The sequence below is a fragment of the Meriones unguiculatus genome, chromosome 18 (assembly GCF_030254825.1).
Source record: "Meriones unguiculatus strain TT.TT164.6M chromosome 18, Bangor_MerUng_6.1, whole genome shotgun sequence".
In the NCBI taxonomy this organism is placed as follows: domain Eukaryota; kingdom Metazoa; phylum Chordata; class Mammalia; order Rodentia; family Muridae; genus Meriones; species Meriones unguiculatus.
Genome location: NC_083365.1, coordinates 10,769,068 through 10,830,015, shown reverse-complemented (window position 1 = coordinate 10,830,015; position 60,948 = coordinate 10,769,068). Strand labels below are relative to the sequence as shown.

Here is a 60,948-nt window from a genome sequence, read left to right as displayed (position 1 = left end):
TCTGATGACATTCTCAGCTTTTGGGTTAGTGGAAGCGAATGGTCTGTTAAGTTAATCGCTTTTAAAACGATTTTTATGTATTAGTCACAGGATGCTGGTTCAGACCCAGAGGTGGGGAAAGAATGGCTCTTCTAGAGGGCGAAGACTAGCCCAAGATAAGGAAACTGGCCTTTCCGATCTACAGCTTTCCAGTCTCTCCAGGGCACTGCAATTCTAACCAGCCAAAATGGCTCTCTGCGCACAGAGCTTCTTTTCAGAAGTTTTTGCTCACAATCAGCATATATTATTTGTACAAAATAATGGGTTTCATTGTAGCATTTTCATACATGTGTATGACCTGGTTGTTCTCACCCCGTTATCCGCCTCACTCTTCCCCCTCACTGCTTCTGTCTTTCCTCAGCTTTTGAAAAGCATAGCATGCAGAATGCGGGGCAATTCTCTGGTTGGTCTTGGCCTGACCCAGTTGTTGCCCCTTCTAATAGTTCTCCCAATAACTGTCAGATGTGCTAACAGCACAGAGCCCTGAGACCCGGGGAACTGCCCGGCTCTGTTCCAGCACCCCCGGAATCAGGGTGTCTTCCAGAGCTTTGCTCAAGCAAGTCATGTCCAGGGTTAGCACTGCTCTCTGGAGTCCCCGGCTGAGCTATGAGTGAAACATACACAGAGAACGTCTGCCCTGAGCCATTTTCCTGAGCCTTGGAGGAAGAGTTAGCAATGGACTGCTGTTGTCCCCTGGTGCCTAAGGTGGGAAACCCACTTTGTGTATTCTTTTGGCTATAGGATGTTCTACCTCACTGGATTCACATTAGGAACCAGTACAAAATATACATGTTTTACAGAAATTACTCCAAATTCAGATTTCTGGGTTCAGTGTTGTACCACCATTCAGGTAAAGAAATGACACATTGCTAGTATGGCTCCTGTAGTTCCAGTCTGTTGCTATGCTGAAACACTATGACGAAAAGCAAACTTGCGGCATGGAGGTGGGGTAGGTTCATTTGATTTACCCTTTCAGGTCACAGTCCGTCATTAGAGGAAGTCAGGGCAGGGGCCTGAAGCAGAAAGCACAGGAATGCTGCTTTCTGGCCCTTCCACTGGCTTACGCTTAGATTCTTATACAAGTGAGGACCTCCTGCCTGGGGATGATACTGCATCATTTAATATCAACAAATTAAATTCTATCAAGACAGTCCTCTACAGACATCCCCACAGCTCAGTCGTTAGACGAGTATTCATCTGAGAGTCCCCTCCCAACCAGGTGATTCTAAGCCGTGTCAGGCTGACAGGTAACAACAGGACAACTGCCAAAGCCTCTTTGGGGAGCTTCTGTAAAAGAGGCCCAGAACCTGGGCTATTTATACAGAACAGGGCACAGTTCTCAAGGCCAAGAAAAGGATCAGGTGTGGGATCTGTCCAGACTCTGGTGTCTCCTTCTGTCACTTCAGCTCATGGTAGACATTGAAGGGAGGCTGGCGTGTGAAAAAAGAAGCTCATGAGAGCTGGGCTTCCTTTCGACACCCTCTGATCACAAGAGCTGGACTCATACAAAAAGGCACGCTCTGTTCATGAGGGCCCCCGAGCACAACCCCCATCCACTGCTCTCTAAGCCCAGTGAATGCACTGTTCCCCAAGTGAACTTTGGTAGGACTGGTTTGTCTTTGGGACTTTAGAAGGAGGTGGACAATATTTACATTTCCTGGGGGAAGGGTTGTAGAGGGATTTTAATCCAGCAACTTGGCTACTCTGGCTTGAATACAGACACGCCTTTAGCAGACACCTTTAATCCCAAACATTGAAGGTAAAGTTAGTTGGCAGAAGGACACCGCCATGTTTGAAAGTGACAGCTAATTGAGAGATAGACAAAGTGATGAATCAGAGAAAGATTTGTTCTCATGAGGACAGAGAGGAAGGATAGGTAACTTAGAGAGAGAGAGAGAGAGGAAGAGAGGAGGCAGTTTTACCAGGACAGTTGTACAGAGACAGGTTGCAAGAGAGAGAGAACAAGCTAGACATAGGCGAAGACAGAATGAGCCAGAGATGCGAAGGAGCCAGACCTTTAGAACACATTGCCAAAGTTAGTATGAGGCCAAGCAGAGCAATTCAGTCACGAGCCAGTTTGAATCAGTCAGCTTGGAGGGTGAGCCAGAACAGCTGAGTTGAACCAGCAAGCTAGAGTTCAGAAAGAGCTAGAAAGGGTGAGCTTATTTAGTAGTAAGTCTCAGAGGCCGAAAACATTCTAGCCCTAGATAAGATTGTACAGAGGCTAGAAGCTCCCAGGACTAGGTCTAAGTTAGCAGACAGAGGCAGCAAGCCTCTGAGTCGACAATTAAATCAGGAGAATAAAAGTTACTTTCCCAAGGGTTTTTAGCCACAACACCCCAGTACCTGTTTTAAGGATGGAAGGCTCCAGATTGTGGATGCTGGTGGAACACTCACTAGACTTCTCAAACACAAATGCCCATATCTTTCCAAAAGAACTGGCCTCGAACACTGCTGTTTTATTTGTTTGCTGGTCTTGAAATTTCCATGTTTGGAACAACAACAGCCTGTTTTTTTGAGCTTGCCTTTTCAGACTAAGGATAAATAAATGATGAGGGGATTAGAGTCATCCATACCGTGTCTGACTATAGTTCATACATTAAATTAAAAATATATTTTACCCGTGGGTGTTTTGCCTACGTGTATGTCTGTACCTGCAGAGGCAAGAAGAGAGTGTCAGAGACCCTGGAACTGGATGTTAGGGATGGTTGTGAGCTGCCTCGTGGGGCTGGGAGAGCTCAGTCCTTTGGAAGACCTGGGCCCATCCTTTCTCCAGCTCCCTGGTACATACATTTTGTATGCACTTGTTTTCTTTAGGTGACACTGATGCTGAAGAAACTCAAAGTGATAGGGTTGGTGTTATAAAGGACTCACTAACAGCTTTAGATACAACTAGGGTTTAGACAGACGCTCTGCCTCTAAAACACTCAGTGCTAAGTCGTAATGTGCTAGCCAGGCCTGTCAGAGAGAAGCGAAATTTAGGATGCCAGGATGTAAATGTTCACTGACTGGGACTGAGCAGCCCCTGGGCTCCGAGTGCCATGACAAAGAAGACAGCACTGACTGATGACCAGCGACTAAGCCCTGGTTCCCATACAAAAGCCACACCTCAAACTAGCATCCTCGGTGGGGGTAGGGTGGGGGTGGGGCTTGTAGAGTCACAACCATCATTAAGTCCCCTTATCAGGAAAAACAGAAGTCTGCCAGGTGGGCAAGATGACCCTGGGTAACAACTATTCAAAAAAGAGCAATATTAGTGCACTTAAAATCATTCTGCCAATATGTCATGTCCTTGCTGTGTAAATATCCTATCGGCCTAAGTAAGCGGCCAGGCTGGCCTTTTTAAAAATTGTTCAGGATATAACCTGGGGCCAGGACCAAAAGAGGCTTAAGGGTGAATGCTTATATAAAAAGCATAAGCCTAAGGTGTCCATAGGCTAACTGTTATTTGGGTGTTAGCACCAGTCGACCAAGCGCTTATGTAAAGAGCGTTCCTTCCTCTCAACGTGGAGAGATTCCTCTCTGGAAGGTATTCTATTTTCATAACTGTGTGTGTGTGTGTGTGTGTGCCCGTGTGGAGATCAGAGATCAACTCTCTGTAGGTAGTTCTCTCTTTTTGTTTGTATATGGGTTCTGGGGATCAAACTCAGACTCGAGAGGCAAGCACCTCTGCGGCATCTTGCTGTCCCAGTTGCCCAGTTAGGAAGCACCTCACTGGCTCCACAAGGGCCTACAAGCAGGATGAGAACCTTCGTTTTGCACCAGTCGCCTTTATTTTGAGTCATCTGCTTGCCAGCATGTTGGCCATTCCAGAGTGTTTATCAGGCAAGGTGCCGTAGCTCAGCTCCCTTCATGGCCGAGGCATGAAGAAGAGTAACAGGGACATCTCGGCCAGCTCTTTATGATGTCCCGTTTCTTATCCCCCAAAGACACATAAAGTCTCCAGGTATCCCAAACCCAAAGTCACCTTGGATTCTAAGAACAGCAGGGCCTCCCGAGACAGACCATCCATCAGAAGAGGCCAGTTATCCTGATGGCAATGCTGCACCCTGGAGCTCTTGCAATCACTTTCTAAGGCCTGCTTGGCGCCTCAAGCAATGAGGAATTTTTTTGGTAGGGGAACCCTTGACAGCCAGAATGAAGACCATGATCAGCTGACCACATCCTGAGGGCTTCTCAGAAATAACGCTTCCTGCGTTTTGCTCTCATTCTATCTAAACCTAAAGCTCATATCAGCACCTGAAGAGGAAGTTGGGGTCAGCTGACCCTCCTATCTGTTCTGCCCAGTCTGTGTTGATTAAAGCTCCATGATCCCATGCAGCTAGCCTCCTTTAATGGGTGGGCAAGCCTGTTGGGACAGCAAGTGATGGGGTTTTGGCTCAAAAGCCTAGTTACAAGTAGGCCAGAGACTGTCCTGAGAGTAGTGCACTTTATTATTGTGACCATGATACCTGATCGATTTAATGTTGTGAGATTTTATTTGCGAATGTTTCTTCAGGAACAGGTTAGTCTTTCATAGCCACAAAAAAGACTGTTTTTAAAAAACAATCTTTTGTCCCTTTACTAAAAAATGTTGGGAAAATATGTATAAAATGTTAATTATCTATTTCCTGAAGACTTACAGAGTTTACTTGTAAAACTGGCTATGTCTAGAATGTCGTGGGTTTTTGAAGATATTTGAATACTGTTTCAATTTTTAATGGTTAGTATTAAGACTTTGTATTTTTTTTTCCAAAGTGAAATGGCCATTTAGGAGAGTAGAAATTGCAATTTAGAAGGCAAGAGTTCAACTAGCTGAATGAGTGCTCAGAAGACAGGAAATAGTGAGATAGTTTGTGAGATACTGAGTGTTGGAAAGGAACAAGGCCAGCGAGGCTGATAGCAGATAGGGAAGAGAATGTGTAAACAGAAGAGAAAGGCCCATAAAACAAGAGTCTGATAACCTTTTGATGAGCGTCTTGAGTCTCTGGGCACAATGTTGGAGTCTGTGGTCTAGTGGTAAAGATGAAAGAAGACTGGAGTTCATAGCCAGCACCAAAGTCCTAAATAAGTCTGCCACACTGGTGGTTTCTTGACTCCATTTCAGAAAGCTTTTTCAATGGTGCTTTGCCTCTATTTTCCTTTAACATTTTTATTTTTAAAAATTTGAACATAATACATAAATTTCTCCCTTCTTTTCCTTCCTGCAAGTCCCTCTCACATAACTACCTTTCTCCCTCTCTAATTTATGGCCTCTTTTTCATTGTTATTGGTGTGTGTGTGTACATTAAAATATAAACATAAACCCATCCAGTCTGCTTAGTGTTCCTTGTATGTATATGATTCCAGGCTGACCACTTGGTTTTGGATAACCAGTTAAGGCTCATCATTGAGAAAGACTGCGTCTCCGGATGTCAGCACTCCTTGGTTGCCTGTAGCTCTCTGTGTAGAGGTAGGGCCCCGAGGGACTTCTCCCTACCACATTAGCATGCCTATTGGTACTGTACTTGTGTGAGTCTTGTTTAGGCAGCCATACTGTTGAAGCATCATGGGTGAAGCCTCCCTGGTCCTCACTTCCTGGTCGTCTGGCTCTCAAAATCTTAGGTGTCGGAGTGTGTTATAGACGTATCTGCAAGGAGTTGAGCCCCCATGACCCACTGGTCTCTTGCATTGTGACCAGTTGTGCTTTTCTGTAATGACCTCTGTCTGTTGCAAAGATCTGAGGTGAGAGCCTCACTTACTTGTGGGTTAAGAACGCATATTTGGAACACAGTTATCATGCCATGTTGGTTATGCTGTGGTTCATTGTAAGACTATTGGCTGTTTCCTTCCCTTGCCCTCTTACGTAGAACCTTCTGGTACTATGGAAGACACTCCTCAGGGAGGAGGCTCTTGGGCCAGATTCAGCGTGGATCCTCCAAGCTCTGTGTCTGAAATCTGTGGGGTCTTTATCAATCAGGACTTATCATCAGCTACTGGAGCAACCAAGGGCAACAGCACTAGCCTATGTTGTTTTGGGAGTCTCTTCCAGTCCTCTGGCCAACAACTCGCAAGAGGCCTTTTCAGGCCTGGTGCTGGGGGCTATGTCAGATGGTCTATGGCTCTTGTAGGGTGGGTGGGCAGTGTCAGTCCACGCGGGATAACTTCATTTAAGAGAATTTGTACTTTTTCTGATGGAAACCAAATTTTGGTTACTTTCTTAAAAAAATCTGATTTTCTTAAAAGCTGAACTTTTTTCAAGACTTATGTGTATGTGTGAATCTATGCCTACATGTGTGTATGTGTGTGTGTGTCTAGAGTCCAGAAGAGGGCCTAGTGCCCTTTGGAGAAGGAATTTCAGGTATCTCTGGACCTCTGAATGTGGGTGCTGGGATCAGAACTACAAAGAAAGTCCTCCTAAGTGCAGAGCCATCTGTCCAGCCCAACCCTTTCGTATTGGTTTTAATACCTAGTATTTAAAGTTGTTTGTGATATTCTTTTTTTGTGACTTTGGTATATTTTTCTGAATAGATGTTTTCTTTAAAAAATATTTTAAATTTGTTTTTAAAATTAGCTGAGAAGGTAATTTTTATACATATAGTGTGTAGATTCTTTTTTGAGCTTGATATATTTGCCTTTGCACTTTAGACTTGTTCATTTTCTCTGTATTGACCAGGCTCTGTCAGTTTTCACCACCCTCCCAGCGGCAGGGATCAAACCCAGGGCCTTGCACAGGCTAGGAAAATGTTCCCCCCTTCTCCCCAAGCTTCCCCCTCAGCCCCCAAACATATTTCTTTTGGGTAAAGCCTCGTTACTTGTCTCTGGCTTCCCTGGACCTCATGATCCCTGCTGCCTGCTGAGTTCTGGGATTACAGGCGTGTGCCACAGCACCCGACTTTAGTGAGCCGTTTTAAGGCAGGGTTTGCTTCATATTTTAGAATGCCCTCCCCTTGCCTTTATTCTCAGATGATCTCTGTTGAGTTAAGTTCATCAGCCTCTTCATGTAGCTCTAACATGCTTCAAAGCACATGTAAAACTGGCTCCAGGTTTGGTTTTTACGGAATGGGCGTAAGCCAGGCTCCGGTGACAAATGAAAACCCGGGCTTGCTGTGGGGAGCCTCGCGTCACGGGATTTACCCAGCCTGCAACTCTGCTGCAGTTCAGGCAAAGGCAGGGTTCGTACTGTCTCATATTGAAGGTGGATGTCAAAAGCAGCTCTGTTCTTGGCGTGCTTTTCCGCGCAACTTTGTATCTGAGCTCGCTCACAAGGTTGCTGGATGATGGATTGTATCCACAACCACAATTCATCAAAAGTCCTAACTCCCACACTTTAGAATGTGACCGACTTGGAACCAGACTCTTTAAAGAGGTAATTAATTTAAAAGGAGGTCATTAGAACAGACCCCAATTCAGCCACAGACATTGGGACGTAGACAAACATAGGAAAGATGGCTGAAGACATGCGTAATGCCCATTTGTAAACCAAGGAGAGAGGTCTTTGGAAGAAAATCTTGGATTTCTGCCCTGTGACTTGTAAGGGAATGAATTTGTTGCTTGCCTTGCTTGGCCTGTCTATTTATTTACAGAGGCCCTCACGAATGAATCTGAATTTGGCCACGAAGCTTCAGACGAGAAACTGACGTGGAAGTAAAGACGCCCCGACCGTCCTTTCATCTGCCGTTGCCATGACAGCATGCTTGTGTCACACTGCAAGGCTTATGGAATGAAGCCAAATCTCTCTCATATTCCTGGAGACTAGCCAGGCTTGGTCTAGGTCACCAAGGAGCCAGCTCTGGGACACATAAACCTAGCCAAGGTCAGAAGAGCCACCTCAGCTGGACCAGCTGTCTACAGACATGTGCAGTCAGTGACATCTTTGAATGGCTGAGGTTTGTGCTTAGCTGTGACACAGCACCACTGTGGCAAAAAAGGCAGTTACATGGCCATGCCTGGCCAGCCTCGGAAGAGGGAAAGGGAGTCTGGAGGGGATGTGGTTTCAGGGTTCTAGCTCTTTCCTAGGAGGCTGAGTTGAAAGGCTAGCTAAAGAGGAGGGCATGGAACCACTGCCAAGAAACCAGGCCCTGACTAGTCAATAGATTGAAGACAGGTTTCAGAGAAGCAGAAATGTGACCCTGTGACTCTTTGTCAGGGTCGTAGTTGCCCGCAGGGTGTGACCTTGCCACCTCATGGTTATACTTGTGGATGAGTCACACAGCATTATCTGTACGATTTGGCTGCTGTCCCTGCCTGGTCCCACGTGTTTAAACATCCTTGCTTGCTGGAAGCAGGCACATCCTCAGGGCCAGGTCCTGCAGGGCATCCCTGGGCTTATTAAGTGCACCTGGGGCTCCTGACACAGGGCAGAATGAGGCACTTGGCTACATTTGCCGGGAAAGTTGCTTCCTAGTGAGATATTAGAGAACTGTTCAGAAAACACTCACTCATGCGCCTCATCCCTTGGTTCAGTCTCCTTTCCTATCCCATTGATTGCAAGGTTGGCCATGCTGCTTGCCTTGGCTAAAGGAATGTTCATATGTGTAATGTGTGCGCTTGAAATGTGCGCACTTGGGTTGGACTTCTTGTATAAATACCCCTTGCCATGAGAAGCATGTGCTCTAGCTGACAGTTTAAGGAGAATATGAAAAAAATGGGGATAGATCTGAACCTGTGACAATCTTGAGCCAAACGCGGGGCCTGAAGACAGACATAGGCAAGACAAAGAAATGCTTACGGCTGTAATGTGTGAGTGTAGTCGGGAGTTGTTTCACAGCCTTGTTGTGATAATAGCTGTCCCTTGTGAGACAGGAAGTCCCTGAAGGGGGTCAGGAGACTCGGGGATTGTGGTTCATTCCCCGTGATTGAGGAAGTCGTTTGAGGGTGGCAGGATGGTGGTGGGTGGCTGAGCAGACTCTTGGAGCTAAGGACAGGGGTGGGTCTGGAGTAGAGGTGTGTCAAGCCCTGATGCAAAGGGCCAGCTCTGGCGGCCGCCTGTGAGGCTTCAAGTCGGTCTGACTGGCGGTTTTATTTTTCAGACCCTTTTTGAAAACTTTTCCTCATTTTTTTTTTCTCTGTTAGTATTTCAAAGGGAAGGGTGTTAGGAAGCGCGTCACAGGATGCTGCTTTAAGTTGGAAATGAGCAAAACCAAAGATGACTTCCCCAAGGGACAAAGGGTCCTAACAGAGCTGACTAGTTGGTAGCTGGGGAGGGGCCTGTGAGCATGTGTGGTACCGGGGAGGTGAGCTTCATTTCTGGGACGCCTCCACTCCCTGGGCCTGAACTTCCCTGCAAAGCTGACCTCGCCTCTCCACTGTTGAATTGCCACAGCACGTGGCATCCTTGGTGAACTGTCTTCCTGCCAGACGCCCTACCAAGCCACAACTGTGGCACCAGCTGCCTCCTCTGCCTGAAACGCTTCCTTTCAGTGAGTCTGGAGACTCACGTTCTTAACGTCTTCAGGCTTTTTCTCGCCTATCACCATCTGCCGAGAACTTCCCACGGTCTAGGGTGTAATCAACCCGTCCCCACCACTTCCTGCTGTGTTCTCTTTGCTTGTTTCTGTGCAACCTGCCATAGGGTTTATTTAGTTTATTATGTACCCCCCTATATTGTAGAACAAGAATGGAGACCGAGGTTCTTCTTCTTCTTCTTGTAAATTGTTTTATTCTCACCTACCTGGCGTACGGTAGATGCTCAGTAAATATTACCAAGTGCGTGCATTTATTCAGTGACCTCAGCTAGGCATTTGCTGCTGGTTAGAGAATTCTGGTTGTTTGAAGGGTGTCAGAAGGCATCTGGACCCCTCTTGTGCAGGTGGGAATTGACAACAAACACAATCTTGTCCTCCAGGGTGACCACAAATGTTCCCTACAAGCTTAGAAAGAAAACTCTTAAGATTTTCTTCCGGGTGTTCCACTCTGAAATGTACACATGACAGGTGACACTGGAGACACACACATCAAGCTTGAAGGCGCAGAACAAGAGAAAGAGTTGAGAAGAAAGCACAAGTCAGTCTTCTGAAGGACTTAACAATACCTTCAGGTTGGAGAGGGCTGGAGAGGGCTGGAGAGGGCTGGAGAGGGCTGGAAGTCAGAGCAGGATGCATCAAGGAGGATTGAGGGACAGTGGCATGGGAACAGAGAGGAGGTACGGGAGGTAGATCCCTGGCCCAGGTCCATCACCTTAGCCTCTGCCTTCAAGCTTACTAAGCTGCTTTCAGGACACATTCAGACTTCCCACTGAGTGCATTCACAGTCGTCGGGACATTGACTTGTGTGACAGTCGGATACACACTTCCCTTCCCAGTGAGTGCACAGTGATATGAGCCAGCTTCAGGACCTGATTCCCCGAGTGTGACATTGGGATCTGGCATCCTGGCATAGGTGGCTGGCTAGTTTCCAGTCTTCTCAAATCTTCTAGAGAAAATACCCTTGAGGCAGATACATTCCAGAATAACTCCTCTGTCCCAGGGACTGGTGAGAGAGGTTAACTCTTACTTTAGCTGTCTGAAGATTAAAGAACCCATTACTATGCACAACAAATATACACTAATAAAAAGGTTAAATAAACACACATTTGAAATGTGTGTGGATAACTAGCGTTGCCTGTCTGATATTTTCTGAGGCTTCTGGCTGGGCAGAGCCATGCTCTGGTCCAGGTAACAGTGTTCCACCAGGAAGCAGACTATGATTCCCTTGTGCTATCCTAAGACTGAGGTCAGAGGCTTTTGACTCAGGCAAAATTGAAGATATTGGATGGTAATGTTCACTTAATGCCATAAAATGATATTCTTTTGACTTTCCCCCATTTTTAGTGAATCAGGCAGCAGGCTGAATTTGGCTGACAGAAGTTTTGGACATTCTCCCTTTGTCCCCCCCATCACCCCCCAGATAGAGTTTCTCTGTGTATCCCTGGCCATCCTGGAACTAGCTCTATAGATCAGGCTGGCCTTGAACTCACAGAGATCCATCGGCCTCTGCCTCCCGAGTACTGAGATGGTCACCATGCCCGGATAGACCCTTTTTCTAAACTAATCATACTCACTTTCCCAGTCTTTCCTGCAGGGCGGTCATGTATCTCTGGCCATTAAGGCCATGTGTGACATCTCTAGGGGAGCGGTGGCCAGTTCATGCTAGCTGACTGGAGGCAGGTGCTAGGTCAACCTTGGACAACATGCCTTCAGTCACAGGGCAACAAAGAGGAAAAGCCCTCAGGGAAGACCCTGAAGCAGACAGCACAAGCTTGGCGGTTCTAGCAATCCATTCATCTCTTGTCAGACGAGGAAAATGAAACAATGCTTTGGATTCTGCAGGTAGTGGCCAGTGTCCTTAGTGTGCATGGTCTCCTCAGCGAAGAGCTGTTAATAGGACATGTCAATAGCAGGATGTCAATAGCAGGATGCCCTGCTCCTCCCACTTTCTGAACACCCCCCTCTCCCATGCTGGTGCACAGATGGCATTTGCTCTCTGTGACCTTTCTACTCCCATCTGACTCACCAGCTGTTAGATTTGACCCCATATTAGGCAATCTGTGAGCTGGCCAGTGACCCATGACCTCTCTGGCTTCACTCAGATTAGTGGGATCCACCTCACCGATTCATTCTCAGGTAAAGGAACTAATGGATGACACGTTGGTTCAGTGGGGAAATGAGCTTGCTGCATGAGCCTGGTGACCTGATTTTGATTCCTGAAGCCCATGGAAGAGGTGGAAGGAGAGAACTCCAAAAAAGTTATCCTTTGAATGTCCACACACACACACACACACACACACGTAAGGTTGTGCTCTCTCTCTCTCTCTCTCTCTCTCTCTCTCTCTCTCTCTCTCTCTCTCTCTCCAGCAAAACTCTATTTGCTCAAGGTATGGAAAAGAACAGAAAAAGAGCTAGGACTTTTTGTTTGGTTCTTGGCAGGGTCGAAAGGACGTACGCACTGGTGGAGCCAGTGAGCGATGACAGAACGCTGTGCAAACGGCGGCGCCAAGCTTGGTAGATGTTTCCCACGTAGGTTTGCTTCCAGCCCCTTCTTGGAAGACCACCAGCTTGTGTGGCTCCGTTTTCCGACACATCCCGCCCCCGATATTGGGGATGGAAGCTCGGGCCTTGAGGATGAAGCTCGGGCCTGATGCGAGAACTCTACCATGGCCCCTCCTTAAGCTCGTTGTTTCATGCCTCCATTCCAAATGCGGCCTGCAGCTCTCCTGGGGGGTTTTCAGACCAGAGCCATTTTAGAATGTAGAGCTCTGCCCTGGTCAGCATTCTCTCAGTTTCCTTGTTCTTCTTGAAGTAAGGTCTGGATAGGGGAAGGGAAGATGGGCAGTGCCAAGCTCCTTCTCAAAAGGCTACTCTCAGTGCCACCCGCCCCCGTGTGGTTCTCTGTAAGCTATTCCAGGCAGAGAGGCTGGAGACGGATTTAGCCTTTTTGAGCATCTGGATTTGTACTTCTCTGGAGCCACAAGAAGCAAGTCAGGAGGGGGGAGCAACTTAAAAAAAATTTTTTCCAAGTGGACAGACGGTGACCATGTAGCCTCCTGGGAGCATAGAAAGATGGGAATAGGCTAGGGGTCAAGAAGGCTCTGAGGAGTCAGAACAGTGATACAAAGAAGGATGATGGAGGGTTCAGACACTTCCCTGTCAGCAACCGGAACCAGGAACTGGTTGATGTAGGAGCCTGAGGCCAGAGGGGGCTGGCCAACTGGAAGGAGGATCACGTGTTATCACAGAAGGGCAGGGCACATATGCTCTTGGGGACATAAGAGACTCTCAGTGCACAGTAGACAGGCTGGGCGGATTGACTGGGGGGCTGCAGTATGCTTGGGGCTTGTTTAGAGCTGGGGATCTGTGAGGGAGATCCTAGAAATTTGGAGATCTGCAAAGCCAAGAAGCTGGAGAGTGGAGGAAGTTAGGCATCCCAGGGGCTTTGTAGGAAGTAAGCGTCCTTTACGCACTTGCCTGGGAGGTTGAACACACATTTGGAGCTCAAGAAATCAAGACCTGGGAGTCATTTATGTGCAGTCATTGAGGTGTGGCATGGAGGAGGTCATGTGGAGAGTTGAGAAGAGGAATACAACCCTGGTGAACATTTAACTGTAGAAAGAGGAGCCTTTGGGGGAAGGAAGAAAAAGGAGAAGGGAGTCATCTCCAGTAGCCTGTACATTTCCTGCACACCAGGGAAGAAGCGGCACCAGACCAGATGCCATTAACATGGGGGATGAGCCCAGGGAAACTGGAGGTACCTGGTGAGTTGCAAAAGCATCCCAAGAAGAGTGTGGGAAGCAAGGAGTGGTTAGATGGCAGCTAGGATCCTGGGGTGGGAGGCAGGAATGACACTTTCTAAAGACAGGGAAGAGGACTTGGACAAAGCGGTGTCCTTTAAAGCTTGCTTCCATCCTTGCCACACCTCATAGGATCATCCTTTCCCCAATCATATGCCTTCAAGCCTTATCTATCCTTTAAGATCACACCAGGGAAAGGGCCTCATGTCTTCTATGAACTTCAGGGACAGTTTCTAGTCAGACATGTAGGATGGGCTGAGAGGCCACACACCGGAGGACCCAGAAACGACGCAGTCTAGGTTTTCCTGAAGTCACTTACAATCTCCCGATACCCCAAGGGCACACCATTCCATCTATTCTTCTTGGCCACGGTCCTGTCATAGCCCAGGAGTGAGGTCAGCAGCAGTGATTTCTTAGCTACAAAAACAAGGCCTCTGGAGGCCTTTGCTGATGATGGACTCTTTCCGTGCTCTGCAGCCATCTGAACCTCATTCACACTCAGTTCCTGTGGGAAGCAGCAGTGTGCCCAGGAGACAGGGTCATGAGATGATCGCCATGCGTGGCACAAATACCGACTGAGCTGTCCATGCTATCCACTTCCACAGACCTAAGCTTTTGAAGCAAACAAATCTGGCTCACTCCTACCCAAGAGGTGAATGCTCAGTCACTTGACACTGGGGTCTAGCCACTCACTGACAAGAGGGTAAAGCTTGTCCTTTAGCTTTAAGGATGCCAGTATATATATATATATATATATATATATATATATATATATATATATATATATTCCTGGCATCTGGTGTAAATGCTCCTTTGTACCCGGGGGCTTAGGGGAGGTCAGTTCTGAAAATCCAGATCCCAGCTCTCTTCGTCAACCCCTTTCTTCTAATCCCTGCTCCCATTTCCTTTTAGGCTTGTGAAACAACTGAGCAGGGCTTGGCACTGTGGTGACGCCTCGGGCAGACTCCCTCCTCAGTAGAGGATGGAAACACTTGGCTCACAGCACGATCCAGGTTGGCACCAGAAGCTGGCTCTTCGGGTGTCTGGACATTGCTTAGAGAGCTGTCCACTGCTCAGTTATCGCTCTCATCCAGGCTGGATAAGGTGGCTGGCATTTTCTTTTCAGAGACTAAATTGCTTGTGATCCATGGGACGTAAGCCTCTACTCAGAGCTAAGGAACATGACTCCTAGGTGTGAGTTTTCTCAACATTTACACACTTAGGTGTGTATAGACTCTCATGTAATGTTTTGCCAGTTGCGCTGGAAGCCATTATGTTCCCTGAGGCCCTCAGAGCATCACAGATTCATCTGGGGGGAGGGGGGATGACAAGAAAGCTTGTGCTTATGTGACTTTAAAAAACCAACCAAGTTCCAAAGTCCTTTAGTCTCGCTGAAAGATCTGAAGGACAGTAGTGACCATGTGGAGGGAGGACAGAACCACCTCACCCCTCCCTGCACAAACCAGCAAGATGGACCTAGACTTTCCTTGTGATGGTCTAAGGATTTCAGAAGAAGGAGGCTCTCTATGAATTACAGGCCAAAGATGGACAGTTTGCACAGTCTGGTCAAAATATAAGTACTCTTACCAATAAATAGGTTTCAAAATGATAAATAAGGCTCTTCCCTGTCGGCAGCCTGGAACCCCAGTGAGAAGTGACGGGCACAGACAGGCACAATGAACTATGTACAGAGTGTAAACAGTAAGGCCCATGGGGGGAATGGTGAGGGCGGGGGCAGGTGAAGGGCACGTACAGGTTAGGAGTGTGGGGAAGGGCGCAGCGGGCCCAGAGCGGAAAAACAACAGATTTGTATGGCGGGCTTTCAATACCGCCACCGATGCTTGCTGTGTGGTGGGTCCGACGGTAGGACTCCCTGACTTCCTCCAGATGGCAGCAAGGAGTAGAAACTGTCACCTGATCTTTTCACTGGGAGCTGCAAAGCAAGAATGTGTAACCTGTTCCTCCCCCAAGGGTTGCGGCCAAACCTGAAAGTCTTTTGCCTAGATTTCAGGACCAGCTGACTACGCAGTTTCTCAGACTAGACGAGAAGAGCTAATCCCGCGGCCTCTCCCTTCTAGGAAGAGCTCTGGACACCGATGTCCAGCAGGAGGCGCCCTAATCCACCTCCTTCGAAGTGCTCTGACCCCCAGGTCCAGCTCCCGTCGCTTTTGGGGTGAGATGGAGCAGCCACCCTGGTCAGAGTCCTGGATCAGAACGAAGGCAGCATCCCACAGAACGCCCATCTCTGGCCCCAGCACGTCCCCCAGCCTGGGTCTGGGTCCCTAAATGTCAGTCTCGCGGAGGTTGCTGTAGTCCGCCGGCTCACACGCCTGGCAGATGACGGCCTCGGCCCCGTCCTGGGGAACGCTCAGGGACACCGCCTCCACCTCGGCGCGCAGGGCGCTCGCAGCCTCGGCGCGCCGCGCGCCCCCGGAGCGGATCTTGTGGGACAGGCTGGACACCTTGGCGCGCAGCTGGGTCGTAGGTCCCTGCAGAGGCCCGAGCAGACTCCACTCCCGGAGGGCGGAGGCTGGCTTCCGACGGCCGGCGACCGGGGCCTGCGCGTCGCTCGAGTCCGCCGCGCCCGGGCCCGGGGGTGCAGTGAGGGCTAGGGGAGCCCCGGGGGGCGCGGCGCGAGGGCTGGGGGCGCAGCCGGGTCGCGGCTCGCCCGTCGAGGCTCGCCAGTGGTGGCCGTAGACGCGCCAGAGGCGGCGGCGGCGGCGGCGGCACTGGCAGCGCAGGAGGCGGAGGAAGGCGCGCTTGAACTCGCGACTGGAGCAGGGGTAGATGAGCGGGTTCACGCAGCTGTTGAAGTAGCCCAGCCAGAAGATGACCTTGAAGACGCCCTCGGACGGCTTCAGCTGCGGGAACAGAGAGCCTGCAGGGAACAGAGACCCGGCTGGTTAACTGATGGGGGTCGGGGGAAGGTTGACACCGAGTCCTGGGGTAGGGGCTCTGGGGGTGCGGGGTGTCTCTCTGTGAACATAGATGGGGAAAAAATAGAATCGCGTTCCTGTTTTCCGGGTCCGACCTGATGGAAAGCTTTTTGGGCGAAGGCGACAAATGCGGACCAGAAAGAGACCAGAGCACACAGGGCTCCACAGTCTTTGCCACGGAGCAGCTCAGCTGCCGCGGACTGTGCGGACTGTGCGGAGCTCCCTTTGCGCTCCCCCTCTTGAGGAGGCCCGGCTCCCTGGGAGACACCAGCCAGTCTTGTTCTGTAAGGCGCTGACGTGGAAGCGCAGCTCTGCAACAAGTCTCACGTAAAAGTATTTGGGCGACTTTCTTCAACAGAATGAGTTCGTCTGCCATCTTTTGCACGGTGTCTTAGGGCACACCGTCTCTGCAGGGTACCCTACTGCCAAAGCGCAGAAAGGCTGAGAAGCCCAGAACGAGGGCGGGACCAAGCTTGCCCAGGGCTGCGGGCTGTGGAGGAGTCATGAAGCCTGGCGCTGGCTCTGGGTGACAGTGTGACCACCACTGAAGCCCAGGGCTGCGGGCAGGCTCAGGGCAGGCGGGACAGGCACGGAGCCAGTGGCTGTCCTGGAGGAGGAACTCATCATACCTCATCTAGGCTCCCTAGTGGAGGCCTCGAGTGAAGGCACAGCTCTCCTTCTGTGGGTAGTTAGAAGCCCTGGGAGTTTTTAAGGCGAGAGATACAGTCCAGAACACAATACCCATGGCTGTCAAAAAACGCAGGCCTGTAGGGCAGTCCCAGGGAAAGCGGCGAGGAAAAGCTCCTGTCATGGCTTTGGGTGGGGAGGGGACGGACGCAGACACCAGACAGGTGGCACTGAGACCCCGTTTCCCACAAACCTCTCCCTTAGTATTCCCAGCACGGACCCTAAGGAAGTGGCTCCCAGGGAGAGCGGCCGAGTGCAGACGAACAGTCCAGAGGCCACTTTCTCGGCTACCTTATCCTCAGCAGAAGTTGGGGGTCCAGGAGCTTCATTCTAGACACACCCATAAGACAGAGCAGGCCAGGCATTCCTTGACAAATTATGGCATTTTCTCTCTGCCCTTGATTTCCTGAAGTAAGGGCAGTGTACACCCCCCACGGGGGGGGGCACCACGCTCCACATGTTAACTGCCTTGCATGTCACCTGCTACCCACGTGGGGAAACAGTTCCTAGCGCTAAGAGACGGTGGGAGGAGAGGGCAGCATCCGCTGCACAGCCCAGCCTTTTAAAATCTCGCTCATGCCACCCTTGGCAAGCTACTTGGCCACTGAATCTCACTTTCCTTTTCTGTGAACTGCAGGCAATAATGCTTGTCTGGATGGGCTTTCAGGCAGACTCACAAATTTCAGGGCTCAGCGCTTAGCAGGATTTTCATCTAAACATGTTTGGTCAGTGCTAGAGAATTCATACTGCAATCGAGAGCCCCGGATTCAATTGCCAAGACAGCAAGCGAATCACCTACCTATCAATCCACCTGCTCACCCACTCCTGGCATCCACTTACTCCTCCCCTTTCCTGAGGCTCTTGAGAGAGGGTACCTCAGCCCTGGGAAGGGACCTACTGTCCATATCTAGAGAGTGGTCGGAAACAGTAGCTGAAATGTAGTGAGTTTGTGGGTACCAGGGCTCAGTAAGGCTAATTCCTCCTGGGAGAGGGGTTAGGCAGTCCCTGGAAAATGCCTTCAGAAGGACCCTGCCCTGCAGGGAGAGAGCCCCCAAGAATAACATCCCTCAAGGGCTGCAGAGTGAGGCCAAACACTGGAAATAACATTCTGGCTCAGACTACGGTCTTTGCTATTTAGTGGTGGGTGACACATCAGTGAACTATGCTTCCCAGCGGTCGTCGCCAGCCTGGGGTTCATTCCGATCTGTGGACAACACCATGTGTTTTAGCACCGCCCCAGGCTGGCTGCAAACATGGATGCTTTAATTTATGCACAGCTGACTGTGCGGAGTCTTCCGGAGCGGGGAAGTCCTCACCCACGAAGGGGCTGGGGTTCGCAGGCAGCCTTCCAGCCCCAACAGTTGCTGCTGCTTCCCTCGGGGTCTGCCTTAGAAGCACGCTCTGGGACCGAGTTCCTGGGCAAGCCTTTAGCCAGGGAGGGAAACACCTTAGAGAGGTACTGAGGCAGGAGGACGCTAACGTGGGAAACCGAGGTTTAACCCCAAAGGGGCTTTTGGGTTCTCCCACCAGTGGGAGGGATGTGTGCATTGGCCGTTCATTCTCGTCAGTCGCTAGCTGCTTTCTTCAGCTATTCATTCCCGCTTTCTGCCTGCTTCATGGATGGACTACAGGGATGAGTTAGGGTTAGGGTTAGGGTTAGGGTTAGGGTTAGGGTTAGGGTTAGGGTTAGGGACAATGTGGAACCAGGGGTGCCTACTGGAAGGTAGGTAGGTTGTGGGGGCTCCACTCTCACGGATGGACTAATGCTGTCTGGTGGGAGTGGGCCGGGTCTCTTGAAGCTGGAACAGTTCCCACAACAGGGGGATAGAAAGCCAGGCCACCCACATACCTGTCCCTTCCGTAAACAGTCATTCCCTTTCCTGCTGCTCTTTCATGCTGCGATGCTTCCACAAGCCCTTCCCAGACACTGATGCTGATGTTGTCCGGGCTTCCCAGCCACCAGAACTGTGAGGCGAATAAACCTCTGCTCTCTATAAGGTAATTAACCTCGCTTGTTTTGTTATAGTCACACAGCGCAGACTAAGACTATGAAAGTCTCAATGGGTTCCCTCCTCCTCGGCTCCAGTGGGCTCACTCTCCCATCCTGAACATTAGCCTCTGATTTCCTGCAGGCACAGGGTCCAGCTGGGCAGATTCACTTTAGAAGTTGTTTTTAGCAGGGAGGCGCCTGCGTGCTGCCCTGCTGTAGCGTCTGCCTTTCTCGAGGCCCCCCGGTGTGCGGCCCCGCTCTGGCATTCTCTGTCTGATGTGTGTCTTTGCATGAGCTTTGCGGCCACTCTGCCCTCTGGCTGTGCTTGTGAGGGGCTCCCTTCTCCTGCTCTTTCACTGTTATGCATGGCTGTCCCCGATGCTCTTCCTACACACTTGGCAGTGACAGCTCCCCATGCGGTGGAAATTCCACCCCGTTCACATTTAGCCACAAGCGGGTCCTCCTACTTGGGCCTTGCTCTAGCTCCCCCCTCCCCGACTGCTGCTCAGTTTCTGTTCAGCTGGCTTGGTCCGCACTGGTCCTTTTCAGTTAGCTGTCTCAGGATTTATCACGGAGACTGCAATGCCGACTAGGACCCATGTGGTGTCAAGAGGTCTAGCTCCGTGTCCTGCAGCTTGAACATTGCTGGTCGAAAAAGCACCTGCCTGGTCAGCAGGTGAATGTGCTGGCTGGCCCAGCCTGGCACACGCTGAGGGAAATGAAGGCAGGAGCTCCTTGCAGCTTGGTTTATCCCAGGCCAGTTCTATCCCCTAAGAAGCAGAAAGGGTGGCTGAGGAGGAGCTGCTGGGATTTTGGGTAATACAGAGAGAATAAAGAGCAAACAGGTCAAGCCTGGGAGGGGCAGCTGTGAGGGTGAGGGGCGGGCTCTGGGATTAACAGCCTCTGCTGGCCTCCCCAGAAAGGAGCACCTCCTTGGCAGGTTGTCAAAATTCACAGCCAGCCTCGAGCATAAGTCATAGCTGGCCATGAAATATCAGACTGTGTCCCCCCCTTCCTCCACTAGTGACCTCTGATGACAGTATGATTTTCCTCTGGCTGAGAGATACCAGGAGGGAAAAAAAAAATCTGCCATCTTCTGATACTCATGCCTCCTCCCACCAGCAAGGTCAGGAGAGAAGGACTGTGAATCCCAGATGACCCAGCTCTCCTAGCTCTTGAGATGGTCATTTGGTGGCTTTTACACTAGTGCTCACAGGCCCACCTCCTCAAGGGACTTTGGGCCTCTGTCCCTTACAGTCAGACAAACCTCTCTGATAGCGTACTCGAACTGAGGACCTGTAAGGAGGACCCTATAAGGAGGGAGGCTAGGCATTCATCTTGGGAAAGTAAATTCTGGGTAAAGGCAAGAGCATGAGCAAAGGTCCTGAGGCAGCAAGAATACCTCACAGTTTGGAGGAAAAAAAATCCAGGAAGTTCAGATGGCTTCAGAGGAGCAGGAAGTGAGGGAGAGTGAAAAGAAACAAGGCCACTTAGAATTAGAAATAATCATGGAAGGCTGTCAGGAAGAGGTGGCGTAGGTAAGAACTGGACCCCTTATAGATTAAGAGGACATGACGGGCATATTGAGGGCACTGCCAGCTTCCCATGGTGAAAGGTCACTGCAGAGTCTTCTCGTTTGAGATGGAACAGGAATGGGTCAGCTGTTCTTCTGGGACCCTGGGATTGCCTTCCTCAGAGCCGCTGGGCTCCCTGGAGCTGGCAGAGAACCTTGGCCTTGGTCTCCATTATGGCATGGTAGGGCAACCCTAGGGTTCAGTAACTCTTCCTGTCTCTTTGCTTCCCCACTCTCTTGCCTTCCTCTCCTGCTGTGTCACTTCCTTACTGATCTCCCCTGCTCCAATCTGTGGCCTCGCACAAGTTGAGTGGCAGGGGCTGCAGGTCTGTCCAGTGGCTCCTGTGCTCAGCCAGGCTAGACTTACTCCAAGCAGGAGCATCTCTGGGTCTGTGCAGGATAGAAACTTCTGCCTAGGACAGAATTTTCCCCCTGGAGGTGATGGCCATGGTGGGAATCCCAGCACTGAGCAACCTGGACACTGAGCAATCACAGCTCCAACATCTGTTTCGGTTCGCCACTGGTAAGGTGGGGAAGGCACATCTTCCACCCACCCAGGGCTTACCTCAGGGACCACAGCGTTTCAGCTTAGGCCTGTCAGAGTCCAGGCCACTCAGGAAGAAGCCACGTCCTATATCCATGCTCAGCTCTCCCTTATAACCAGCAGCCAGTGCAGAAGGACAACTGCAGCAGAGCCTGGTCAATTCGTGCAGGAGCTGAGGGGCTGCGTGATGTTCAGTGACGAAAATATGGCTACAGAATGACATCTTACCTTGGCCCAGCCCAGTCTCTCATCCAGGCAAGCAATAACAAGGACACTGGGACAAAGTGCCTGGGTTCCAATGGCAGACCTTACGCCATGTGAGCTGGGAACTTTGGTCACATTAATAAGCCTATCTGTGTCAATTTTCCTACATGTACAACAGAGATGCTGACAGCATTGATCTCGTGGCACTGTTAGGAGGGTCAGCTCCTGCTAAGAAGGTGACAGTAGCCAGCACAGAGGACATGTGCTATTTACTGGCTGATTTGCTCAGGCAGGGCACTGGGAATGGGAAGATGAGACAGGCTGAAAAGAGAGAGATGTTCAACAGGCAGAGTGGCTGGCTTGGGTATGGGAGAGGAAGGCAGGCCAATGCCCAGGCTGTGGGCACCAGAGGGTGCAGAGATGCCACTTGCCACATGGGAAGATGGTAAGTAGCAGGTTCATGGGAGCGGAATGGTGAGCCCCAGAAGGGAAGGTAGCACATCAAGGTGTTGGGGTACAGAAGATGGCAAGAGGGCCCCTGGGATGTCCAGACCTTCCATGGCTGCTGCAGGTAAGCCAGATTGGCACAAGGTAGTCACCACGGTCCCATTAGAGGGTGAGGGTCAGAGGGTGATGTGATGGTGGACACCACAGAACTTCTGCACAGAGGAGGGACCAGAGAGGTCTCAGAGGCTGCAGAAGGTCAGTGGACATCTTTCCCTTAGATACTCTAGGGAGGCAGCCCTGCCAGGACTGGAGGACTTTTGACCTTCAACCCCAGAAGACGACCCATTGTTTTAAGCCACTAAATCAATGATCATTTGTTACAACAAGGCGGGAAATTAGTATGGTCTGAGGGTCTGGAATGTGGACTTGAAATTAAATGGGGACAGGAGGGGAAGAAGGGCCTCTGAAGAAGGCTGAGGGTCCTGCCAGAGAAGTGAGTATTGCAGGGTGAGATCCAAGGGATGCTCCAAGAGGGAAGGCTGATGCACACGAGAGGATAAAAGGACTTGGAAGTACCCTGGAGTGTGACTGTTGATTGGGTGGCTACTGGTGACAGTGCCAAAGACAGATATATATGCCCTGGGGGGAGAGAAGCTAGTATTGCAAGAGTTGCCCTGAGGCATTGCTGGCTGGAGGAGGAGGACCGATATTAGGATATTCTTTAAGAAGGAAGCGACAAGGGATATCTCACACGTAGCTATCAGGGAGGAAATATGGCAATGAGGTGGTAGGGTGAGGTAGGGTAGGGCAAAGGAGGCCATCGGGCTGGGGGTGGGGGTGGGGACATTTAAGACAGCTCTAGGTAGGTCTGTGCTGTGCAAATGAAGGGAGACTGAAGACAGAAATGGTGGCAGTAACTAGTCGCAGATCCATTGGAAAGGAACTTAGAACTAGAGCTAAGGGAACCTACAGGGCTCCTGAGGACACCATGACGCTGGCCCTGGGCAGAAGGCTATGTAACTTGATACTTCTTTGGCATGCCCAGCTGGCTTCTTTGGCATGAGAGCTGACTGTTCCATTCACAGGAATTTTATAAACTAGGTGGCTGTGTTTTTCAGTAACGTGAAAACTGACTGTGATGAGAATATTTACACCACAGGGATGGGCAGGTGTTACAAATCATCTCATCTCAAAGCACTTATTAACATACCGATGTACCATACAGGAGAAAGGCGGGCCCAATTCTGGATCTGAGACTCATAGGAATAAGAAACAGGAGGGAGTTAAATGTGCTCAGAGCAAAGGAAGTGCTAAGTCACAGCTGCCTCTCAGGAATGGGGGGCAAAATTAGAGACAGGGAGGTAAGAACCAGGCTGAGGCTGAGTTCAACACAACGGAAGACATGGGTGGAAGACGGAGCAGGTGGACTCAGACACAGAGATCTACTGAGGATGAACAGGGAGGATCAAAGTGGCTGCAGGGGCTCAAACACGGCCCTAGAAGGACAGAAGAGAAGGAAAGACAAGCTAGTCTGTAGGGTGAGGAGCCTCAGTATAACAGAACCACAGTGATGACTAGAATAGGGATGAAAGTCGGGGAGACAGCTTGTGACCCTAACATTTAAGTACAAATGTTTTGGGGTTCCCTATAAGTACTGAATTTCTTAGCTTTGTCCTGAACCTGAACCTGAGCCAGAGCTGATGGCCAATAAGATGACAGTGTCAGTCAGCAGCTGAGAGCTTGCGTTGTGGTCTGTTAATTGTCATCTCCCAATAAAAGAGCAACAGTGAACACCAGGCCTGGGCTGGAAAAGCACAAGCTGAGCCTCAGTAGACTGGAGAGCAAGGACACACTCCTGAAGGCGTCTCAAAGGTTTCTGAAGACAGTTTGTGGTCAAGCACAAAACCTGTGAGGCATCACACAACAGCACAGATGCCAAAAAGCCATGAAATTATCACGGCACTAAAAAACTTCCCGGACGCCAGAGAATGGATGTCCCTTGTGGGCCCTCAGTTTTCCAAAAGGAGCTGTTAACACGCCAGTCTGGTAAGATAAGCACTAGAGACCAGCTGGGTCACCCTATCCCTAGAGTTAATACTAACGTGGGCACACTTACAATTTTAGTATAAAATAAACAACTGCCACAATACCCCGATAAAAATAAAGCACAGGGCTGTTCTATGGCGCCCAGACCCTTGGAGTGCAGGCTATGAGTCCCATCACCCCCCAAGCTGTCCAAGTTTGCCAAGCACCTACTATGCTCAAGGAGCCCTACAGTCACAGACCAAGTTTTTGGACTTGCATACACTAATGTGCATATGCCTTAAACATATAACAAGATGACAGCATTTGCATCCGTCCCCGAGCAAGATACAGAACTTTTTCAGTATCACAGGAAGTTCTAGCACTTGCTTCCCATTGTCCCCACTCTCTCTCACACACAATGGCAACAACTATTCTGATATTTAAAAATCACTGGTTGGATTTTGCCTATTTTTGAATATACACGTAGAATCATACGAAACACATTCTTTGTCTTCCTGATCTGCCTTACTCTGTCCAATAGAATGTCCATAAAATTCACTTATTATTTTTCCTTACTGTATAGTAGCTTTGGCTATGAATAAATGGTTAATGTCACCATTCTCCTGGTTGGCTTCATCTCTGGACCTGTTTCTTCACACAACTACCCATTCCAGGTCTGTCAAGCCTGGGTACCCACCGACCCGGCCGCTCTCCTGTGACTACGTGGTAGGTCCCTTCAGCCCTCACACTGTGATACACACTGGATGCTGGCAGCCTAGTGCACTGGGGCAATGAACTAAGTGTGAGGGTCAGAGATGTTCTCTGTACCTCGGAGACAGGCCAGCACTGTGAAACAGACCCAGTTATGGCTCCCAGATGGCTGGCGCGGAGTCACGGGGGTTGGGTGGATTGTATGGATTCCGGTCAGAGCCTCTGAAGCTGTTCTGGGTGGTGGCTTTCAGACATCAGTGATAGGGCCTAGAGGGTGTAATTCAGTGGTGGAGGATGTGGCTTGGGCTCAGTCGTCATTACAGCAAAAAAACAAACCTGAGAGGTGTGAGTGAGGGCATGGTGGGATGCTCAGAGGCTCCCAGATAGTGGCCGTGTGGTTGTGTTTATTTCTATAGCCATGGCCTTTGTGGGCATACCTCACTCTTTCCCAGTGCATCTGGGACTTGTCACAGCTGGCACACTCGCGTGGACCTGAAGGTTTCCACCTGTGGGGCTGTACCCTTCCCTCTTGCAGCTGCCTTTCCTGACTTCTGCATGGTTCTTTCTGAACTGGTGCTCCCCTGGCTGCCATCCTCCTGCTGCCTTCCTGGGAGACTACACCCCATGTTCCTGCAGCATCCTCATCCAAAACCTCTGCCCAGATCCCCTATAGCTTTTATCCTAGCATCTCCACCCTAAGACATGTTGGCCCCTTGAAGGCCAGATTCCCCACAAAGTGTCATAGCTAAGAATGTTTGTTCAAGGGCACTTCTCCCTCACAAGCCTTGGGGGTGTCCATGCCTCCTGGCTCCCTTCCAGCCTCAAGCCTCCAGGCCACTCCCTTGCTCCCACAGCAGCCTCTGCCTTCCTCTTTGCCCTCCAAACTACACAGGGCAGAGTGGAATATTCTGTTTCTTTGCTTGGCATCTGTCCTGTTTGCTCATTATTGCCAACTCCTCAGGATTAGGCTCTGCTAGGAGTTTGAGCTGGCATGCACACCCTGAAACACAGAACTTAATAGCTTTGCATATTCATACATCCATGCAATCCCTTCTTGGAGCCAGATATAGACATCTCTAAGGCTCCCATACCATGTGAGAGCAGCAGCAGAGATACAGGGACAGAGAAAGAGCATTGCATGCCAACAAGGGGCAAGGGTCATGGAGATTTAGAGATGATTTCCTGGAAGATGGAAACATGTGATCTGGACCTCAGAAAACAGTAGCGGTCTTTTGCTATGTTGACTTTAACCATGAAAAATGAGAAAAACCTAACATTCAGTAGGAGACTGGATCAACACTCTGTGCAGTACTCTCAACTGCACTAATAATGGCCCCACACTACACGAATCTCAAGGACACGATGTTGGATGAAAAATGCAGACTGAAGAATGATATGCACAGTGGGTGCCACCGGCACGAATCCTGAAAATGCACAGAGCAACGCTCTGCTTTGATAGGAATGCAGATGTTTGTGGTAAGAGTATCAACAAATACACAGGTGTGATAAATGCCAGCATCGTCTCTGGGTGGTGGAAGAGGAAATGGGGCATTGAGTTTGGCTGTGATAGTCTGTGAAAGCAGCCAGAGGAGGGATGTAAGGTCCAGGTCAGCATATGCTCAGTGTAGGTGATCACAGGCCCAATGATGCTTAGTATGTTCATTTTCTTCATTTATGCATTATTCTGTAGCATCTTTTAAAAGTAAAGAAAAATGTAAAAAGGGAGGTGGCATTTCTTATCCAGGCTCAGCATTCCCTTGGGGACTGAGGTGAGCTAAGACACACACAGATAGGAGACTGAGGTGCCTTTGAACAGGGTCTATATGGCAAGGCCAGAGCAGGGATGTGGTGGGAGGTCCTTGGAGAGAGAGATGGAGGAGAAGGGAAAGGGGGAGGGAGGGGGAGAAGAAGAGGGAAAGGAAGGGTATGCATAATTGCAAAGATCTACATGACATCTTTCTCCTGGCTATTTGTCCCCTCCTCCAACTTTGTTGCTTTCACATTCCCCAACCCCAAAGCAGACTCTGGCTGGATGATTTTCAAGTGGGGGGTTTACTCCTTCCCCAGAGCTGGGGGTCAGTGTCTGACATTCACATATGTCTCAGTCTCATTCCTGCACAGCACTCCCCTGGCTCTCACAATGCTTGTCGAGGCCAGCTTTATCACCGTCATCTTCATCCTCACTTAAAGAAACAGAGGCCCAAGGCTACACAGCTAGTGAGAAGCAGAGGTGGGATTTGAACTCAAGCTGCCTGACACCAGAGCCTGAGCCCTTAATGAAGACCATTGCTCCTCACAGGCCAGGCACCGTTCTGGGTGCTATGGGTTCAGTGATGATAGAGTTGAAAGATACAGTCAGGGAGGGTGTGAAACACCAAGGCAGAGGGGAAGACATTTAAACAGAGGCCCACAGGTTGGGTGTTAGAGAAGGGGTCTGGGGGTCAGTTCAGACTGAGGGCAGGTTTGGCAAAGTACTAACTCACTGAGGGGCATGTCAGGACAGAGAGAGGCAGCCCTTCTTGGGAATAGCCCCTTTCAGATGGGGGCAGCATCTGTTGGGGACTCCTGCAGTATTAGTGACCTGTTTGGGTATGGACGATTATAAACTTTAAGGCCACCCTTTGTAGCCTACGGAAGACAGTTGGATTTTGTTCTCACGCAGTATAGAACCACCCGGGGGCTGGTAGGATCACACTGAGTTATGACACAGAAAGGTCGCTGTGGCTGCTGTGTGGGGAAGACTTGCAGGGGATGGGAGGGAGGCCATCGTTTCTTCCCCGAGTGAGTCTCACAAGCGCAAGCAGCCAGGTGGGGGAAAGGGAGCAGAGGCCCTGCTTGTGCCAGGAAGAGGTTGCGGTTGTGAGCAAAGTGACCCAGAGCAGAGAGCCTTAGGCATACTGCCCTTTTCTCCTCTCCGTGCTGGTGAGGTGGGGGCGGGGACCCCGCTCCTGGGCCTCCAGAGAGGCTCAAGAGGTGGGAGGAATTCCCTGAGGGTAGTTGCACTCCCCCTCCCCCAACTGCAGGGCCTTTGTAAAGGAACTGGTTTACTCTAAATGACTATAAACAACAGTGACTGTGCACTTGACAGACTTCTCATCCTTTTCTTTCTCCTCACCCCCACAAAAGCACCCTCCTCCAGCCCCTTCCAGAGGCGACTTCAGAAGGGAAAGCCCACAGGGCCCTCACGGAGACCAGTGAGGCCAACTGAGGCACCTACAGGAGAAGGCAGGACTTGAGCTGCCTGCTGAGCTCCAAGGTGGTTGGCCTGGGTCTGCTGCCGGGGAATGAATGAAAGCGCGTGGGCTCACCCCCTGTGTATCTCTTCCCAGGGACCACACACTACAGGGACATGTTTGCCCGCATTTCCAAGGAACCACAGCAAGGCCGAGCCTTTGTAACGGCTACCGGCTGCCGAGGGTAAGAAAAAGAGCGAGAAGCCTGTAAAAGGAAACCCAGAAGTGTCAAGGTCCCCTTGCACTTTCTCTACAACCTTAAGCGACCAGGAAGTTGATAAACTTCCACAGTCAGGCTGTGGTCGTCTAAGCCTTCCAGGAAGAGACTAGCCAGAGCGGAAGGAAGGGTATGAAGCGACCGGCTCACTCACCCAGCGGCAGGACGAAGAAGAAGGGGAACCAGCACAGCACGAAGACCCCGACGACGATGGCCAGCGTCTTGGCAGCTTTTTTCTCGCGGGAGAACTTGAGCAGCCGCACGGAGAGTGAGCTGCGCAAGGTGTGTCCCTTGCTACTCTGCGACCCCGGGGCTCCTCTGGCACCGGTGGCCGCGCCGCGACAGTGGATCCTCAGAACCACCTCGGAGGCCTTGCCGGGCTCCCGCTTGATGCCCGCCTCGAGGCTGCGCGTGGTGCTGCGCGCCACCACGTACACGCGACAGTACATGACCACGATGACCGCCATGGGCAGGTAGAAGGAGCACAGGGACGAGAAGACCGCGTAGCCCACCTCCTCGGTGATGCCGCAGAAGCGCTCGTCCGGGGGCACCGGCTCCTTCCAGCCCAGCAGCGGCCCCACGGACACCACCAGGGCCACCGCCCACAGCACAGCCAGGATGGCAGCGGCCTTGCGCTCGGTCATGATGGCTGGGTACTTGAGCGAGTGGCGCACGCCCACGTAGCGGTCCACCGAGATGGTGCAGAGGCTCAGGATGGAGGCGGTGCAGCACAGCACGTCCACCGCGGCCCACACGTCGCAGAAGGTCCGGCCGAAGGCCCAGAAGCCCAGGACCTCCATGGTGGCCGAGAAGGGCAGCACCGCCGCGCTCAGCAGCAGGTCGGCCACCGCCAGGTTCACGATGAAGTAGTTGGTGACGGTCTGCAGGTGCCGGTTGCAGGCCACCGAGAGGATGACGAGCAGGTTGCCCGCCACGGCGGTGAGGATGAAGGCGGCGAGGAAAACGCCCACCCCCACGCCCTGCGCGCTCACCACCAGCCCTCCGACGGCCGCCGAGCCGTTCACCTCGCCGCCGCCCGGGGCCCCCGCCTCGCCCGCGGAGCTCCGGTTGTCCTCGCCGCCGCCCGTCCCTACCACAGCGCCGCCGCCCGGGGCCCCCGGCACGCCACCCACCGCCGGACCCTCGGAGCTGGCCGTGCCGGCCCCGCCGCCCGCGCCGGAGCCCCCAGCGCCACCGCTCGAGCGGGGTCCTTCGAAAGTGACGCTCAGGATGTCGCGGAAAGTCATCTCACGGCGCGGCCGTCGGGGCCGGAGCCCGGGCACGGGGCGAGCAGCTGGCGGGGAGGGAGCCCGCGGGCATCGCCGCCGCGCCCGAGCGAGCCCCGCGCGCAGCTCCCGTCGGGCCCGCCCCGGTTCCGGCGGCGGCGGCGGCGGCGGCGGCGGTGGCCGCGGGGGAGCGGCGCTGCAGGGCCGGGGGGGCGGAGGCCACCGGCGGGGAAGGGCCGGGGCGGGCGCCTGCTCCCCTCTCCGGGCGCGTCCCGGCCGGCGGCGGCTCCCGGAGCGGCAGCGCTGGCGGCGGCCTCTGCGGCGCTGGGGACTCCGCGCGGGGGCGGGACAGAGGAGGGGCGGCCGGGGGTGCGGGAGGAGGGGAGGCTGCAGCGAGCGGGAGCTGCCGGCCGGAGAAGGGGCTGCGCTCGGCCGGCGGCTGCAGCGGTCCCCGCCGGTGCTCGCTGTCCGCGTGTCCTCCTTTCCTTGGCTCTACGGATCCCGGGTCTCCTGTGCCCCTGCCGCCTCCCGCGGCCTCCCTCGCTCTCTCCAGTCTGGCGGTCACTCTGTGCTTGCCCTTGCCCTGGCGGTGCGCGCAAGGTGCGCTCCCCGCGGCTCCGGGCTCCCGGCTTCTGCCGCCAGGGAGCAGCAAGAGCCCGGGATCTGTGGCTCAGGGCGGGAAGGTGAAGCGCTGCCTTCCGAGAGCTCCCGCTTGGGCCTGATGCTCCTCCTCCTTTCTCTGTGGCGGCCGGCTAAGCCCATGATCCCAGCCACGCCTCTGGTGCGAGGGTGGCACCGAGACAGCCTCGAAGAGGTCAAGGTGCTTGGGCTTGGCTTGAAGCTGGGTGTGACTGGCGAGGGACCAGGTGGTGTGGCTACAGCCCTAGGACCTTGCCTACGTTTTGAATAATTCCAACTTTGGCCGAAGTAAAGAGTTGCTTTACTCTGCTTCAGGAGTCGGAATACATCTTTCTGTTGCTACTACTCGGGACTCCTGGGCCGAGAAGGTCAAGTTCTGGAGGGTGGGAAAGGCAGCTGCAGAGTGGTTAAGGGGCGGGAGAGCAGAGTAGTCTGTCCCCGCTATCCAGGTTCCGCCCTTAGTGGTCGCCGGACCTCCTTGTGCCTCAGTTTCCCATGTGTGAAAGTGAGAGTCAGAATCATTTACAGACACGTGTTAGCGCCACCTAAGCAGTACCAGGAAAAAAAAGGGGCGGGGAGGGGAGGAGCCTCCCGCTGACTAACAGGACCAACAGGGAGAGGCGGAAGATCATTTCCTGAGGCTAGCGGGGCAGGTACCTGTGCACACACCCACCTGCACTTCTGGACGTGTGTATGTGAAGGGCTGAAGGTCTAGGACTTGGCACATGCTAGGAACACATTTTACCATAGAGCTACATCCTCCGTCAAGCATGTTAACTGTCCCCGCAGGAAGCACCTGAAGATGTTAGAGTAGGACAATTAGAAATCTACCTGCGATGTTTCTGAAGTCTCAGTTCCTGGACCAGGGGTTTTGGTGAGGCAATGCTCTAGCCATTTTGGGAGAGCAAGTTCCTCTGGACAGTGTCTGCTCGTGTGCAGGACCAAAACACAAATCTCATGTGAGAGTCGTTTAGGGTACAGAGGCCTCTGACATTCCCATGTAACCCAGGTAAGCCTCAGGGCTATGTGGCCTAGTCTCGGAGAAGCACCCACTTAACAAACAAACAGACCCCAAGTTCCTCATCATGCTTCCTGGAATCACCATCATTGCCACTGCAAGAAGGAACAGCGGGCACACTGCTACAGGCCCAACTGTGCTAGAACTTACCCCAAAGCAGAAGAATATTTAGAAAGGCTGGCATCGGGAGGCATCACGGGGTGGAAATGAAGACCGGAGTGAGGAAGGAGCGGGGCCTGACCTCAGGGAAAAATTCTGTGGAGAAGAGGCAGATTCACAAACTCAAGGACGCAGAAACCATCCGCAGAACTGGCTGGATTTGTAGGAGGGAGTTAACCAGGGCAGGAGTGTAAGTTTCTAGGGATAGGAACTGTATGGATGATGTTTCTGTATTCACAAGGAGCCAGGCAAGCTGAGAATTTTAGGGCTGGAGACGGCAAGTTTAGTTTAGAATGCTCAGTTTGAAATGTCCGTGAGCAATCCAAGCGAAGATGTGTGTGTGTGTGTGTGAGTGTGTGTGTGTGTGTGTGTGTGTGTCATGCCTGGGCTAGGATCAAGCGTTGTCCCAGCCCCTTGACTGACCTCCTTTCTGAAAGAGCTTTTCTCTGCTCTTGTCAACAACCCCACCCCCCCAAACTTGGATTTGAGCATCAGGTAAGCCAGTACAGGAAACTGACAACTCTTGCCCTTACTGTTCTTTTCCCCAAAGCTCTAGTACCTCCAGAATTCTTTCTGCAGACCAGCGCTGAAGGTGGAATTTGGCTGAGGCTCTTCACTGTCTACTCGACAGGGGACAGGCTCTCGTTTCCCTCTACGGCTCAAACCACCGTTACCTTGATCTAAGCAGTGGCTTCTGCTTTCTGTAGTCTCTTCTTGCAGTCACACCCGGGGCCCACAGTGATTTCTGCTCTTCCACTAGATTTACTTCCCAGCACCCACACCAAGTGGCACGTGATCACCTATATCTCCGGTTTCAGGGCATCTGATGTCTTCTTCTGGCCTCCTCAGCACCTGTACATGTGGTGCACATAAACCCATGCAGGCACACATGCGGTGTACATACATGAATGCAGGCACGAAGAAATCTTCAAAAGGCTGTTTCATCCTTCAACAGTTCTTCCTTACCTTGACTTGGCCTAGTGGAAACTAGGCCATCGAAACACTGGAGGATTTTCTGAAAATGCCGTGTGTATGACCTTAGCACCTAATTTATTCCTTGTTGCATATGGTGGAATAAAAATGGGCAAGAACAATGTTAGCCACAATTGTGATGTGACATGAACTTTTCTCCCATCCTGTCATCCATTCATTGAACTCTACTGTTGGTATAACGTTCTTGTGGAATGTATACAATTTACCCTTGTTGATTCAAATGCTGATTTCTCTACCCCACGATCTGGTTTCAGTCTGGGCTTTGCATTATGATGCTTATTCTAAGCATCACCTGTCTCAAGTTTGTGTAAATATGCTACCATTTGTTCTCTGTATTGTCAATAAAACCAACCAGCCAATGCTGAGCAATGGAGAGAAATAGGGTGGGACATCCTTGTCCAGAGGGGAGGAGAAAGAAAGGAGTGGGAGGAGAGATCCAGAGAAAAGGACATGGAAACACCAGGAGGAGTGAACTGGACCTAAGATATGAATGAAAAGAAAGTATAATATGGGAAATCTGAATGGGAGGAAGCTTCAGGCTAGATGGAGTAATAATTGCCCAGCATTGTGCTCTAGGTTAATTAAATACATCCTAGTCTCTGTGTGGTAATTTGGGTATACAGCTGGTTTAGGAATAACAGCGGTTTAAAAAGTAAATCAATAATATTAATAACCTTCAGTACTCTACCCATTAGAACTGAGCCCTTGGCAGGTAAAGTATGACTTATATACATGCACAGCCTTCCTAGGGCAGTAATTCTGATAGGAACTCCTACCTGGAAGTAAATATTGGAATTTTCTTGTGGTAAGATCTTACCAGAGACTCTCTGGGACCATTGCCTTCTTTATAGCAGAGGGGAAATGTAATCGGACTAGGGCAGAGTGAAGTAATGGGATTCTGGCTTCAAGGCCTGACTTTCCAGAACAACAGCACAGAGCTTAGAGAAGTGTTGGCTGGACTTGGGCAAAATCCTAAGTCTGACCCGCTGGGCCCTCCTTCCAAGCCTCCCCATGGGTTCACGAAGCACTGTGAGCTCCAGAAGGTCTTGGCAAATCTCTCACCTGGTTGAGACCCTAGAATCTACTGCTTCCAATATGTGACTCTACTGTTTACTAGCATTCTCCAGAACCCTGGAGTCCTCGTAGATCGTCTACATTAGATGTCTTCATGTGGAAGAAGACATGAATCTTTTAGGAGGCAAGTACATTGGTTTGAACCCTCCAGTTCCAAGTATCCACATACATTTGAAGAAGAAAATGGTTTAGCTGCAAAGTGCTGGCTCTGTGATCCCCGGAGAACCTGCTTTGTGATTAGCAGAATGGTACCTCCTTTAAGACGGAAGATTAGGAGCTTGTTGTTACAGAAACAGACTTGTTTGTATCTTTCTACATGCCAGGACTTGTCGGATAATCAGTAAAATCATGACCTATGTTATCTTGATTGCAATTTGCCAAATAATGCTGATTTTGCTTGTTAACTGAGCATTGCCAGCCACTAGTTCTCTCTCTCTTTCTGTGTGTATGTGGTGTGTGTGTGTGTGTGTGTGTGTGTGTGTGCACATACAGGCATATGGATTAAGGAGGCCAGAGGTTGACATTGACACACACATCCTTTATCAGTTCTCTTCCTTTAGAGAACCCTGAGTAACACAAGAGTCAAATCCCCGCTACCCTGGAGCTAGCATGCTAATGGCAGAAAATGCTCCTAGGAGATTTAGGAGGAGTTTTTCCTTTGTCATGAACAAAAGTTTTCCCTGGGTTTTATGTATGAACCCTGAAGATATTCAGTGTAATCGTTAAGAACAGTTCAGTTCCAGGGAACCCCTTTTTACCCCAGGAAAGCAACAGGGAGCTGAACATGGATTCTGGAAGGACACATATGTATGCATGTCACTCACGTACTTGCTAAAGCTGCCACTTTTGGAGACTGGGCCCCTGTGAAGAACATGGGGCTTCATTCTGTTTTACAGCTCCTAGCTGGTCTCCACTCCTGACCCTACCAATGACCTGATCCGAACCTGGCCTGACCCACAACCTCGACTGAGGCCCTTTCTGATTCTCTTAGTTGTTCCCTCCTTCCCATGACGCATACTCTGGATAGCAGGAGCCCTGCATGAAGAGATAAAGGTTTAGTGCCACCTTCTCCCACCTTAAGGACAGCAGACTGTAGTGCTCTGGGGTGGCTGCCTCTCAGATGATGAGCCTGAAGAAGAATATTGTTTCTGCAGCAAAGGAGACGTTGAGTCCCTTCTACATTTGTAGTTATGTCAAATGGAGGACCTGGAGAAAACTTGACTCTGGTTATAATATTTGACTAAACTCAGCGGAGTTGGAAATAAAGTACTTAATCTCCGGTATGGTGGAAATGGTGGGGAGGGGCAGTAGATTGATGCTCAAAGCTTGCAAGTAATCCATTGTTCTGGGGACTCTTGGGGGTTTGCTTTGCAGCTGTATGTGTTTTCCTCTGCTCAAAGAGACATTCTTTTATTTCCTTTTACTTTCTTCAGGAATGCAAATAGGCTGGGAACCTGGATACGGGACAAAGTTGGAAGATTCAGTAGAATCTGTTGGGTCAGGGAATAAAATCTGAAATAGGTGACCCCTCATTTTCAGGGCGTTAGTGCAGCAAGACTCTCACTTAGTCAAAGTCTGGTGGGATTGGACCCAGCCGAGAAGGTCTTGGCAAATATCTTACCTGGTTGAGAGCCCAGAATCCACTCTTCCAATGTGTGACTTTATTATTTGCTAGAGATGCAGAATTCTCCAGAACCTCGGAAACCTCTTATAGATTGCTTACATTGGTGTCTAAACAGAATATGGAAGATAACATGGATGTTTTCAGAGTCAAGCACATTAGTTTAAGCCTCCCAGTTCCGTGTACCCACATACAATGAGGAAGAGAAATGGTTTAGCTGTGTGTCCAGGAATAGAGAGTGGGTTTGTAACAGTCCGCCTGTCCATGCTGCAGGAGCTGCAGGTAGAGCAGATTCATGTATGAGCTGGTAACCCCCAAGGGTCACACTGTGAAAAGACCAGTTATGTTGGCTGCTCTGACCCTCAGTGAACATTCTACCTAGACCAAGGGGATAGTTGTGTGACTTTACATGAGGCCACCTTATAGATAGATCCAACATGACCTATTAAAAAAGACTTTGAATTGGAAATGTCATTTGCAAATGTGCTGGTGATGGTCCCAGCCTGCTCACCTCTGTGATGTTAGAGGGCATCAGCTACCTTGTTTTAATCTCCATGGAGAAATTTCTCCTTGTCGGGTCTACCCCATGCCAATGGGAATCTCCACCCTGATTATCTTGGTCTGCTAATTACATGCTTCAGCATGTCTCTCATTACATTACGGATTCTTCATAACTTCTAATACATGTGACATCCAAGGCTGCTCTGCTCTGACTCCACATTGTGAGGTTGGCGTTTGGGAACGGTGAGGCGCACACCTCAGGATAAATTTCTGTGGTAAGTGGAGGCTCCAGGGATGTGCTTTGGTAGCAAGTTCTCTGCCTCCTACAAGGACCAGCAGCTGCTAATGGGGGAGACTTCCCACCACAGATGAAAATGGCTAATCCATTTAGGGGAAGAGACCGAGAATCAACTGGTAAGGCCAGGCAGGCGGGGACAACGCCATTCCTAATTACAGAGGACGAGACAGCATCAGCTGGGGTGTAAACACTCCAGCTCAGGAACGAGATGGCCTGAAACCATTTTCCATTTCCTTTCTCCCTGAGCCAAGATTCAGTCTCTGGAGAAGTCAGTGAAGGATGGAGGACTTCCCTTCGTAATTATTCCTTGGAGAAAAGGAAGGATAAAGAAAGAAAAAAAAAAGAGAAAAAAAAAAAACCCTTGAACTTCTCCAGAAAAAAGAAAAAGGGAAATCATAGTGACTCGCAGCCCTGAGTCCTCTCCATGTGATTTCCTCTGGGTTGCTGGAATTCTCCCTGCTCCTTTTCTCTGTGGATTACTCAAGTAATTGCTTTGCTGTTGCATTTACTCGCAGTGAAATGGTGATAAAACCCTGTTCAGCAGCGGCCTTGGGAGTTTGGAAACCCCGGTCACCCCCCGTGTCTCCACTCTCTTTACTTACCTGTAGAATAATGCCTCGCGACTGAATTGTTTACTTGTCCTACCTAGAAATAGTGGACTTTGGTGCTTTTTCAGCGACTGTGACACTCTTGAACGTGCTCTGTAAATGTCAGTTGAATCAGTTGATGAGAGTGTAAGTCAACAAGTGAAAGACTGCCTGAGAGTGGGAAGGCTCTCGGAGGTACACATGCACCTTGAGCATCGCTGGGAGTAACTGCCTGTCTCTGTTCCGGATGCCTGGGGAGGACTTGTGCAATCGGGAGCCCGATCCCTCTGTGACAGGGAAGACATCATTCTCCTGGTAGGAGCTCTTGGAGAGGTACCGGCAGTGACTACTTTTGTCCCTGATTCTAAGCTGGGAGTGGCCTGTTTGTGGAGTGGTACTTCACTCTGTTTGCCGTGAGCCTTGTCTAAGAAGCCAACCCTTGGGAAAGGCTCCAGCTCTAAGTAGGTAGATGTGTGTGGGTACAGCGATGCCACAGAAGAAGCACGGGCGCTCAGTTAATAGGCTCACTCAGGCCTCATGGTGGGTTCTAGACACAACCCGTGGGCTGGGTTCCATGTAGCAAACTGTATGTCTGCTTCTAGGAAGACTGCAGCATTTTATGGAAGCAGTCACGGGATGGGAAAGATTTGTCTGCGTGTCTGTGAAGATTGAATTTTTGGTCCCCAGCTTCACTGGCCTCGTGGTAAACAAGGCTCATGAGATGCCAGCAGAGTGATGAAAGCAGAGGGTTGAAGTGCGTGTGTAGGCTTAGATTTGTATTCTTGCGCGTTCGTTACCACCAGGAGAACAGCACATCTGAAATAGCCATTGCATCTTTAGTGAGACCAGAGTGAGGCTTGGAGTGAAACTATTCTGATCAAGCTGAGTGAAGAATAAATACTTCTCGCTACATTGAGATTTTTGTGGTAGTTGTGATACAGTTAGAACCGACTGATACAAGGGGAAGCGAGCCCTTCTGATTTCAGCCTTGTTGATACTGGCAGCTGGGAAATTATTCCCCACAAAGCAACCCACGCAACACTTGATATATACCTAGCTTGTGGCCTAGAAATGGAGGCTTATTACCCAACGCACGCGCATCAAATATTCATAGTAGTTTCGTTTGTAATCTCAGAAACTGAAAAAAAAATGCAAATGATCTTCACCATGAGCAGGAGATTGAGAATGGCTTGGGAGTGAGAAAATAGAGGCTGGGATTTGTTGGGGATGAAAGACAGGAAGAGAACAGCAGCTGGACATGTGGGGGTAACGGAGGACCTCTTCTAGCTTGACTAAAGTTGAGGAAAGAGAGTGACAGGAGCGAGAGGCTGTGAGCTCAGGAGCAGCAGGCCAGCGAATGGAGCCAGGTTCTCCATAGGTAGCAAGAGTGGGGATTCAAGGTTGGGAGAGTTTTCTGCCTTGAGAAGTGGGGTGGGGTGGGGGAAACAGGAACAAAGCAATGTCTAGCCCCTCGTCCTAAGGCCCCAGTGACAAACCAAAGCTCCACTCCACTGAAGTCTGCCTTGGGTATTGATGGGTTTACTAGGCTTATTTACAGATCATGGGTTCTGGATGGCTGACAGACATGTGGTGGTCCCAAAGCAGCCACACTAGGTCTGGACTCAGGGTAAATGATGGCTTTCACGTGACTGTGCTGACGGAGCCCTCCTACCCCAGTCTTCTCCACCCCATATGTGGTAGCCCCTCCCCAGGACCCCCAGACCATAATCGATTAGGACAGAATTGCATACAACTGGCTGGGAGAAGAGTGACTGGACACTCAACGTGGGAGTCTAACACCTCTTCCTGCCTCTTCTCTGAGGGATAGTCAACAGTCCACAAGCCCAGTGTGATGATTGTGTGTGTGTGTGTGTGTGTGTGTGTGTGTGTGAGCAGATACAGCTATACGAATAGACAGGAAGGCGACGTCTGTGGCTTCCGGTGAAGGGGATCTGGAGCACACTGCCGGAGGGAGGTGGTGGGAGATTTGAAAATAGTAATGAGAATGTGTAGAAACTGTCCAAGGACAAACACGACTGCTTAGTCATCTGAGGGTCCAGCAGCGAAGAGAAGCAAAAGAAAATATTGCTTTCTAAGATCTAGAAGCTTCTATATGGAATTCAAGAAATGAAAAGATTGGTCTGTCCTGTGTCTGGGGCTTTACGGTGCAGGGAAGATCAAGGAGCTAGGGATTCTGTCAGAGAGCTGCACAGCTGAGCCCATGTGCCGTCCCTTTCTGTGTACTATTAGAGGAAAAGAATATATATTGTAAGCAGTCTTGCTGCTGCTTGGCACTGTCACAGCTTAATAATTCCAGCCTGAGAGCTGTAGGGCCAAGCGCAGACAGAATGCATCACATCACTGAGTTCTTCTCTTTGTGGTCCTGCCTACTTTGGTTGAATCTTTCCTCTCACCTTGGGAAAAGCAAACGTCTATAAAAAATGGTTGACACAGCTCTCTGGCTGACACCAGAACCCTGTTTCCTAAAGCAAGAAAGTCCTAACAGCAATGCCCCTGTCTGCAGACATGCTCGGATGGCAGAAGATACGTCAGTGGTCATGGGACTCAGAGAGCACCCTCAGACTGCTGGAAACGTCACCACTGTTGCTCAGACTATAAACGCTGTAAGAAACCACAGCTAGGGGCGGGGTTCTGCAGAGGAGCATCGGCGCAGTGCATTGTCTGACAACAGTGCACGAATAAAGCTGACCTCCCCGGCTCTCCGAGTACTTCATGGTTTCTCAAAACCCAGATTTCCACAACACCCCGAGGGTATGGATACCTTAGAGTCTGGTGGGCTGCAGCTGTCTACTCATGACTTAGGGCACAGATGCAGCTAAGGCCGGTAAATGAATGTGATCCAACACAAAAGATGGACTTACTTAAAATAACATGATTTTTTTTTTTGGGCGGGATTTTTAATTTTTGTATCTCAATCACATTGTTCTTGAGTGTGAACCTGTCAGATGACAAAACCAAGTCGCAAAAGGTTAGACACGTTTCTGAGGGCCTGAGCAGTGGTATGAGGAAGGTAGGTGAGGCCATGGAGGTCTTTCCTGCTTTGCTCCACAGAGTGGCTCAGCTATTATCTTTCAGGTAAAACAGATTTCCCCCCCTAAAGTCAGTTTACTTAAAAATAGTTAGCAAACAATTAAGCTACAAAATTAAAGTGTGCAGTTTGATTAGTTTCAATTTATTAAGGGAAATTTTTTTGTTTATATACACCTGTGATTCTATCACTACACTTAAGATAAGCAACATATGCATTGCTCTCTAAATCTCCCTCCATTCTCCTTTGCAATCTTTTATCCATCTGCTTCTTTTCACTATGAACAAATTTCTGCTTTTAAAAGAAATTTTGTACAAATGAGATTATGTAGTATGTATGTATTCCTTTAATTTATAGCTCTAGCCTTGTCTCATGCATTGATAATCTATCTTTTGCTGTGGACTATATCATAGTGTGTGTATGTATGTATATATATATACACATATTCAGACTACACTATATACCCATTTCTAATATTTGGTTATTACAAAGAATTTGTATGTCAGTATGGACATGCTCTCATGCATATCTTTTCATTGGGTAAGTATCTAGGACCAGAATGGTTGAGTCCTCAGTGGTATTTGCTTACTATCTGAAGAACATGTCATACTGATTTCTAATTTTTTATCAATTAGGTTATTTCTTTACTTTAGATCCTGCTCACATCTTTCCCTCCCTCTTTTCCTCCCAGCCCCTCCCTCTCACTTCTTCTCTCCCAATCACCCCCTCCTCCCCTCCTGTTCACAAAAGAGGAGTCCTACCATGGATCTCAACCGGCCCTGGCATATGAAGCTTCAGGAAAACTAGGCACACCTCCTACTGAGGCTAGATGAGGCAGCCCAAGTGGGGAAAGAGATCCAAAGTCAGGCAATGTAGTCAGAGGCAGCTCCTGTTTCGGGCAGAGAGGGGGAGCCCATCCTGATACTATATTTGCAGACAGGAGCCTAGTATAACCATCATCAGAGAGGCTTCACCGGGAAAACTGATGGAAACTGGTGCGGAGACCCAAAGCCAAACTTTAAGAGAAGCTTGGGGAATCCTGTGACAGAGAGGGAGGAAGGATAGAAGGAGCCAGAGGGGTCAAGGACACTACAAGAAAACCTACAGAATCAACTAACCTGGGGCCCTAGGGGCTCACTGAGACTTAACTGCCTACTAGAGAGCTTGCGTGGGGTGGACCCAGGCCCTCTACATATATGTAACAGTTATGCAGCTGGGTCTTCATATGGAACTCCAATTTTTTTTTTAACCATTTAAAATTTTTAACCAAACCTGCTTAACAGAAGGGAATTCATGCCTGGTACTGTAAACGCAGCCAGGTACCTGTGGCTGGTGAGGTCATGGACCCTTAGAGGACAGCTACTTCTCCACATTCCTAACCCAGTGTGATTTTTTACTGCATTCCAAATCGTTATCCTCCTACCCACGGATGGGGCAGTTCTCATTCCGCACGAAAGAAGCTTCCTTTTGCAGCACACAGAGACCTCCACAGAAACCCATACATACAGAGAAGGACTGGCTGTGGGGTGTCCAGCCGCAGCTGACGCATCTACACCGGAAGCCTACACCTTAGGCTCAGGCAACATCATGGAAGAGGGCCATAGAGTTGGTAAGGGCCGCCAACTGCTTCAAGATGGGTCTTGGGAGGTTCCATGGGCACAGCATCCACATCATACAGAAGATAACAGCGAAAACATTGGTTAACACCTCAGAAATGAAGGGGGAAATCTCACAAGTCCTCATCCCTCGGGAAACAGCTACAGGCAGTTAATGGCTGCACACAGAGCAACCCCACTAAATCGACTGGGCAGAAGAACAGGGCCTGCCCCTACCCCTTGCCAGCGGTGGCATAGCGTGAGCTAGCTCGGGCCGTGCTCGAGAGCGCCCCTTGGTGGTGCGGGCTCAGGAGAGCTGGCAGGCTGACCAGCTCAGCTACCTCCCAGGCCCAGCTCCAGGCTTTGAGGCGGCTGGACACCGACCCCATCTATGATCTCCTGGAGTGAGTGAGAGGGCTGGTCCTGCAGAGCTCCATGACACAGGGCAACAGCAGGATACCGGAGAGGAGGCCGCGTGGGGCTCAAGTGTTGACAGCGTAGCAGAAGCCAGAAGGCTTTGAACCAGACAGTGTTCATTGCAATGAGCATTTGCAAGTAAAGATGTGTGGACAAAAGGGTTTGCTGTGTGACGCGCCGTGACACGCTACAGCTCCCACGACGAGATTTTTAAAAATTCTATCTTCTTTTATGTTCTTTAGGGAGGGGTCGCGAGGGTGAGGGGTAGGGATGAAGGGGTGGGGAATGAGTGGAATTGGGATGCATGATGTGAACTTCAAAAAGACTCAAGAAAAAGTTAAAAAAGAAAAGGTCATGAATTGGAGAGGGAGCGGCGGGGGCGCGGGCGGAGCAGGAGGGCCCTGGAGGGGTGGAAATGACGCAAACGCAGTCCTCCCGTGTGGAACTCTAAAGAAGAGTCCCACCAGCAGCGCTTGGGAGACGCAGCTGCTTCCCATCCTCGCTGTCACTCATCTTGAAGTCAGGGTTTCTATAGATTTGTATCTCACCGTGCACTGAACTTGCATTTTCTCACAAGAAGCTGTTTTTAGGGAGCTTATTTGCTGTTCATGTACTGATTCAGGTATTTCCCTTCTTATTTTTTTTTTTTAATTGTTCATTTCCCGGAAGTAAGAGCTATTCACTCTTAATCAGAACCTGTTTTTTTTTTTTTTTTTTCAGAGAGCAGGATTTATAAGCGTTTCTCCTAGTGTGTGCAGAGTTTTAAAATCAGTTTTGTATGTGAGTATAAACATGTGCACCCATGTGTCTGAGGGTGCCCTCGCTGTCCGTGCCCGGATGGCAGGTTACCATGCTGGATCCCTTGGTGCTGGAGTCTGCAGTGTCTGTGGGATGGTTGGCTTGTTATGTGACGCGGATCTGCCTGAGAGAGCTCAGGTAAGTGTGAGGCAAGCACTTACGACCACTCAACATCTCTCCAGCCCCAGAGGGTTTTTTTTTTTTTCTTTCCATTTTCCTAAATAAGAGTGTGATTTGAAAGGAACAATTTTAAAAATGAAACTCTAGAGGGTCATCTTCTCCCTGTGCTGATCAGGCATTTGATCCTGTATCTGATAAATCTTTAGGTTTTCTTCTTGTTGGAAACAATGCGATAAAGAATATAACGAAGCCACAATCTTAAAGTGCTGAGAGACTGGCAAGAGGCTCAGCAGGGAAAGTCACCTTTGCCAAGCCTGACTGCTCAGTTCCAGTTCCCGAAACCCACACGGTGGCAGGAGGGAACGCTGCACATGCACAGTGACACGCACTTCCTCAAATAATAGATAAAATAATTTTAAAAATATGCTAGAGGAGTCAACTTACACTACCATACTCTGCTGAAATATATTTCAAACACAGAGTCAAACTACCTCAAAAGATAAAAAATAGTAGAAATAACTCACTATCAGACCCATAATATGATAAATTTAATTATCTAAACGTCTTAAAGAAAAGGCAGAAACTATTAGATTGTGTTAAAAATAATTAAAATAAATCAGTATAAGAGGAAAGGGAGGACATTTCTGAAATGAGTCACAAAAACCAGCAAGACTGCAGATCAGGACTTACGCATTAGCAACCATGTATATGACACCTCTTTATACCATTCTACTCCAGCCCCTGATTTAAAAACTTGGTGTCTGTGTGCATGTGTGTGTGCATATATACATGTTCATGTATGTGTACACACATGTGAAGGTGTGTGTGCATGTGTATGTGTGGGACTATATGTGTGAGTACAGGTGCCACAGCATGTGTGTGGCTGTGTGGAAGACAGGACAACCTCAAGTTTCAGTCTTCACTTTCCAGAATGTTTTGTTACTTTTCTCTTGTGGCTGGGATTGCACACACACACACACACACACACACACACACTCACACAATACCGTGTTTAGCTTCCTCTCTCTCTCTCTCTCTCTCTCTCTCTCTCTCTCTCGTGGGTTCTGGCCCTTACATATGCACTCTTTGCTCACCAGGCCACTTCTTCAGCCCGTAATCTCCCTCTCCCCATCCTGAAGCAAGCTGGGGTGTTGTCAACCTTACCTTTCTTCCTCTTCCACCGTCCCAGGCTGCTTTAAACTTTTTCTGTTTTCCCTGTTTTACCCCAGGTTGATCATGGTGTTCACTGTGTTTTTTTTGTCCTTGTCTACTTTTCCCCACCAGGTTCAGGCCCTCCAAGTACCCCTGTGCTTCTGGAAGTTGTTTTAGCCTCGCTGAGGCTGTGTTTTGTTTTTCTTTCCTTAGCTTCTTCCTTTTTCTTTGTTTTCACTCCCACTATTTTGTCTCTGTTTCATTTTGCATAGCGATCACTGACACTCATTTCTGTTACTAATCTCCCCTTCTGCAGTACTTAATTTGTGGTTAATCCCCTCTATCGGATGTTATATAAGAAAGAAAACTTGGGTATTTTAGTTTTCTTTTCTGTAAGTATAGTTAAGTCTGAGCTGAGACTTTCAAATATTTCCTGTGTGTTTATTTAGATTTTTTAATATATAGGACACAGTGATAATAATTGTTTTGATCTTTGTACACTCAACATCTGGATCAACTTTGAAGTACTGGTTTTCCCTCTGGGTTATATTTCTCTACTTTTTGAGATACATGAAAAGTCATAAAAATGCATTATACATTTTACTTTTAAAAATGCTAGTTATTTTTTTACAGTAATAGTCTAAGCTTTGTCCTAAAATTCAGTAAAGTTACATGGAGACAGTTTGATCATTTTGGTCTTGTTTTGTCATATAGGAGCAGGGAAATGCTTTTCTGGGTGGAGGGGGATTTTGCCTGGCTACAAAGCCAAGGTTACTGTAAGTATTCTGTCTAGTGGATAGAACAGGTACTCTTCAGGGTGTGGGTGAGGGTAAGAAATGTGAATTTAATCCTCCTCATTATTACTTGTTTTCTCTTGCTTTGGAAGCTTTCTCACATCCATTCTAGATGAGCATTCTGCACATTTCTCCTTTTTTGCCTTCTCAAGTTTGAAACTCTCAGCAGAATTGTTAGCATCAGAGGCTGTGCCCTGATGGGAATAACAGTCTAAGCTCAACCCTCCGGTGCTTCTTAGGGTCCTGTGTGGCTTGCCTTTGGAAGCCTGATGAGGGGCCACAAGGGAATGAAGAAAGTACAGACACACAGACACAGACACAGACACAGACACAGGCACAGGCACAGACACAGACACAGACACAGACACAGACACAGACACAGACACAGACACACACACACACACACACAGAGAGAGAGAGAGAGAGAGAGAGAGAGGAGAGACTGGGGTCAGAAGGAGGAAGCTGCAGTTGCTACTTTTTACACACACTGGTCAAAACACTCGTATTCTCATATTTACACGTTAGAACCAGAGGGAGGCTTTGCCGTCCTCCTGAGCCCGACGGGGGGAAAGATGTCGTCAGTTTCCCATGGGTCCACAGCCTTCATCCTTGGCATGGCCAGCTCACGCCAAGCAATGCATACTCACTTGGACTTCACTTGCTGAGGGCTTGTTGCCTACATTTAAGGCAATGGTGAAAAGTGGAGGAAGGAGATTGATTCAGTGTGACCAGTCGGCAAGAGAACAAATGAAGAGGCTCAAACTCCTCCTCTGGCCAACAGCAATCTTCTCAGAATGAGATTCTTGGGGAAATTAAAAAAAATTTGAAGGGGGGACCATTAAATAGCCTGACAGCCAGAGCCAGGGGCACATGTGTCTCCTTAGATGCCTGCTGGGATGGTTACAATATGCCCTCCCGTGTGTTGTTGTCTGTATTTATTACCCTTTTCTTAGCTCTGACCTTTCCCTGTCTTCTGACGTCGGGGAGTCTCCAGGAACAGGCCAGGGTGTCTTTCCTCTTTCACTTGGCTTGAGAATTCTCTCAAGGAACCAATGTGGAACAGTTACTTCAGAATGACAGTTTCCTGTCTCCCAGAGGTCAGTGTTCTTAGGATTTAATGCCCAGTGCTACAAAAGTCATTTATCTTAAGCATTGGCCAGGTTTTTTGTTTGCTTACCACAGGAGATAAAGGTCTGGTTCTGGTTAAGGACCAGAGTGGAATTCTGGTAATACTGACCTGAAGAAAAGTTTCTGTCTATCTTGAGCACCTGGATCCTCACAGGAGAAACTTCTATCTCTAGAAAGATCAGTATCTGGATTTTGGACAAACCTCCTAAAAGATGATCCTGGCAACAAGGAACACAAGTCAGCATTTCTGGGGTGTAGCCGAGGAGTCCCCCTCAGAGCCTAACGGGCCTCTGCTCAGGTGCACAAGGGATCCTTGGCTTCATGTAGAAAGCAGTTTTAGGGGCTGGAGAGGTGGCTCACGGGAAGAGAACACCCATTAACTCCAGCTCCAATGCCAGGGGATCTGATACCTTCTTCGGGACTCTACAGGCACAAGCCATACACATGCAGAGACAGACGTACACATGTGTGTGTGCACACACGTACACGCCTTAAAAAAACAATTTAGGGGAAAGTAAATAAAGCAGGGTCTGAGTTCGTTGTTTGGGAGCACGGACAGGCACCTTTGAGAATAGCCGTGCCGGGGGGGGGGGCCCCACCGGGCTGCTCAGCAGCACCTGAACAGTCCTCTCAGGGGGCTTCACAGGCACATCATCTGAGGGAGGTGTGTAAAACTGAGGCTGAGGAAGAGAAGAAACACATGCTGGTCTCCTCATTTTCTTAATGAGGAAGGTTTTTAATAAATGGAAGTTTTGGGTGACTTCTCATAATGGAATTGGCCAGCCTTGCAAATGAGGAAGAAATGTAATAATTTCACTAATAAAAATCAGGGATAAAAATTTCATGAATCAAGGTAATTTTGCTCTACTTGATCACAAAGAGATGTCAAGACACATGCTTTTGTCCTGATCATGTCTCATTGGCCATCTTAGTAGATTTATTTGTGATATTTTGGGGAAAGGAGCACACTTCTCTCTGCGTAGTTTCAGTTTTGGGCAAGGTCTGGCCAGCTACACTGAAACTCTGACTCAGCCTTTGGGATTCACCTTTGATGGAAATTGGCAGCCATTACATGAGTCTCACATCCCGCTGGGCTACCTGAGCTCTACCTCTTCTCCTCCACACTGGTCACCTCTGTCATGTTGGGCCTCTCCTGGGTCCCACATCCCAAATCCAGATCCTTCATCCTCCCTAAACATCCTGTGGTATGGCCCAATCTGGTGAGACCTCCCTGTTGGAGGACCCTGCTATAAAGGTTGCAGTTCACCATGTCCTGACAGCTCTTCCAAGCTCGGTGCGAAAGGGAGGACTCCATTTTGTTGTAACCAATCAGCCCTTCCAGCCCCAAACCCTAAGAACTCTTAACTAGCTCACACTTAGAACAACAACAAAACGAGCTTAAAGGCCCAAACAGCTTAATGAGAATATTATTAAGTGAGAACTTCACAAGAACAGTAATAAATGTCTGAGTATATGTTAAAAAACACACACACAATTAAATGAAATGAGGGAGACAATCCAGGATTTGAAAACTGAACTCAATAAGGTGACATGAATACTGAAAAGAAATGAAACTGGGATGAAGACAGAATTGAAAAATTCAACAACTCAACTGAAAAGCCAGGGGAAACTTTATAAGTAGAATAGATGATGTAGAAGAAAGAACAGCAGTACTTGAAGATAAAGTAGAAGAATTAGGCCACACAAGCAAATAAAACGAACAATTGAAAAAATGCACGTGAAAAGAACATGCAGAAACTGTGGGACACCATGATCAGACCAAATATTTGAATTTTAGGCATAGATGAAAGAAAGGAATTCCAGGTGAAGTGCATAGGCCATATTTTTAACAAGATCATAAAAGAAAAACCCAAGTTAAAACAAAGCATATAAGAGGCACACAAAACACCAATAAACAGTTCCAGAAAGGAAGCTACCCATGGCATATTATGGTTAAAACAGAAAATATGCAGAATACAAAGGAAAACCCATGAGAATAATAGCTGATTTTCGATGGAAACTTCAAAAGCCAAAAGAAACTGGAGCAATGCACTCTAAATTTTAAGTGATCAAGGATGCTAATCCAGACTATTGTACTGAGAAAAACTATTTGCCATAGTTGAAGGGAAAAAAAGCTTTTCATTATGCAAACAGCCTAAAATAATTTATGTTCACCAAACTAGCCCCACAAAGAATATTGGAAGCAACATTTTAGATAGAAGAGAGAAATAAGCATAGTCAAAAGACTATAGAAAGAAAAAACTGAAGCTCTAATTATTGAAACATAAAATAGGACTAAGAACACAAACTGCAAAACCAAGCCAAACCAATCCAAACCAAACAACAACAACAACAACAAAAAAAAAAACAATCAACCTACTAATCAAACAACCACAAAACAAATCAATGAACTGTCTGAAATGAACACACACTTTCAATAATAACTTTATTAATGGTTTCAACTCCCCAATCATAAGCTACGGGTTAGTTAAATGCATCAAGAAACAAAATGTAACCATGCGTGGTGACAAGTCTTTAATCTCAACACTTAGAAGGCAGAGGCAGGTGGATCTCTGCCTCTGAGTATGAGGCCATCCTGGTCTACATAGTGAGTTTCAGGACAGCCAGAGCTTTTCAGTGAGACCCTCTCTTGAAGAAAGAAAGAAAGAAAGAAAGAAAGAAAGAAAGAAAGAAAGAAAGAAAGAAAGAAAGAAAGAAAGAAAGAAAGAGAGACAGAGAGAGAGAGAGAGAGAGAGAGAGAAAGAAAGAAAGAAAGAAAGAAAGAAAGAAAGAAATATTTTGCTTCTCTCCACAAGAGAAAACATGGGCACCTTCTTATCTTCAAACATGGGCACCACCTTAAGTTAAAAGGAAAATTAAAGTGGAATAAAGTTGCCCTGTTAGTTTTATGTCCACTCAACACAGCTCGTGTCATTTGGAAAAAGTGACTTTCAGTTTAAAGAATGCCTCCTAAGAGTGCTCTGTAGGCAAGTCTATGGGACATTTTGCTGATTGATGATGGATGTGGGAGGGCCCAATCTACCAACCTGGGCAGATGGCCCTGCTTTACATAAGAAAGCAGACTGAGCGAGCCAATGGGGAGCCACCTAGGAAGCAGCTTTCCTTCATGAACTCTGCTTCAGTTCCTGCCTTCAGGTCCTAGTCTTGAGGTTCTGCCCTGACTTTTCTCAGTGAAAGACTGTGACTTGAGAGCTGTAAGCTGAAAAAAACCCTTTCTTTCCCAAGTTGCTTTTGGTTATGGCGTTTCATACAACAATTGAAACCTTAACTAGGAAAAAGGTATTCCAATCAAATGGGACCAGGAAGCAAATAGGTGTCATTAGTTTAATATTCGACAAAATAGACTTCAAAGTTAAAATAACAAGAAGAGATAAAGACACTTTCTTCTGATGAAGTGATAAATTAATCAGGAGGATATTAGAATCCAAACACATATGCATTAAACTCTGGGCACATAATTTCATAAAAAGCTACTGGAACTAAAGACATAGATAAATTCCAACGCAGTAATAGTAGGTGATTTTAATATATCATGTTCTCCAATGAGCAGGGCCTCTGCACAATAGATAAAGAAACTCCAGAATAAATTGACACTATCTGTCAAATAGACTTAACAGACAGCTACAGTATTCCACCCAAACACCAAAGAATATCAATTCTACTCAGTGCTCCTTGGAACTTCCTCTAGAACAGATCATATCCTGGGACACAAAACAAACCTTAACAAACACAGAAAACTGAAATAATTCTGCGAATCTTTTCTGACCACAATGTAATAAAGCTTAAAATCAAATGACAGACGACCCTTAGCAATTACACTAACTCAAAGAGATTAAACAGCTCATTACTGAATGATAAGTGGGTCAACAAAACCAAGAAAGAGATTAAAAAATCTGGAATTAGATGAAAATGTCAATACAACAAAGTCTCTGGGATACACCAGGAGCAGTCCCAAGAGAGGAATTTATAGCTCTAACTGTCTATAAAAAAATTATAAAACACAAATAATGACTTACTGGTGCAATTCAAGAATTAAAAAAAAATTAAACCCAATAAGTAGGAGGAAATAACAAAAATCAGAGCAGAAATTAATGAAATAGAATAAAGGAAAAAATATAAAAAAATCAATGAATCGGCATACAAAGTTAACAAACTGTAATTAATACTAAAAAAATAAAAAAAAATATTGGAAAAAAAATCAATGAATCCAAGAACTGGTTCTTGGGGAAACACACACACACACACACACACACACACACACACACACACACACACGCAAAACAAGATCAACAGAACTTTGGCTCAATTAACCAAAAGAGAAAGATGACTCAAATTATCAGGGTTAGAGATGAACAGGAAACATTACAATAGCACCAAATAAATTCAGAGTATTCTGACGGAATACTTTAAAGGCCCACACTCTATTAAAACCTTTTTCTTAGAAAACCTCAAAGAAATGGACACATTTCCAGATTCGTACAAAACACCAAAGGTAAACCACGAAGATATCAACAAATTAAACAGATCCATGAAGAGTGAGGCAATTGAAACTAATAATAATAAAATTTTTCTGACTAAAAATTTCCAGGCCCACGTGGATTCAGGCACAGTCCTACCAGACTTTCAAAGAACTACAACCAATACTTCTTAAATAGTTAAGAAATAAATAGAAAGAGAAAGAGTACTTCCAAACTCCTTCCATGAAAGCAGTATTACTCTAACAGCAGTACCCTAAACAATAGAGATATAGGAGGGGGCTTTCTTAATACAGCACCGTTTGCCAAGAAATTAAGGTCAACAATTGACAAGTGGAACTCCACAAAACTAAAAAGAAACAATTGATCCTGTGGAGTTCCGAAGCCCACAGAGTGGCAAAGAATCTTTGCCAGCTGTACACGTGATAGACGGTTAAAGTCCGGAACTCAGAGTGCACAGTTAAAAAAAAATAAGCAAACAAATGATTTAATTAATGAATGGTCTGCGAATCTGAACAGTTGTCAAAAGAAGAAATAAAAATAGCTAAGAAATGTCTCAAAAACGTCCGATGTCCTTAGCAATTAGGGAAATGTAAATTAAAACTTTGAGATCTTACCTTACTCCAGCTGGAATGGTTAAGGTGAAGAAAACAACTGATAACAAATTCCGGTGAGCACGCTAGGAAAGGGGACCTTCATTCATTGTTGGTGGGACTGGAAGCTACTGCAGCCACCCTGGAAATCAGAGTGGAGAATTCTCAAAAATCGAAAAATTAAACTCCGTTATGACCCAGCTTTATCACTCCTTGGTGTATGCCAAAAAGACACATCCTACTTTATAAACACTGGCTCAGCCAGGTTCATTGCGGCTCTATTCACAATAGCCAGGGAATGGAAACAACCTAAATGTCCTTCAGCTGATGAGTGGATAATGAAAATGTGGCAGAGATACATTATGGAACACTATTCAGCTGTAACAAAAAATGAAATCATAAAATTTGCAGGTAAAGTGAAGAGTCTGGAAAATATTATTGTTGGAGTCATCTTGCTGGGTTGAGGTTATAGTTCATCTAGTTCGGATAGCCATTTTGAGCTTTGTGTTAAAGGCAGGACACCCTCTTTCCCAGCAGGGCCCCTTGCTCTCTGCCTGACTTCATCTGGCAAATGTCTTTAGACACAGATATCCCTAACCACATCTGTGGCCTCTGACACAGCTCCCTGCTAGCTCTCCCCTCCCTGCACCTATAGGCTAATTAGGTGCCAAGTGCCATTCAGACGATAGGAGTGTGCTGTATAATGCAAATCAAGCATCCTTGAGGTACCTAGTTCCAGCCAATCACGCACACCTCTTCTCAGAGGCCCTCACCCACTCCCCAAGGGGTATCTAACCTTTGTCCTCTGGAGTTAAAGTTGAATTAGCTCTCTGCTGGTTCCTGGAGTGTGTTCACTGGCCATTCCAGGCACAATCTCATCTCCTGCTCCTCCTGGTTCCTGGAAGACAGCCCCCAGGCAGGAGGAGAACCCACATATTATATTGAGGTAACCCAGACTCAGAAAGATAAATGCTGTGTATTCTCTCTTATTTTTTAGTCCTGAATTTTTAGGTTGAGTATATGACCCAAAGTAACTGCTTAAACCAGAAATGAAAAGAGGACTGGGGGGGGGTTGTTGGAAAAAAAGCTGTATATATATGTGTATGTGTGTGTGTGTGTGTGTGTGTAGAGAGAGAGAAAGAGAGTAGGTCACAAGTGAAGGGGGAAATGAATAAAATGGCAGGAAGCTAGGAGGGAGGGAGGAGGGAGGATTGACACTAAGCATGCTTGGAAAACCATAGGGAAACATAAATTATCTTCGCTTACCTTATTATGTTATATATATGTATGTGTGTATTTGTATGCATGCATACATACAATTTCAATGAAGTTATACCAGTAGGAGTAATAATTCTCCCTCCAAAAGCTATAGACTATATAATAAAACCCCAACTGCAGGCATGAGGAATCTCAGTGTTGGAAAGGCGAATCCAAGGGTCTGCCAAAAATTTTGGGTTGCCTCCCAGAATTTGAAGATAAATCCTGGTAGAAACAATACATATGAATAAACAAACATTTTAAAGAAAAAATACAGATCTGATGAACATAGGTTTCTTCTATAAAACACTTCCAAACCAACACAAGAACATATAAAAATAAAGTGTGCTATATAAAAATATGTGTTCTTTATATATATTTATCATTTATTACAATTTATTCACTTTCTATCCCAGCTGTAACCCCTCCCTCATCTTCTCCCAATCCCACCCTCCCTGCCTCATCTCCTCCTATGTCCCTCCCCTAGTCCTCTGATAGGGGAGGTCCTCCTCCCCTTCTATTTGACCCTAGTCTATCAGGTCTCCTCGGGACTGGCTGTATTGTCTTCTTCTGTGGCCTAGCAAGGCTGTTCCCCCCTGCACTCCCCCCCCCCAGGCTCGGTGATCAGAGAGTCTGCCACTGAGTTCATGCCAGAGAAAGTCCCTGCTCCCCTCCCTAACTAGGGACCCCACGTGGAGAGTTTATGGGCTACATCTAAGCCGGGGTTTGAGGTCCTCTCCATGCATAGTGTTCTTATGTTTTTATCTACACACACTTTGGACCCAGTACTTAAAGGAACTGAGATGGAAGACTCCTCCATGAAGAATAACTCTCATAGTCTAGAAGGTGCTATGCAGACTGCTAAGGGAGAAAAGCAACCAATAGTCATCCCAGCTGTGAGACCATGGACGATGATCATCAAGGCGCCATGTTCCCATGAGCACAATAGGGGCACTTAGAGCTTGGGGATAACCAACAGCTGTCTAATTGGACTTGAGGCCTGCCCAACAGGAGGGAATTCATTCCTATGCTGGAAACCCAGCCAGCTACCCACATATGTTGAGGCTCTGCAGCCTGCAAGAGAACCCTTTCTAAACCAGTATAATTTCCAACTGTATTTTAAATACGTATCTTTATACTCACAGAAATGTGCAGCTCCTACCCTCCTTAACCACACTTCAAAGGAGCTTCTTTTTACAGAAGATGGAGACAGTTACAGAAAGCTGGTAAAATTACTGGTCAAAATGTAGAAAGTAACTGATTTTGGGGTGTCCAGACCTAATTGATACAGCTGCAATATAACCCCTACACTTATGGCTCGGAGTATGTTTTGGGGATAAGAAGATTGCAAAGCCAGAGAGGATCAGGATGTCTACTGAGAGACTGTGTCTTCTCTACAGAATAGGGATGCATCATCCATAAAATGTCAACAATATGGTTGCCTAAACAAAACCCATACAGTGATGGCTCCAGGTGACAAGCCATGTGGATGGGAGAAAGAAATCTCCAAAGTCTCACCCCTAGATGAAGAACTACAGGCAATTAATGACTGCTGAGAGAGAAAAATCAGTCTTCCCCAGGGATGGGTCCCTTAAGTGGTTGTTAGGACCAAGTGTTCAGCTCTAAAAACATGTACATATAAGTAACACTAAATGGATTCAGCCAGGTATGTACGTATGTATGTATGAATACATATGTGTATAAATGTTACAGTGTAATTAAAATAAAAGGAAAATAGCACAGATAATACATGAAAGTAGAATGATAGCTTGGAGGTAGAAGAAGGTGAGCAGGGCATGATAATGGGGTATCAAAGATAATCAAATATATAATAGACATGTATGAAATGTCATCATGAAGCTCAGTAGTTTGTACAATTAATGAATGCTAATAAAGATGGGGAAAAAAGAAACCCTGGACTCAGCAGGAAGTGTAAGTCCAAGGGGTGAGGGCGAATGAATCTTCGCGTTTCCACGTCTCCTGACCTTTGCCTATCTTTCTGTCTGGCCTTGTGATGAGACACTGATGTTATGCTCTTCAAAGTTTCCACTGCACAAAAGGGTAGGGCAGTTTGTGGACTGAAACTAGGGTTCAGACCATGGCTGGAGTGAGGTTTAGTCTATACTTAGATGAAAGGCTGGGCCACATGCAGGTAAGAGGTCAGAGCAGGGCAAAGCCTGACCAGGAGCCTCTTTACGAATGTGGGCTACACGATAGAGCTGACCCTTTGATATTGGCTCAACCAGGCCCACTTCCAACCAGATCTGATTTAAGGTCACAGTCTTCCTGCTTTTAAAACATCCCCTCTGACTTTAACTGGGTTCTTGTTGAAGTACTTTTAGGCCTATTTTAAGCTTAGGGAAGATGTGGCATGACGCTGATGACTGGGATCCAATGTGCAATTGTGTCTTGCAGGTGCTCCCTGCTGTGTGATGACGGTGTCATCCCACCTGCGCAGGAAGCTACCTTGAGCTTCAGCTCCTTTGACAGGCCCGACCTGCCTCCTGGCAGTGTGTTAAGAAACAAGATGTGACGGTGTCACCGATCTCCCGGGTAAACAGAGGTGTGAGAAGGTGGCAAGAACGACAGGGGCTTTGTTCCTTTCATTGTGTCGCTCAGCATATTTCCTTCCCCATGGAAGGTTGATTGTAGGTCCATAATTTCTAGTCACTACCCATCTACCCTCTCTGCTTAAGGGGAGGTGAACACAGCAGAGGAGTTGCCTTTCTCTTTAATTTCTTTTTTTTTTAAATTTATTACAATTTATTCACTTTGTATCTAAGCTGTAGCCCCCTCCCTCAACCCCTCCCAATCCAGCCCTCCCTCCCTCATCACCTCCCATGACCCTCCTCTAGTCCACTGATAGGTGAGTACTTCTTCCCCTTCCCTCTGACCCTAGCCTATCAGGTCTCATCAGGATTGGCTGCATCATCTTCCTCTGTGGCCTGGTAAGGCTGCACCCTCCTCAGGGGGAGGTGATCAAAGAGCCAGCCACTGAGTTCATGTCAGAGACAGTTCCTGTTCCCCTTACTAGGAAACCCACTTGGACACTGAGCTGCCATGGGCTACATCTGTTCAGGGGTTCTATGTTATATCCATGAATGGTCCTTGTTTGAAGTATGAGTCTCAGAAAAGACCCCTGTGCCCAGATATTTTTGGTTCTGTTGCTCTCCTTGTGGAGCTCCTGTCCCCTCCAGGGCTTTCTATCTCTTCCTTCTTTCACAAGATTCCCTGCACTCTGCCTAAAGTTTGGCTATGAGTCTCAACATCTTCTTCAATACCCTGATGGGTAGAGTCTTTCAGAGGTCCTCTGTGGTAGGCTCCTGTCCTGTTCCCTGTTTTTCCCTTTTCCAATGTCCATCCTATTTGTCTTTCTGAATGAGGATTGAACATCTTATCCAGGGTCTTCCTTCTTGCTTAGCTTCTTTAGGTGTACAGATTTTAGAATGATTATCCTATATTAAATGTCTAATATTCACTTATAAGTAAGTATATACCATGTGTGTCTTTCGGCTTTTGGGATACCTCACTCAAGATGATCTTTTCTAGGTCCCACCAAACTAGAAGATTTCATGATTTCCTTGTTTTTAACTGCTGAGTAGTATTCCACTGTGTAAATGTACCACAATTTCTGTATCCTTTCCTCAGTTGAGGGACATCTGGGTTGTTTCCAGCTTCTGGCTATTACGAATAATGCTGCTAAGAACATGACTGAGCAAATGTCTTTGTTGTATAGTTGAGCATGTTTTGGATATATGCCTAGGAGTGGTATAGCTGGATCTTGAGGAAGCACTATTCCTAATTGAGAAAGCACCATATTGATTTCCAAAGTGGTTGTACCAGTTTACATTCCCACCAGCAATGGAGGAGGGTTCTCCTTTCTCAACATCCTCTCCAGCATGTGTTGTCACTTGAGTTTTTGATCTTAGCCATTCTGATGGGTGTAAAGTGAAATCTCAGGGTCATTTTGATTTGCATTTCCCTGATGACTAAAGATGTTGAACATTTCTTTAAGTGTTTCTCTGCCATTCAATATTCCTCTATTGAGAATTCTCTGTTTAGCTCCGTACCCCATTTTTTAATTGGATTACTTGATTTGTTAGTTTTTAACTTCTTGAGTTCTTTATATATTCTGGATATTAGCCCTCTGTCAGATACAGGGTTGGTGAAGATCCTTTCCCTGTCTGTAGAGTGTCATTTTGTTCTGATGACATTATTCTTTTTTTTTGCAGAAGCTTTTCAGTTTCATGAGGTCCCATTTACTGATTGTTGATCTTAGAGCCTGTGCTATTGGTGTTCTGTTCAGGAAGTTGTCTCCTGTACCAGCGAGTTCAAGGCTCTTCCCTGCTTTTTCTTCTAATAGGTTTAGTGTGTCTGGTTTTATGTTGAGGTCTTTGATCTACTTGGACTCTAGTTTTGTGCAGGGTGATAAATATGCATCATTTTTCTACATGTAGATATACAGTTAAACCAGCACCATTTGTTGAAGATGCTATCTTTTTTCCCATTGTATGGTTTTGGCATCTTTGTCAAAAATCAGGTGTCCATAGGTGTGTGGGTTTATTTCTGGGTCTTCTATTCCATTCCATTGATCCACCAGTCTGTTTCTATGCCAGTACAATACAGGTTTTATTACTGTTGCTATATAGTACAGCTTAAGATCAGGAATGGAGATACCTCCAGAAGATCTTTTATTGTAGAGGATTGTTTTAGCTGTTCTGGGTTTCTTGTTATTCCATATGAAGTTGAGAATTTTTCTTTCCAGGTCTGTAAAGAATTGTGTTGGTAATTTGATGGGAATTGCATTGAATCTGTAGATTGCTTTTGGTAAGATGGCCATTTTTACTATGTTAATCCTGCTAAGCCATGAGCATGGGAGATCTTTCCATCTTCTGATATCTTCTATTTCTTTCTTCAGAGACTTGAAGTTTTTTTTCATACGAGTGGCCTCTCTTAAGAGATGCTGGAAACAAAAAGACATGATGAATGAGCTGGGAAAAAAAGCACCCACAATGAGCTCATGCACTGTGGCAGCAGCTTCTTAAGATGCATAGTTAGGGAAATGAATTGAGAGGATGAAAAATGGGGCCAACCAAGCATTAGTAAATGGCTCTATTGTTGCTTTACTTATTTGGATTTGGCATGACCTTTGGCTTTTTGCTTTATACATGCCACAGATGTTTACTATAAGTATAAACTATGTCTTAAATGCCGTCCTGGTCAGTGGGGATGAGTAGCAGAAGCCTTGATTTTCATGGATCTTCTTGTCTGAAAATGGATGATGGACAAACGTGTGATAAACCTAGTGCAGTAAGGACACACTCAGCATAGTGGAGGCCACTGGGCCATTTAGGTGGACTAATGAGGGAACACCTTTTTGCAACAGTGACATGCCAACTGAGTGAGAGTCTGAGAAAATGTGTAGGAAGAGTAGAGAAGCACACATCAGGCAGAAGAAAAGGGCATAGGGAAGTCTCGGGATTCCTGGTGGCAAAAGAAGGCTGGCAATGGGAGCATGAGGGTTGAGGGCTTAAGGTATAGCTTGAGAGTAATCAAGATGATGTAGAAAGGTGTCCTTTGAATTCCAAATAAGAGGCAATGGAGGAAATTTTGTTGGGAATATTATATCACATTGATATTTAAATTCAAAGCCAATAGATATTTTAAGTTATTTATGCTTTAAGTACCTTTGTTTTCTAAAATGGTAATTACTTTTGTCTTTATAAAAATGATCCCTGTCGAGGAAGACCTCCCCTATCAGTGGACTGGGGGAGGGCAATGGGTGGAGCAGGGGGAGGGACAGTGGGATTGGGAGGGGAGGAGGGAAGGAGCTACAGGGGGAATACAAAGTGAATAAATGGTAATTAATAAAAATTAAAATAAAAAAATGATCCCTGTTAAAGCTAGGGAGATTGCTTGGTTTGTAAAGTGCTGTACACTGGATTTGAGGCCCAAAACCTGGGTAAAAAAAGCCAGGATGTTTGTGCATACTTATAATCGCAGCACTGGGGAGATGGAAACAGATGGAGCCTAAGGATTTACTAGCCAGGAAGCTAGTATAGCCTGTCTAGGTAGCTCTAGGCCAACTTTATTACTTTTATCTCAAAATAATAAAGTGGACATCTCTGAGGAAGACTGCCAAGGCTGACTTCTGTCTTCTATACACATACACGTGTATACCTGCACACATACATGTAGACACATGAACAACACTCTCCCATAAATAATAATAATACTAATAATAATGACAATAATCACAAGTGATCCGTGTTCAGTCTGTGCATCTCATATGTTAGGAAACAGCGTCCATAGAGGAGCAGCTGCACATGTTAATACATTTTAACCCATTCCTTTGGGCCTGCCTGAGAACTGCAAGGTCAGAGGTAGAAGCACATTCATTAGTCAGTGTCTTAGCTAGGGTTTCTATTCTTGTGAAGAGATGCCATGGCCTTTCTTATAAAGGAAAGCATTTGATTGGGGCTGGCTTACAGGTTCAGAGGTTTAGTCCATTATCATCATGGTGGGAAACATGGTGCTGGAGAAGTAGCTGAAAGTTCTACATCTGGCAGGAAGCAGAAAGAGAGAGTGACACAGGGCCTGGCTCGTGCATCTGAAACCTCAAACCCCATCCTCTGTGACACACTTCCTCCAACAAAGCCATCAGGGCCACATCGCCTAATAGTGCCGCTCCCTATGAGCCAATGGGGCCATTTTCATTTAAACCATCACAATCATTAAACAAAATCTGTGAAGCACCTACCGTGTCACACTCCTCTCACCTGTGGAAGGTTGTGGCAGCAATATAGGGTCAAGAGAGAGAAACATAAAGATTAACATACGAAAAAAAGCAATTAAAAAAGGCTGGCTCTTTTCCTCAGCCAGGACTATGGTTAAGTGGCAGAGCAGCTGGAGAAAAGCCCCATCTACAAACATGGAAGAAGATGGGTGCTATGTAAGTGATCCACGGAGGCTCACCACTCCTGTGGCCTGGAGCCTTTGAGTTCCTAACCTTCCCCAGCAAGCTGGCTACTTTCATCCTCAGAAGAAGTCTCTTAATAAATTATCTCCATTTTTTGCTACAGTCCATGTATCTCTGGTTTGCAGGCTTGGATTTTTCAAACACCTACCTTATTTCATGTTCTTAAATGCCTTTACCTCCTTTCCAACCCCCCCCCCTACCTTAGGTAGGAGATTAGTAGGGAAAGGGGCTGTAGACCTTTTTTATCTACTTCCTGCTGATAAGGGTCGATGAGTGCTTTGGGGATTACCAAACTCAGTGGTCGGGATACCAGCAGTCTGGCCATACAGCAAAGCAGCAGCAACACTCATCATCGTCATCAGCCAAATGATTCAGTAGAAGTGGTTAGACTCCTCCCAAATGAGGAGTCCACCAAAGTGGCAAAACTCTGCCAAAGCAGCCTGAGAAGTTCTCTGGAGCATTTTTCTCTGTGAAGACCAGCAAAGGATGTGAAATGTAGCAACACAAAAGACTAGAGATGCTGAAAGCACTGTCTGTGGGCTTCTCTCTAACCCTTCTCAGAGTCCACAAGAGGATGTTTTGCAGCTCACAAAAAACCACGTCCCTCGCATGAGGTAGTTCTCAGCCGACCAGCGTCACAGGCTGTTTTCCTCAGGGGAGAAAACGTTCCCACATCCCACACTTGGGACCAAAACAAAAACATATTCACATGCCACAACTGAGTTTACAAAGAAACCAGAGACTTCCACTTCACTGGTCCAATTCTTTGTAATGGGACACGAGAACCTGGAAATTCAAGCGGAAGCCCTCTAGATGAGGATCCATGTATGCCAACAACCCTTGCATTGTTGTAGGCAATGGAGGGGTGGAGGAGTGAACACAGCAGAGAAAGGTCCAGTGAGCAAGATGGTTTAGCTAATGGTACGTCAGAAGAAAAGCCCCACAGGCCAAGGTAACACGGAGGCAGCTTCTTGAGATTCACAGAGAGAAATGGGGACAAGAAGGAGTCAAGAAAAGCAAAGGCGTTGAGGCCAGGGCTCTCATGGCTGATGGAGGGGGAGAAAAACCACGGTCAAGAGTCTGGGCTTTATTCCAGAGGCAGTGGGAAGATCAAAGGTTTGAAAGGTATTTTGGAGGCAGTCTGAGGAGGCTCCTGATGTTCACTGTGGAGGGGAAGTCAGGTGTCATGGATAGATTAGAAGTTTCTGAGTTGCACAGCTGGCTGGGCAGTGGTGGGTGCTGTTTAGAGACATGGGGTCAGGAGTTGCTTCTTGAATTCAGCAGATTGCAGACGCTCTGAGATGTCCAGGAGGAGGCATTGAGGAGGGGGAAGCACTTTGATATCCAGGTGGGAGTCCAGAGGAGGGGAGTAAGGACATTAGCCTGGGCAAAGATAACCCCTGGAGGATGGAGAAGAGAAATGCCATAGAGGCATAAGACTAAGAAGAATCTGGCAAGGGCATGTGAGAGGGCCTGCTAGGGAGGGGCTGGGACTGGAGAGCACTTTAGTTGTTTAGTTTTTTTTTTTTTTTTTAATGTTCGCTGGGTTGAACCAGTATAGACAGACTTGCACAAGAATCTTCTGTAGAGTTACCAGACAGGAGAGAGAACTGGGTTCCTTAGGCCTGAGGATTAGGCTGTGCTCAGCCTTGTTTCTTTCTTTGTGGGAGTTGCAGCTGTTCCTTTAGACTGTGGACACAAAGACTGTTGAGGCCTGGAGAGGGCAGATGAGAAGAGGGCGGGGAAAATGCCACAGAACTCAATGTTCTTGATGAGATTCACTCCTGTTTTCGAATAAATGCTATATGATTAATATAAACTCTGGTTAAATTTCAGAGTCCTGAAAAAGTTGCCAATTTCCTCATTATTGTTATGTGAGAGAATATTCAGAGGTCTGTCTGTACTCTGTGGCTTTGCTAATGTCACCTCGTTCCGTTATTTTTAGTTTTAATTGCCTTTTTTTTGTTCGTGGTGCTGGGGATTGAATCTGTGGCCTCACCACTAGTAAGTCCCCCATTGCAGCTGCATCTGTGGGAGAAAGTCTGAGATGAGTGAATATATATTATTGACACAGGCACAGCCATATCAAGGACCGCAGTGTCTCACACCCATGGGAATGGCAAAGCCTTTCCTCTGGTCCAGGTATAGATTTTGACAGTGTGTGAAACAAAACAAAACAAAACAGAACAAAACAAAACAAAACCCCAGCAACCACAGCTTCCTCCAGGGTTCTGCTGCAGAGACCTCATACTAAAACTAGCTTAGCTGTTTGTCTCCTTGTGCTGTACATACTAAGTTCTGAGTTTCCAGTTGCCTAGTGTCCTCTGCCGAAGCAAGCACAGCCCACTGGATTCCAGCTTTTCCGCATGTGTCTGTCACTTCCTCAGTGTCTCTTGAGTCTTCATTCCAGTGTCACCTAAGGCAGGTTTAGAGGACCACACTCTGTTGGATTAGTCTTATGGGAACCTATTATCAATAGCGTTTCCCTCCTTCCCATTGTTCTAGCTTGTGTCAAGGTGACATAAAACTAGCCAGTGCACACATGTAAAGAAATAGATACTTGTGTATGTGTGTGTGTACTTGAGCAAGTATAGTTGCTGTGCACACTGAACTTCTGGAAAGG

The 60,948-nt window shown here is 47.8% G+C and overlaps 1 protein-coding gene across 1 annotated transcript; it reads right to left on the bottom strand.

Moving 5' to 3' along the window:
• Positions 1–14,143: 14,143 nt before the first annotated feature.
• On the bottom strand, positions 14,144–29,281 carry Adra1d (adrenoceptor alpha 1D). The gene is made up of 2 exons (XM_021651319.2): positions 27,986–29,281; positions 14,144–16,142 (listed from the first exon to the last, which is right to left on the bottom strand). The coding sequence occupies exons 1-2, from the start codon at positions 29,076–29,078 to the stop codon at positions 15,547–15,549; spliced, it is 1,689 nt and encodes a 562-aa protein (XP_021506994.1). The 5' UTR covers positions 29,079–29,281; the 3' UTR covers positions 14,144–15,546.
• Between the last annotated feature and the right edge of the window lie 31,667 nt (positions 29,282–60,948).

Coding starts and splice junctions, on each gene's coding strand:
- Adra1d (XM_021651319.2), bottom strand. CDS start 29,078: ATGACTTTCCGCGACATCCTGAGCGTCACTTTCGAAGGACCCCGCTCG. Junction 16,143..27,985: donor CTTCTTCGTCCTGCCGCTGG/GTGAGTGAGCCG, acceptor TGTTCCCTGCAG/GCTCTCTGTTCCCGCAGCTG.